Source organism: Panicum hallii, chromosome 3 (genome assembly GCF_002211085.1).
Source record: "Panicum hallii strain FIL2 chromosome 3, PHallii_v3.1, whole genome shotgun sequence".
NCBI lineage: Eukaryota > Viridiplantae > Streptophyta > Magnoliopsida > Poales > Poaceae > Panicum > Panicum hallii.
This window is the reverse complement of record NC_038044.1, coordinates 42,833,676-42,905,764: the sequence shown is the minus strand read 5'-3', so window position 1 is coordinate 42,905,764 and position 72,089 is coordinate 42,833,676. Positions and strand designations below refer to the sequence as shown.

The following is a 72,089-nucleotide window of genomic DNA, read 5'->3' as shown; positions in this document are numbered from 1 at the left end:
ACTAACCCTGTACTTGTATTGAAAAAGAATAACAATGAATGGAGGATGTGTGTGGACTATACTGATCTTAATAAACACTGCCCGATGGAACCCTTCGCGCTCCCATGCATCGTCCAAGTCATCGACTCAACGGCTGGCTGCATCTTGCTCTCCTTCCTTGACTGCTACTCAGGCTATCATCAGATAGCTCTCAAGGAGGAAGACCAGATCAAATCGGTGTTCATCACCCCCTTCGGAGCATACGCATACACCATGATGTCATTCGGGTTGAAGAATGTAGGAGCCACCTACCAACGGGCCATCCAGCTGTGCCTCGTGGACCAGCTGCACTGCAACGTTCAAGCTTACGTGCATGATGTGGTCATCATGACCAGATCCCACAATGAGTTCATCGCTGATCTCGAGGAGACCTTCAACAGCTTGCGATGGTTCCGATGGAAGCTTAACCCGACGAAGTGCGTCTTTGGCGTGCCCTAAGGCAAACTACTTGGGTTCATCATAAGTCATCGTGGGATCGAAGCAAATCTGGAGAAGATCAACACCATCACAGCCATGGATTCTCCAAAGATGATCAAGGATGTCCAGAAGCTCATTGGCTGCATGGCAGCTCTGAACCGATTCATCTCCCAACTTGGAGAAAGGGGCCTACCCTTCTTCAAACTGGTCAAGCTCCATGACAAGTTCAAGTGGACTGAGGAGGCAAACCAGGCACTGCAAGACCTCAAGCACAATCTGCAGTCACCACCTATCTTAACGGCTCCCGAACCAGGCGAGAACCTGCTACTCTATATAGCCGCAACTACTCACGTCGTCAGCATGGCAATCATGGTGGAACACCATGAGGAAGGCCACGCCTTTGGGGTGCAGTGACCAGTTTACTTCATCAACGAAGTCCTCTCTGAATCTAAGGTTCGTTACCCAACAATTCAGAAAATACTTTACGGTATACTCATCACTTCCAGGAAGCTTCACCACTACTTTGATGAATACAATATCCTGGTTGTCTCCGACTTCCCATTGGCGGATATCCTCCACAATCGGGACGCTACCGGGCGCATCTCCAAGTGGGTGGTGGAGTTGGGAGCCCTCACACTTGACTTCAAGCCCCGAACAGCCATCAAGTCGCAGGCACTAGTCGAGTTCATGGCGGAATGGTGAGAAAACCAAGTGGAAGCCCCGACCAACCAGCCAGAGCATTGGGTCGTGTACTTCGATGGCTCCCTCAAGCTCGGTGGTGGTGGTGTGGGAGTACTTCTGATTAGCCCGAGAGGAGAACAGCTCAATTACGTGTTTCAAATACTATTTGAGGTTTCTAACAACAAGGCCGAGTATGAAGCACTACTACATGGGCTACGCCTAGCAATCTCTCTGGGCATCAAGCGACTACTTGTCTACGGTGACTCTTTACTGGTGGTTCAACAAGTCAACAAGGAGTGGGACATCAACAAGGACACCATGGACTCCTACATTATGGAAATACGCAAGCTCAAGAACAAGTTCTCGGGGCTGGAAATTCACCATGTGGTTCTCGACGATAATGTGGGTGCGGATGTGCTCTCCAAACTAGATTTTGATCGAGCTAACATCCCACTGGGAGTTTTCGTTCACGAGTGCATCACCCTTCCATCAAGGCACCAAACTCAAGTCCCATCGCTTAAGGTCCTAAGGAACCTGACCAAGAGGTCTTTATGATCGAGGTCGACTGGAGGGTGGCCTTCATCGACTACATCCAGGAGCACAAACTACCCCCCGGCGTCGACCCAAAAAGCACTGAAGCTACTTGTATCCTACGGCGCAGCAAAGGGTATGTTTTAGTTGGGGGCAATCTGTACAAGCATGGACCGGCGTCAGGCATACTCATGAAGTGTGTTAGCACGGAGGAGGGCAAAGAGATACTCCAAGATATTCACGAAGGCATGTGTGGGAATCATGCAGCTTCACGCACACTAGTCGGCAAGGCGTTTTGTTCTGGTTTCTACTGGCCGACTGCTTTGGTAGATACCGAAGCACTCGTTCGCCGGTGCACCAACTGCCTATTCTTTGGCAAACAGCCTCATGTTCCGGTTCATAACCTCATCACCATACCACTATCATGGCCGTTTGCATGTTGTTGGTGGATATCAACAAGTTTACCAAGTGGATCGAGTACAAGCCAATTGCAACGCTTACTATAGATCGAGTGGTTACTTTCATCTGTGACATCTTACACCGCTTTGGCTTCCCCAAGACCATTATCACAGATTTGGGATCCAATTTCCATTCGCATCAGTTCTGGGATTTCTGTGAATGCAGCTCCACAGGCCAATGGCCAGGTTGAGCGCGCCAACGGCTTGATTCTTGATGGATTGAAGAAATGACTCTATGATAAGAACAGCAAAAAGGGTTGCAAGTGGATCAACGAGGTCTCATTAGTAGTCTGGGGGCTTCGTACACAGCCAAGCAAAGCCACAGGCCAGTCACCTTTCTTTCTCGTATATGGGTCTGAAGCTATATTACCAGCTGATGTGATGTGGAAGTCTCCATGACTGGAGATGTTTGAAGAAGGCGAGCCTAACACTGCAAGATATCTCGAGCTCGACTTAGCTGAGGAAATCCGATGCAATGCATTGTTGCAGTCGGCCCGATACTTACAAGGAGTTCATCGTTACCACGACAAGAACGTTCAACGATGCTCTTTCAACATTGGAGATATGGTTCTTCAATGAATCCAGGATGATTCTAGGCTACACAAGTTTAATTCACGGTGAGAAGGACCTTTCATTGTGCACAAGGTTACAGGCCTTGGTTCTTATCTCTTATAGTACCCGGATGGCCAAGAGGTACCAAATTCTTGGAATATCGAACATCTACATCGGTTTCATCCTTGATCAACTGGGGACATCTTCTATTGGTGCCTGGAGATTGATACTTCAAGTGCAACGCTGTCCTACTAGTTTACGACTGGTGCTACACGCAAGTCTGCTCAAGGGGCTTCGCTTCCTTATTTTCCAGTAACATATTATTTGTTTTTGACTTGTACACTATGTTATTGTAGGGGCCTTGATCCCATGACAAGAAGTTTACTTATTTACAACTGGTTCTACATCTGTTCAACTACTTCAACTACTTGTCCTGACTACAATCCTAGTTGGGATCAATTCCGACTAGATGGTTTCATCGACTGCTCTTGCAGTAGCGGCTACTTGCTCTATGCTTGGGCTCGGGGGCTAGCGCCACCTTTCTGCTTTGACTGCCTTATGATTATCATGTGGCTCCTGGCTCGGGAGCTTGATGGGCCAAGGCACTCAGCGTACCTCAAGGGACAGCTCTCATGTTTACATGTTGGATGCCATACAACAACTTGACAGTACTCGATCCAAGAGGCTTTTTAAGATCTATCTTGGGTAGATGCTTTGTTAACCATTATTTCAAGGATTTTATTCTGAAATAAGGGGTTTGTTCAAATTATTACCCACAGGACTTAGTTAGTCATTGGCTTTGGGCACAAAAGTTGATTTGAGAGGTAATTTTGGTTTTTCTTGGGATGATATTTGTTTAACCATTTTTTCAGGGACTTATCCCGAAAAAAGAGGTTTTCAAATTTACTACACCAATTTGCCCATGTTCACCATCAAATCTTTTTCATCATACATTGCATGCCACGATTCTTTGGATCCTTTATTCCAAAACCTGGGGATTTGGATTCAAGGCTCGGGGGCTGCGGGATACATGTCATCAGTGACTTATTTTTCAAATTTGCTGGAAGATAAGGACAAGAAGACTCAAGATTAAATTGACCCTTAGCCTGATTCTACGAGTCAACCTAAGGCTCGGAGGCTACTCCATATGGAGTGCGAGTTTAATCGCACCCCATATAAAGAAGACTGGACAACTACTCAGGGCATGAGCACCTCACAGCCTCGACGCAGCCAAGGAAGTACTCGGAGGACACCTTCAACATGAAGTTCGGGAGAACTCGAAGACGCCTTCAGAAGTACTCGATGTCTGCAGTACTCGGCTACGAAGAGCTCGGAGGCTTGTCAGACCTGGGCACATGGGACTGTACATGTGGCACACTTCTCCTAGGATACGGGATGGGACATGACCCATGCCCTACATCTGTTGTAACTACTCATAATTCAGTAGGATTACTCGTAGAGTAATTAGACTAGTCGTACATGGTAGCAAACTACCCGAGAAGTACTCGGGTAGGACTCCTGGGCTTATATCCGACTAGAACTTCCATGTAAACCAGTCCCCCCAGACTATATAAGGGCGGACAGGGACCCCCTCGGAGACAATGATCATCAAAGGCAATACAAACCACACAGGACCTAGGGTATTACGCTCTCGGTGGCTCGAACCTATCTAAAACCTTGTGTTCCTTTGCACCTTCAAGTTCCTGATCTCGACGACACCCTACCTACAAACTCACCACCTCGGAGGTATCCCTCGGTGAGCGTGGCGGTAAAACACCGACGGGGCCCACCCGACCAAGATGGAGGCGGAAAAAGGTGGGCTGAGCCAGGTAGGTTGGGGGCCTCGTGCCCTTCCAATTCCCTGGCCCGCCCTACCAAGATGGAGGCGCCATTAGGCCGCGATGGCCATTTGGTAAAGGTAGTGCGTTGATAAAGTCCAAGTAGTCGGTGGGGATGGGAGCCCTTCGAGGATGCAGGCTAGTCCTCCTCCAACTTGTAGTAGACATTCCAAATTCTCCTCCGACTTGTAGTAGACGATCCAAATCCTCCTCCGACTTGTCATAGACGATCCAAATCCTCCTCCGACTTGGTGGAGAACTTTGTGGTACAGGACCTCCGACCGAGGTAGATTCGGTTCGAGGGGTTCCGGGTTGTTAGGACCTCCGACCGAGGTAGATTCGGTTTGAGGGGTTCTGGGTTGTCGATCGAGTCATCGATTCCATGGATGATGTCCATGCGGGTGGTATGGGTGCTTCAGTTCAGGAAAAATTGAATTCCATCATGACCGTTGGTGAGGTCGTATGTGAGCAATGCCCCTTCAGTAAACTACGTGTAATACTAGTTGGAAACTAGTAAACGGAGTGTTACTAGAAGTTTGGGAGCAAGACCCCTTCAGTAATAAAGAAAACTAGTCAGAAACTAGTAATCTGGGGGTTACTGGTAGTTTGGGGGCGAGGTCCCTTCAGTAACATAGAAAACTAGTCGGGAACTAGTAATCTGAGCATTACTGGACGTATTTGTTAGACAAGCGCCTAGGAGTTTTATTTGACTAATTAACGGGTTCCACTAGTCATTGCCAAACAAGGCAACCACTTTTGGTAGTCGCATGGTTCGGCTATGATAGGGTTCCCTGAGTGTAGCGAGGGAGTCGTGATTAACCCGAATAATGAACACAAATAGCGACCCTGACTAAGTGGTAAAAAGAGGTGCTTTCAGGCATACGGAACCCCTTGTTTCGAGATATAATCCCAAAACAATGGTTTAAACAAACGCAACACCTAAAAGACCCTCAGAAAACCTCCTTGAGCCGGTACTTAATTTATGAGTAAATCATTAGTCTGGTAGTCCCGTCGCCTTTCTTCGTAGACTTGGCGAGGTGTCACACCCGGTTTAGGAAAGGAACCGAATGCATCTCATATGTGCATCAGGATCAAGTTCCACACATATGATAGACGATACAAGTGTATACCCGAAACAGTGTCATAACGAAAGAGAGTATCATAATACATTATTACATGACCGAAAGGCGTAATGTTAAATGAATAAATAAATGTTTATAACTAGCAGCGGACTTCAACTTCACAGGCAGATGACTGGGAGACATACGCCTAATACTCTTCAAAATCTTCAGGGAACTTCGGACAATTATCTTGTTCTGAGCAGCATTGGCTTTAATAAAGCAAGCGCGAGTACACTTATGGTTGGTACTCAGCAAGTGGAGTAAATTATATGACATGCAAGGCCAAAATCAAGGAAAAGCCGATATGGTTTGACTGCGATAAGCATTTTTAGTTGACCAAGTTTTATTTAGCAAGCATTAACTAAATGTAAGTATATACCAATCCTTAAATAAATAAAAGAGATAAGTAACAACATCATGAATAAAGAACATCAATTTAGATCATCTTTAAGTTCAATTATCATATGAGGGTCCAAGCCGCTCTTAACCGTGAGCACGGCTGATATATCAGTTTTCACTCTGCATAGGTTGTACACTTTACCCACAACTCGTGTTTCCCTTGATTCTCGGGTTTGCAAGGCCCTTAAACACTTCCGAGGTGAGTGGCAAAGATTCACTACGAGGCCTTTACAAAGATTCCCTAACCTGCAACGGTCCGCTAAGGTTTCAGGCCGCAGTGGTCATAACCCTCCCTAATGAGGAAGACGCCTTAACCAGGATCATATCTACGCCTCAAGAGGACCGAGCTATACCCCATCAACGAACTCCCCTCTTGCCCTTTTGATAAGACCATTACAAGCTAAAGTTTCTAATTAATTAGCCAAGACCAGAGCCATGTAGTATTGTGGTTGCACTGTTTTCCTAGGTGGTTCTCCATATTCCAATTAATGCAATGATCTTAATTATCACCACAAAGGTATTACAAAATATGAGTAAAACCAGTGTAGCATGATTTTAAGATTATCCAACCAAAGTCTAAATAAAAGCAACTAGCGTAGCTCCAACATAAATATAACAATTCAGGTTTAATCAAGGAAGTTCAAAAGAAATTAGGCATATCCTTAGTTTGGGATCCATCAGATTATAGACACATGCATGCATATAATGTAAATGTGTGTATTTAGAAAGTTATTAGGACCGGAATATGATCAAGGACCACTTGCCTTCATCAAAGCACTACTGCTACTCAGGAACGTTTTCACAGCCTTGCTCTTGCGGACCCTCGAGCTGCGCACCGTCTATCGTAACACACAAGTACATACAAATAAATAAGTACAATAAATAAGAAACAATGTACCAAACAATATAGACAGAGCAAAACAATGTTGCAAAACTACTGCATACGTCATAAGGGTCACATGAGCGCGAGAATCGATGAAAACGGAGTTAAAACGGAGAAGTTATAGCTAAAACATGATTCCAGGGGCTTATTTGTAAAAGATTTGAATCTAGAAGGGCTTTGAACAAAGAAACCGAGGGCTAAAACATAATTAAACCATAAATCTAGGGTTTAGATTAACAAACAGAGGGGCTAGGGATGGTGGGCTCTATTTTAAAAAAAATAGGGGCTTAAAGAGAAGAAAAAGGATCTACTCATGAATACTTTTGAACTGCCGCGGACTGCGGGTTGATTTCGATAGAACTCAGGGGCTAAAGTGCAAAATATTCTAGGGTTGGCCGGTATCGGATTACTTGACCCCGGTCTAGATCTAATCTAGACCGTCGAATTTGGATCGGATGGCTGGGAAGCTGCTAGCAGCTCGGGCGGCGGCGCTCGACACCGACGGCAAGGTCAAGCAGCGGCGGGCTTGCCGGAGAATCGCATAAACACGATTCCGGCCACGATTTTGACTCGGGTTTGGCCTGGAGGAAGAGACCGAGAAGGGAAACGCGTTTAGGGGGTTGGGATGAGGTGTCGGGGGCCGAGGAGGGCGGACGACAGCGAGACGCGGCACAGCGGCGACGGCGAGCAAGCGTCGCGGCCGGAAGGCGGGGAAAGAGGGAAAAATAGGCCAGCGACGCTCCTTACCCCAAGGTGGAACTCCGACGGTGGCTCTAGGCAACAGAGGAGCGGCGAGGCAGCGACGGCGACGGCGTTCAAGGTGCGGCGGCAAAGACGGCGGTGCGGACTAGGGTTTGCGAGGCAAGGGGCAGCGGCTGCGGGTTTTGCGGGGCTGAGGGTGCGGGGCGGCGGTTTTATAGGGCGGCCGATGAACCTTGGTGTGCGGGCTCGGGGCAGCGCGCGGGCGGAGGCGGGACTCGTGCCCTGGTCGGACTCGGGTTCAAACCCGAGTCTAGCTCGAGGTGGAAGACGAGCCCGACATGCGGGCCCCGCCTGTCCATGAGAGAGAGAAGGGGAGGAGAGAGGGGGCATCGGGTGGGCTGGCTAGACTTGGGGAGGAGGTGAAGCAGGCTAGGCCAGCTGGGCCCGCTGGGAGGAAGGAAAAAAATAATGGCTGCTGGGCTGGGCCTTGCGGGTGGAAGGGGGTAGAGGGGAAAAAGAAAGAGAGAGTGGGCCGGGCCCAAAGAGAAAAAGAGGGAGAAAAAAAATGCATTTGAATCTAAATTTGAAATTTAAATTCAAATGAAAGACAAGCAATAAAACATTGCAATCCGACATGAAATGCACAAGACCTATATTTCCTTATATTTCTTTTTAAGGTTAAGTAAATTACTGTTAATTCATGGTAAACGCTCTAAAATCAAAATAATTGAATAAAAACCTTATGGATCCTGAAAAGAATCTAGCAAAATTTATTTAGGTTCCTAATTTGAAAATTAGGGTGTTACACGGAGCTCCAAGGGCCCTCCGAACGGTTTGACATTCAAACGCAGAATGGTTGCTCTTCGGGTGCCACGGGCATTGCCCGTGGAGGGCTTCCTTGAATCGTTCCTTTGAACTAACAGTCTTCTTTCTGCGAGCGTCGGTGTTTTACCGCCACGCCCACCGAGGGATACCCCCAAGGTGATACAGGCATTGCCCGTGGAGCACTTCCTCGAGTCGTTTCATTGAACGAGGGGTCTTTTTTTCTGCAGGTGGATTGTTCCCCGGGTTCTAGCTTGCGCTTCCGAGTAGTCTCCAAGTACTCGAGAGGGTGTTGGTTGCGGGTGGTGCTGTAGGCTTCCACTTCTTCGCGCTCTTGCCATCTGGCAATGATGATATTGCGGGCGTCCCGACCAGCGTTGATGATGGCTCGAAGGTCACCTGTGGAGAAGTCGTGGAGGTTACGGCATCCCTACTGGTTCATCTTGACGGCACGGTGCCTACGTTGGGCGCGCTTCGCATAGATGAGCCTGCGATGTTCCTTCTGGATGTCAAGTCGTCGACCTTGATGTTGGATGAGGATTCCTTATCCATTGTTACATCCACATCTTCGTCGAGTGGATCAAGGAGGTAGTCGTCGTAGTCATCTAGCTTGACCCGTTCTAGGCCTTCACAGTCCTAGTCAGCGTGAATCATGAGTACTTCTCAATTGGGGGCAAAGCGTTTGGCACTCCGCACCGCCTGGCCCTCGTCTTCATCGTCAGATGGGGGGAGGGGTCTGCCCTCTTGAAAAGAGAGTTCCCCGGGTGTGGCAATGAATCGTGGTGGACTTGATTTAAGGGACCTGGAGGGTTTCTTGCCCTTCCACTGCCCGAACCTGCCCGACTAAACAGATCATCTTACCAGACCCTGGGTCACATGAGTAGATGGATCCGAGTGGTTATCGGAAACCATAGCCCCGGATGAGTGGTGGCTTCTCCTTCTCCGAGTGATGGAGGATGATCAAAATCCTCTTCCAATGCAGAGAGGGTGCTGGGTTGACCCATCTCAACCCGATCTTGATCCGTGAGCAATTTATTGATGGAGCCAACTAGTCGGAGTTGATTCCGACTAGTTGTTGACCGAGCAGAGCAAGTCGCCGAGTAGTTTGCGGCTCGGTCCCAGCTAGTTTCTAGTCGAGATGAGTTGTCGAAGATGTCATTGGCGCTTGCCGATTTGTCGAGGCAGTCGTGACTGCGGCGCGAGTCGAGTAGTCGAGGTTGTCGCGGCAGCGCATCGATGTTGAGCGTAGTAGTTGAGAATTTCCGGCTCCCTAGGGTCGATTCGCCGAAGGGTGGATTTTTCCACAAGGTGGGAGTCGGATTCGAGTACCTTAGAGGGCTCTAGACCATTCTAGTATAGGAAACAGGCTTGAGGGATGGATGTTATAGTTAAACCCGGATGACTATCCGAAAATGACTCGGAGTAATCATCGGGTTGTGAGTGGATAACGAGAACTGGGGCCTCCCGGTGGGCAATGGCTCCCCCGTCTTCTAGTCCTCCTCGGCCTGGAATTGTAATTGACGGGTACTCTTTATTTGAATCTGAATTGTAGTCGAGAACAAGGGGCCCCTGACGCACGGTGGCTCCCTCGTCTCAAATCTTGAAGAGGCGATACAAGTCCTCCTCCGAATCAGGGAGGGACTTGGATCCCGAAGCTTCCTCAGATTGGTTTGAATCCAGTCCGAGTCCTGGTGTTACATGACTTGGAGTCGCGTCAAAAATGGACGTGTTTTCGATCTGCCTGGGCAGATCAGGGAGCAGCAACTCATCAAGATCATCGATGAAGGAGTCAAGGTTGCTGCATGGAGTTGCTGCAGAGGCCTTCAACTTCTTGGAGTCGATTTAGGTGGCTGTTGAAGCCAGCCAAACTGTTGGCGATGCAGATCCAGGAGTCGAAGATGAAGGTTGTGCCCTCGTCAAGCACGTTGCTGGTGAAGCTGAGAGATGCCATCGAGTTCTCCAGTAGATGGTCAATGAACTCCCCTACCTAGCGCGCCAGCTGTCGGTATTTTACTGCCACGCCCACCAAGGGATACGCTCGAGGTGATGAGTTTATAGGTAGGGTGTTGTCGAGATCAGGAACTTGAAGGTGCAAAGGAACACAAGGTTTAGACAGGTTCGGGCCATCGAGAGCGTATACCCTACGTCATGTGTGGCTTGTATTGCCTTTGGTGGTGATTTAGTGATCTCCTGGGTGATTCTCTGGATGATCACTAAATTCTCCCCTGGAGGTGGTCCTGTCCGCCCTTATATAGTTCGGGGGAACAGGTTCACATGGAAGTCCTAGTCGGATACATGCCTTAGAGTCCTAACCAAGTACTTTTCTGGTAGTTCCTTACCGTATCCGACTAGTTTGACTATTGTAGGAGCAGTTATACTAGGCTACGAGTAGTTACAACATATGTAGGGCGTAGGCCATGTCCCAAACCTTATCCTAGGAAAAGTATGCCACGTGTACAGTCCCGTGTACCCAGGTCTGACAGCGAGTTGATTGTTTCCTAGCTTCTAGCTTGTGCTTCCGAGTTGTCTCCAGGTAGTCGAGAGGGAGCTGATAGCGGGTGGGGCTGTAGGCTTCCACTTCTTCGTGTTCCTGCTGCCTGGCAATGATGACATTGCGGGTGTCCCAGCCAGCGTTGATGATGGCATGAAGGTCACCCGTGGAGGAGTCGTGGAGGTTGCCGCTCCCCTGTTGGTTCATCGCGACTGCGCGGTGCCTGCGTTGGGCGCGATTCGCATTGATGAGCCTGTGGCATTCCATCTGGATGTCATCTGCGTCTTCCACCTTGATGTTGGATGAGGATTCACTATCCATTGTTACATCCACGTCTTCACCGAGTGGATCAAGGAGGTAGTCATCATAGTCGTCTAGCTGGACCCGCTCTAGGTCTTCACAGTCCTCGTCAACGTGAATCATGGTGGACTTGATTTGAGAGACCTGGAGGGTTTCATGCCCTTCCGCTACCCAAACCTGCGTGACCAATCTGATCCCCTTACCAGACCACGGGTCACATGAGTAGCTGAATCCGAGCAGCTGTCAGAAAAAATAGCCCCCCGACACACGGTGGCTTCTCCTTCTTTGAGTGGTGGTAGATGATCCAAATCCTCTTCCAATGCGGAAACTCCTTGGTTGAACCGCCTCAAACCGATTTTGATCCATGTGCAATTTGTCGATGGAGCCAACTAGTTGGAGCTGATTCTGACTAGTTTTTGACCGTGTGGTGCTTGTCGCCGAGTAGTTTGCGGCTCATTCCTGACTAGTTTCTAGTCGAGATGAGTTGTTGAAGTTGTCGTTGGCGCTGCCAATTTGTCGAAGCAGTCGTGACTGCGGCGCGAGTCGAGTAGTCAAGGTCCTCGCTGCAGCGCATCGATGTTGTGATGCGAGATGAAGTTGAGTGAAGTAGTCAAAATCTTCCAACTCCCTAGGGTCGATACGCCAAAGGGTGGATTGTGCCACAAGGTAGGAGTCGAATTCGAGTAACTCGGAGGGCTCTAGACCCTTCCAGTTAGGGCTGGAAACGAGCTGAGCCGAGCCAGGCTCGGCTCGGCTCGCCTTGGCTCGGTCATCTAGCGAGCCGAGCCTGGCTCGGCTCGGTAATTTCACGAGCTGGTGGAAGAGGCTCGGCTCGGCTCGTTATCGGCTCGCGAGCCGGCTCGAGCCGGCTCGCGAGCCACAACTAGTATTGCATTACAGATCAAGTTTTGGAGAAAACAGCAAGGTTTCAATAAGAAGCATTCATAACAGCAACTCAGCAAGGTTTTAACAGGACCACAGCAAGATTCTCTTAGTTTAACTTACTTCTAACTCTTAAATGTTTAACAGCAAGAAAAAAATGCATAAAGAGCATCATAAACAGCTACACGCAGGCTTTCATTGGTTTGGCCTCAGCTCGCGAGCCGGCTCGCGAGCCGGAGCGAGCCGGCTCGGCTCGGCTCGGCGTTTTAGCGAGCCGAGAAAAGAGGCTCGGCTCGGCTCGTTCTAAGCTCGCGAGCCGCTCCGAGCCGAGCCGAGCCCGAGCCGAGCTTCGAGCCGTGAGCTTTTTTTCCAGCCCTACTTCCAGTATATGAAATGGCCTTGCAGCATAGATGTTATGGTCAAACCCGGGTGATTACCCGAAAATGACTCGGAGTAAATCGTCAGGTTGCGAGTAGTTGTTGAGAACTGGGGCCTCCCGACAAGTGGTGGCTCCCCCGTCCTCGAGTCCTCCTCGGCTTGAACTTGTAGTTAACGGGTATTCTCTATTTGAGTCTGAGTCGTAGTAGAGAACGGGGGCTCCCAACGCGCGGTGGCTCCCTCGTCTCAAATCTTGAAGAGACGATCGAAGTCCTCCTCCAAGTAGGAGAGAGACTTGGATCGCGAAGCCTCCTCAGATTGGTTTGAATCTGATCCGAGTAGTCCTGGTGTAGCACGAGTTGAAGTCGCGTCGAAAATGAACGTCCTTTCGATCTGCCTAGGTAGATTGGCGAGCAGCAACTCGTCGAGGTTGCTGCTTCGAGTCGATGTAGAGGCCTCCGGCTTCCTGGAGTGGACTAGGTGGCTGTTGAAGCCACCCAAGCCATTGGCAATGCAGATCCAAGAGCCAAAGATGAAAGTTGTACCCTCGTCGAGCACGGTGCTGGTGAAGCTAGGAGATGCCATCGAGTTCTACAGTGGATGCTCGTTGAACACCCCTACCTGGCGCGCCAACTGCCAGTGTTTTACTGCCACTCCCACTGAGGGATACCCCCGAGGTGGTAAGTTTGTAGGTAGGGTGTCGCCGAGATCAGGAACTCAAAGGTGCAAGGAACACAAGGTTTAGACAGGTTTGGGCCATCGAGAGCGTAATACCCTACGTCTTGTGTGGTTTGTATTTCCTTAGGTGGTGATCGGGTGATCTCCTAGGTGATTCCCCGTTTGGAGGGGTCCTTGTCTGCCCTTATATAATCTGGAGGGATAGGTTTACATGGAAATCCTAGTCGGGTACAAGCCCAGGAGTCCTACCCGAGTACTTCTTGGGTAGTTTCCTATTGTGTCCGACTAGTTTTACTACTGTATGAGTAGTCCTACTACACTACGAGTAGTTACAATAGATGTAGGGCATGGGCCATTTCCTATCCCTTATCCTAGGAAAAGTACGCTAAGTGCACACCCAGCCCCACCTAGGAACTACATTGCAATCGCCAAGTTCTTTTTAGGGTCCTTTCTGCTAGATCCAGAGACCTATCTGCGAGAACTTGAGTACTTTTGTTTTCAAGAGGCTGTCAAATGTAAAATCAATCTAAAATCATAGCAAAATAAAAAATACAAACTAAAATTAGTTGTGACCCTCTTGATGAATCCTACAACTTTTGATAAGAAGGACGATCAGTTACAAACTATAACTTGATCTAAAATTAATCTTATTTTAAATAGCCCATAAATGTATGATTTTTAAATAGTACAGTGGATGATTTTTGGACTGTAAGATACTCTCTTCTTGTTAAGACTTGTGAAAAAATCTCAAGGACAAAACAAGCCCCTACGAGTAGTTTTTGTTGGATCTTGTTTGATGTGCTATTTTGCTAGAGCTATTTTTTCATGCTATTTTACTGATATCTTAGGGTTGAAACTTTTACAGCAGAGTAACCTTGATGCATAAATGCTATGAACAAAGTTTGGAACTTTTTACTTCTGTCTAACTTGCTCATATGTTTTTAGTTAAGAAATACTACATTAAATCAAAGTAACTAGTTCTGGTGCTTAGAAAAATAAGAAATTTTAACCAGAGACTACCTTTGAGTAGATTATCATATTGGAAAAGTTTAAGAAAATGAAGTGCTTTACAACTTAACTTGAGTGTTATTGAATTACAACTTTACAATGAAATAGTTATTTATCTTGTACCATTAAAACAACTCATATATATGCATTCATATAGAATCGGCGACTCTCATGGACGGAACCGACAAGCTGGTGCCGGAGCCCAAAAGTGAGCATCATGAAGCTCATATCAATCTAACTGAAGTCATCAAAGACCCGAACCAAAGTTCGGAAGAGCCCAAGGCTAGTTTTGCTCAGGAAGGCAAGTCCCGAAGCATAACCCCTATTTTTTTAAACTTATGCAACTTTTATTTTTATATGCTATTATGCATTAAGTTTGTAGGAGTTGATTGAAACCCTAGTTGCATGATCCTAGTACCAATGATATAAACACTAGCCTATGTCGGTCACTAGATTTCCATGCTAATAGGACTCCGGTAAAAGTCGAGTGATTTTCTGTCACTCGCGAGATATAGGAGTTGCTTGTTTCACTTATGTTGGAATCATAAGATCGACGGACGGGGCTATATTACGATATTCCTGTTGATGATTGAGACCCCATCTATTTAGCGAAAATACTAAGGTCGCGGTGTGTGGTAGTGGTGGTTAAGTTTTTGAACGTGCTAACAACATGCCGAGAATATGGTAATCGGTAAGCTTAAGTACCTGATTGAACCGGGACTGGAACATACCTCTCATCATCTTGACATCGTTCCCATGGGCACATGGGGAGTGCAAGAGCAGCCACGGCCCAGCGTCGTTCCGTGGTTCGTGGACCTCTGTACTCGAGGACGGTGGCCCTGTTCCATGAAACGGGAATAAGGGGAAAACGTTGCACGTGTGACTCTGTGAGTAACCACGTGATGTGTGTTTAGGTTTCCCCTTACAAGGTTAAGAAATTCGATTTGAATCGTTCGTTTCTTATGGCCATTGAGACTGCTTGACCATTTTACCACATACAGTAAGAAGAGGAACAATGATGATGATTAATATGGTTGGATGCTCAATTAATTATTTGCACCATGCGTGATTGGATAGTTGCTTACCTAGAAGGGTTAATCAACTAGAACTTGATGCTAAAACTTGAAAGTAAGGACTCACCCTTATATGCTTTTTGGCAAAAACAACCCTCAGCCAAAAGTCTTGCATGTCTAGGAGTCGGCTAAGTATATACCACTTGTTGGGTAAGCCTTGCTGAGTATTAGTATACTCAGTCTTGCTTATGGCTTTGTTTTAAGGTGAGACCTTTGAGGATATGGTTGCTAGTTTAACTTGGCCGTGTACTCTTCCTTCTGGTTGGTCGGTGGAATGGGATGTGTCCCAGGCCAACGATAATAACGTTGAATGATGTCATGTTCTTGTATCGTCATTAGAACTATCATTTTTTCCGCTGCACTAATAAACTCTGAAAGTACTTGTCTATGAATATTTTTGAACTTGATTTGTAGTAATAATTCTTGTTGAACTCTGTGATGTAAAATTTATGGATTGTTGTAATATCTGGGCTTAACTTCGTGTGCGTTGTATGTATGCATTGTTTCAATCGAAATTCCAGTGGTTGCATCGGGATGTTACCCGACAAACTGTCGTTTTACTCTATTTTAAGTGCATGTTAGCCCGAATGGCCTCTATGGTGATGGTTAGCACATTTAAGCCGGATTAATTCGGGCGGTTCTGCCACACTGCCGAACCTAAGGTACGGAAGCCAAAACACCATCGGCTCAAAAGCAAATGTGCAATAAGCACTAGAAAGCCAAGGGGCAATCGGACCTAAGGGTATTTAAGCCAAAATACCTTCGGCTTAAAAAATGAAAGTGCAACAAGCACTAGTAAGCCAAGGGGTTGTTGAACCGAAGGGTAACCAAGCCAAAACACCTTCGGCTCAAAAACTAAAGTGCAACGCGCACTCAAAAGCCAAAGGACTCTCATGGTTCGAAAGTAACCAGAGGCCAAAAAACCTTCGGCTGTATTTATGCAAATGCATTCATTCCATTCATATGCATCAAAAGCATACATCAAATCATCTCATCGCATGAACACATCATATTCATGCATGGCAAAGAAAGGAATAGCTCCGAGGAGCTAAGAGGCTCGTGACCTCCATAATGAAGTCGAGTATTGCTTCCTGCACGTAAGGACGAATACCTCGCAAAAGAGAAGTTGGGTGATGACCCGCAAATTTACTCTTGCAACTCGTGTCCAAGGACACCTTCAAAAGGATATCAATTATACAACTCATGTTTATGGACAACTTTGAGAAATGGTTGCCGCACCATTCTATACTCGTTGAAAATACATCACCTTTTCAGGTACAAATCGTCAAATCAACTTCACTTAAGTTGTTGTCACACCCGGTTTTAAAAAGGGAACCGAATGCATCTCATATGTGTGCCAGGATCAAGTTCCACACATATGATAGACAATACAAGTGTATATCCGAAATAATATCATAACGAAAGAGAGTATCATATTACTTTATTACATGACCGAAAGTCTTAATCTTAAACGAATAAGTAAACGTTTATAACTAGCAGCGGACTTCATCTTCACAGGCAGATGATTGGGAGACATACGCCTAGTACTCTTCAAAATTTTTAGGGAACTCCGAATAATTATCTTATTCTGAGCAACATTGGTTTTAATAAAGAAAGTGTGAGTACACTTATGGTTGGTACTCAGCAAGTGGAGTAAATTATATGACACGTAAGGCCTAAATCAAGGATAAGCTGACATGGTTTGACTGCGATAAGCATTTTTAGTTGATCAAGTTTTATTTGGCAAACATTAACTAAATGTAAGTATATACCAATCCTTAAATAAATAAAAGAGATAAGATAACAACATTATGAACAAAGAACCTCAATTTAGATCATCTTTAAGTTCAATTATCATGTGAGGGTCCAAGCCGCTCTTAACTGTGAGCACGGCTGATATATCAGTTTTTACTCTGCAGAGGTTGTACACTTTACCCACGATTCATGTTTCTCTTGATGTCCGGGTTTGCAAGGCCCTTAAACACTTCCAAGATGAGTGGTAGGGATTCACTATGAGGCCTTTACAAATATTCCCTAACTTATGACAATCCGCTAAGATTTCAAGTTAAAGCGGTCATAACCCTCCCTAATGAGGTAGTGCCTTAGCCAAGGACCACATATCATAAAGCCTCAAGAGGGCCGAGGTCTACCCCGATGATGCAACCCCTCTTGCCCTTTCGGTAAGATTATCATAAGCTAAAATTTCTTATTAATTAGCCAAGACTAGAGCCATGTAGTATTGTGATTGCACTGTTTTCCTGGGTGGTTCTCCATGTTCCAATTAATGCAATGATCTTAATTATCACCATAAAAGTATTCCAGAACATGAGTAAACCAGTGTAGCATGATTTTCAGGTTATCCAACCAAAGTCTAAGTAAAAGCAACTAGCATAGCTACAACATAAATATAATAACCCAGGTTTAATCAAGAAAGTTCAAAAGAAACTAGGCACATCCTTAGTTTGGGATCCATCATATTCTAGACACATGCATGCATATATAAAGTTATTGGGACTGGAGTATGATCAAGGACCACTTGCCTTCATCAAAGAACTGCTGCTGCTCAGGAACGTCCTCAAAGCTTTGCTCTTGCAGACCCTCGAACTGCGCACCGTCTATCGTAACACACAAGTACATTCAAATAAACAATACAATAAATAAGAAACAGTACATCAAATAATATAAACAGAGCAAAACAACATTATAAAGCTACTGTATATGTCGCAAGGGTCGTGTGAGTCCGAGAATCGATGAAAACGGAGTTAAAACGGAGAAGTTATGACCAAAACATGATTCTTGGGGCTTATTTGTAGAAGATTTGAAACTAGAAGGGCTCCGAACAAAGAAACCGAGGGCTAGAACAGAATTAAACCTTAGATCTAGGGTTTAGATTGCAAAATAGAGAGGCTAGGGATGGCGGGTTCTATTTTAAAAAAGGACAAGGGCCTAAACAGAATAAAAAGGATCTATTCGTGAATACTTTTGAACTGTCGTGGACTGCGGGTTGATTTCGATAGAACTTAGGGGCTAAAGTGCAAAATAACCTAGGGTTGTCCGGTATTGATTATTTCACTGCGGTCTAGATCTAATCTAGACCGTCGGATCTGGATCGAACGGCGTGGGACGGCTGGCGGCTGCAGGTCGGCAGTGCGGGCACCGGCGGCGAGGCTTCGCGGCGGCGGCCCGTCGGGAAATCGCGTAAACATGACTCCAACTACGGATTCGACTCGAGTTTGGCCTGGGAGCAAGAGAGTCAGACTCGTGCTGGTGGTCGGGGACAACCTTGATGGGTGGGCCCCGCCTGTCTGCGTGAGGAGAGGGAAGGCGCGCGGGTTAGCTGGGCCAGGGGGAGAAGCTGGGCAGGGCCGTGCGGGAGGAAGTAAGAAAGAGAGAGAGTTAGCTGGGCTGGGCCGCAAGGCGGAAAAAGAGAGAGGGAAAAAGAAAAAGAGAGAGTGGGTTGGACCCAAATAGAAAACGAGAAAGAAAAAGAATTGCATTCAAATGCATTTGAATTTAAATTTGAAACTTAAATTCAAATGGAAGACAAACAATGAAACAATGCAATGCGGCATGGAATGCACAAAACCTACATTTCCTTATGTTTCCTTTTATGGTTAAGTAAATTACTATTAATTCACGGTAAATGCTCTAAAATCAAAATATTGGCATAAAAACCTTATGGGTCCTAAAAGAAATCTAGCAAAATTTATTTAGGTTTCTAATTTGAAAATTAGGGTGTTACAGTTGTAGATTCGATAAAGCCTGGCGCTCAAAGTTTCACGCCACCACTACTTCGGCTTGTGGGGCTCAACGTGACCTTCGCCATCATCAACGACTTCGCCTCCACCACTACTTCGGCTTGAGGGGTTCACCGGGACCTTCAGCTTCACCTTCGACGTCTCCCTCGCTGCTACTTCAGCTTGGGGGGGGGGGTTCACCGGGACCTTCGGTTTCACCTCCGACGTCTCCCTTGCTGCTAATTCAGCTTGAGGGGCTCGCCGGGACCTTCAGCTTCACCTCCGACGTCTTCCCCGTTGCTACTTCAGCTCTAGGGGGCCGTTGGGACCCTCGGGTTTGCCTCCAACATCACCCTCGCCACTACTTTGGCTTGAGGGACCCGCCGGGACCTTTGGCTTCACCTCCGACGTCTCCTTCGCTGCTACTTCGGCTTGAGGGGCTTGCCGGGACCTTCGGCTTCACCTCTGACGTCTCTCTTGATGCTACCTCGGCTCAAAGGGCTCACCAGCTCATCATCACTTTCAACGGCTCGAGTGCATGACAACTACATAACCTTCGACCACTACTACAATTACTTCAACTTTTATGTCATCTAGGTCGACTACTTCCACCACATAAGAAGCTTATCTCATGAACACCAGCCAAGAGGGGCTGGGGGTGTACTGGAGGACCAGTCCTTCCTAGATGACGGAGTCTTATCTGGTGCTCGTGAGAAAAGACCTGAAGACGTTGCGGCTAACTTCGGTTGTGACTTCTCTGACTACATTGTTGGTTGCGGCTACCTTCAACCACGACTACTCTGACTACATCGAAAGATGAGCCACTACCTGATCGAAGCTCGAGAGCAAAGCTGCCTGCAAAATTGAAGCTATGTAGGATCTAAAGTGGGCGCTTGTGTGTGTAAATCAAAATATGTGCGTGCTCTTTTCTCCATGCCCATTTTACCCACTGGGTTTTTGGGATGGAGTTTTTAATGAGGTGCACATGTCTAGGTTGCAAAGGACATTCCTTGCAACCGGGGTCCGGATCGTGGATATGCCTCTTTTAACAGGATCAGCTACTCGGTCTTGATGTGCCAGCCAAGACTGAGTAGCTAAGGGGCTACTGTTGGAGATTCGCCTTTGGCTATGCGCCTTAGGCCATCACCTAAGGCTAGGGACCCCCTTTTGTGTAAAAGACGCTAAGTTAGGGTCTAAAGGCTTATTTATGAGGTCTAGGGACTTAGTTGTAGTGTCCAAGGACCTGTTTGTAGATAATAGGGACTCCTTTGTAAATTCTAGGGACCTACTTGTAATATTTGACCCACCTATAGAATAAATATAAACAATCGTCTCCTCCTCCCTGTAAATAGACCCCTAGGGCTTGGAGGAGAGGATTTTTGGCCAATTACTCTCTTACTTGTTCAGCTTGTTCTCCTTTCACTATGTCACTCTAAGATTATTACGTTCAGCTTGAGTTCCATTTCCATCATTCTGTCTGAGCTCGTCCGAACCCAACAAAGTAGAGAATGATGTGGACATCCCTACTCCTGATACAACCATACTTATGGGACAGCAAGGACAACAAAGCCACATAACTAGAGGTCGAGCTTACATGCCTAATTCTCATATAAACTCATTTCTAGCTGTCCAAACATATAGTTCTCAGAATTAGATGCTACAACATCATTACTAAATCATGATGATGGTTTATTTATATTTAGAAATATGGGCGAAGAGCCAATCAAGTGTGAGGGTGCGATCAGCAAATTCAAACCTAGAGAAAGATCAGATAACAGCTAGTTCAGACCAGCTTTTTGGACCACGCATTTGGACCTACACGAAGCGCCAGATTAAGATGGCCATAACACTTCACTCCGGAGGTTTCTTAGGCCCATGAGTACTCGTTGGATAGATCTTGAAGTCTATATTTAGATGGATCCAACCTCATCATTAGATTCATCCGGAGCTGAGCAAAATCAGCCAAAGAACATCCGGACCTCCAGGCTGAATAGAATCCCGGTTGTTAGGCCTTTGGGCCTTATTTTCAGTAGAGCCCATCAGAGGAGCATCCTAGGGTTTTGTCGGTACATACGGACAGGAGTACCTCCTGCTAGGGTGTCCAGCTCTGGCATGGGCACCAAGCGCATCATGGTGGACACGCGCCACCACATGCTCGGCCGCCTTTTCTCGATCATCGCCAAGGAGCTGCTCAACAACCAGAAGGTCGTAGTAGTCCGCTGTGAGGAGATCTGCCCCTCCACGGGCCTCGCCTGTCAGTAAGTCCTCTGACGGTATGTCCAACCAGATGGGCGCAAGATTATCCGTGACCTCGCCCTTGCCTTCCGGGTGGCGAGGTGTACGGTCCGAGCCTGCAGCTGGGATCATGGTCCTCTGACCTTCCCCGTGCCCTTATAGGCCCGGCGTCTCCACGTACCCACAAGGGCAGGGTGCTCTGGTATGGCCTCCACGGGCCCTGACTGCCTAGGGGGGTCCAGCGCTGCCACGTGTGGGGGCCAGACCCCTACGGGCCTGTCCACCCAGACTGGCCTCGGGGGCCCAGACCTCCCTTTCCCCTGGGAAGGGGTCCGGGGATGCCACGTGCCGCCTCAAGCTGCTGAGGAGGCGACTACGGGGCCAACCCTACCATGCGCCCAAGACAGGGCATGGCCTATCCACTGCCACACTGGGCAGGTGTGCTGACACCACGGTAAGCCCGCCTGTTTCCAAGGCGGCGCGTCGCATCACTATGCACTGTGCATGGGCAAGAGGCGTGCAGTCAACTCACGGTGCAACGCGCGTGAGCAAGGGGTGATGATGGTCTACTGCAGGAGAGCTGAGGTGTGCACTATGACAGTGTGCGCGGAGGCGACGGCGCGGCGGGTCAGCGCGGCCCCTTCGCCTGTCAGAGGGTACTGACCCAACAGCGACAGCACGACTTCCACTGTGCGTAATGCTAACAGCAGGTGTGGGGCCCTGCACAGTGTGTGCACTCCCCTTAGTCTATAAAAGGGAGAGTGCTCTCGTTAGAACACAAGCGCTCTTAGGTTCTGAGAAGGTCGAACAAGGTTCAGATAGACTTTCTCAAGCAATACAACACACAAGTGGACATAGGGTATTACGCTCCGACAGCCCGAACCACTCTAAATCCCTGTGCCTTTTCCGTGTTCATCTGCCCTCTGATCAAGCGCTCTAGGTCTCCACCAAACTCATCCTAGACTAGGATTAGGCGGGTGCGTTCTGTCACCCGACTGGAGATTTCCTCCGACAGGTTTGGATGGCTCATCCAGCATGTCCTGGTAGCAGCCTCCCTATAAATAGAAGTAGCAACCACCATTTGAGACTTAGGTTTTGTTTAGATGTAAGTTAGCTGCTGCTACTCCCTTGTGAACACGTGTGTCAGCTAGACCACTTGTTTTACTTGTTTCAGAACCACAACCGCCCTCTGATCAAGTGCTCCTAGGTCTCGCCCAAACTCATCCTAGACTAGGATTAGGCGGGTGCATTCCGCCACCCGGCTGGAGATTTCCTTCGATATTTGGGCCCAGTGTCGCAGCCCCTGGCAGCGGCAAGAAAAAGAATAAGAAGAACCGTGGCTTCGACAAGTCACGAGTTGGGGGTCCGGTCACCGCCGCGGCAGCGCCCGGGGCCCAGAACTCCCGTGGCAAGCGCCCATGTCAACAGCGCACTGACCCCGGGTCATGCCTTGTTCATCCTGGGGCTCGCCATAGCGCCACCGAGTGCTGTGAGATCTAGAAGCTCACGGAGCGCCTTAGCAAGAGGCGCGACCAAGCCTCCAAGAAAGGCTCCTCCCCGCCGCGGCAGTCCGGCAAGGAGAAGGCCTCCGATGCTGATGCAGCTGCGACGGAGAGGGAATTGGGGTACAGAACCCCAAACAAGGACCTCAAGGGCCTCTTCCACCAGTTTGACTCCAAGTCTGGGGGCGACGAGCGCCGCAAAAAGCTGTACATCATGTATGGCGACAGTTCGGAGCTCGTCTCCCGGCGGGATGTCAAAGCCCTTCGCCGAGAGGTTCTCTCGGTGAAGCCGGGGACGCCAAAGGCAGCGCCCCACCGGAGGTGGAAGAGCACCACCATCACCTTCGGGCCGTCCGACTGCCCTGAGAATATGGCGGGGGCTGGGGTGCTACCACTCGTCACCGCCCCCACCATTGCCAATGTCAGGCTCCACCACGTGCTAATCGACGGAGGCGCTGGCCTCAGCGTCATCAGCTATGCAGCATTCAAGCACCTGCAAATCTCAAAGTCCAAGTTGGCCCCGTCGCGCCCATTCTCCGGAGTGGGCCCAAATCCCATTTACCCGGTGGGGACCATCTCCCTGCCGGTCACGTTCAGGACGGAGGTGAACTTCCGCATGGAGAACATGCAGTTCGAAGTCGCAGAAGTGAACCTCCCCTTCAATGCCATCATTGGCAGACCAACTCTGTACCGATTCATGGCCGTTGTCCATTACGGGTACTTGGTCCTGAAGATGCCGTCCTCGGCAGGCGTCCTCACCGTGTAAAGCGACCGGACTGCTGCCGTGGTGGCGGTTGAGAAGCTGCATGCGCTGGCAGCAGGCCTTGCCCCGACAGCTGGCGCAAAGGGGTCTGACCCCTCATCCTCTCGAGCCAAGGCGCTGACCAAGGCGCCAAGGGTCCGTCCGTCTGATACGGATGATGTTCCCATGAAGACCATCCAGGTCGGAGCGGAGGCCTCCTAGACCACCCGCATCGGCGAGAACCTGGGAGGGAAATAGGAAAGCGCGCTCATCGCCTTCCTCCGGGCAAATGTTGACGTGTTCGCCTGGGAACCGTCACAGATGCTCGGGATCCCTAGGGAGCTGATTGAGCACCATCTGAAGATCCACCCTGATGCAAGGCCAGTGCGACAAAAGCCACGGAAGCAGTCCATCGAGTGGCAGAACTTTATCCGTGAAGAGGTCCGCAAGCTGCTGCAGGCTGGCTTCATCGAAGAGGTCTACCACCCAGTGTGGTTGGCCAATCCGATCGTCATCCCGAAGGATAATGGGAAGCTTTGGATGTGCATTGACTACACCAATCTTAATAAGGCATGTCCAAAAGACCCTTATCCACTTTCTCGAATAGATCAAATTGTAGACTCTACCTCCGGGTGTGACTTGCTCTCCTTCATAGATGCCTATTCTGGTTTTCACCAAACCAAAATGGCTAAACATGATAGGAAGCATACTGCTTTTGTAACAGTGGATGGTCTTTATTGTTATATTGTAATGCCATATGGACTGCTTAATGCTCTACCCACCTTTGCTCGTGCAATGAACATCACTTTAGGTGATTTGGTTAGAGATACAGTTGAGGTGTATGTCGATGACATCGTTGTGAAGACTAGAGAGTCGAATTCCCTTCTAGAAAATTTAGCTCAAGTCTTCAACAAGCTATGCGCGACCTCCACAAAGCTTAACCTCGAGTAATGTGTCTTCGGCGGGAAAGCTCCTTGGGTTTCTGGTGTCACACCGGGGGATTGAGGCGAACCCGGATAAGATCCGAGCAATCGAGGCAATGAGACCCCCTGCGCGTCTCAAGGACGTGCAAAGGTTGACGGGGTCCCTTGTAGCCCTTAGCCTCTTCATCTGGAGGCTGGCAGAGAGGGCCCTTCCCTTCTTCAAGCTGATGAGAGGGTCCGGTCCATTCACATGGACTGATGAGGCAGAGCAAGCCTTCCAGGAGATGAAGCAGTACCTCACCTCCCTGCCGGTCCTGGTAGCACCGGACCCAGGTGAGACACTGTTTCTTTACCTTGCAGCAACGACTGAAGTGATCAGCATGGTGCTGGTCGATGAGAAGTCCGAGCAACTCTTGCAGGGGGCCTCCGTGGTCCCCCCTGTAGGAGGTGGAGATCCGGCCTCCACCAGTGTGACAACCGACCCTGCTTCGGAGGGCTCGGCCTGGTCCAGACCCGAAGAAGAATCAGGTGACCTGGGGTCCGGTGTGTCCCCAGCTCAAACAGAAGGACCCAGTCTGGCTGGCAAAGTCAAGACTATCCAAAAGCCAGTCTACTACGTTAGCGAGGTCCTTCATGAAGCAAAGGCCAGGTATCCTGAGACGCATAAGCTCCTTTATGCTATACTCATTGCATCCCGGAAGCTCCGTCATTATTTCCAGGCACATAAGATTGTGGTGGTGACCTCCTATCCTCTGAGGGACATACTCCACAATTCCAACGCCACGGGCAATATCACCAAGTGGGCAGCAGAGCTTGCTAGATTTCGACTCGACTTCCAGCCACGCCATGCTATCAAGAGCCAGGTCCTCGCTGACTTTGTTGCGGAGTGGACACCAGCACCAAGCATCCTAGGGGGTCCGGACCATGGGTCGGACCCCCCACCTCCAGAAGCTAGGGCTCCGGTGTTCACCGGACCCCACTGGACGCTCTTCTTCGACGGGTCCGCATGCAACAAGAAGGCAGGGGCTGACGTGGTCCTCATCAACCCACACAGCGAGCAAGTGAAGTATATGGTGCTCCTCGACTTTGAGACCACCAACAACATGGCGGAGTATGAGGCCTTAATCTTCGGACTCATGGTGGCCCTGTCCCTGGGGGTCCGGGAGCTTCTGGTCAAAGGGGACTCTCAACTCGTCATCAGGCAGGTCCAGGGCGAGTGTTGCTGCAACAATCCCCAGCTCGTAGCTTACCTCATCCACGTGAGGAAGCTGGAGAAGGACATGGATGTGCTGGAACTGCAACACGTTCCACGCGAGAGCAACTCAGTGGCGGATGCACTCTCCGCGAAGGCATCGACTCAAGCACCCGTGCCAGAGAGCGTTTTCCAAAGACGTCTGCTGAAGCCTTCCACCCAGCCTGCCAGTCTGGGTGATGGGGGTCGAACTAGCACCTCGAAGCTAGCGGTCCCGGCGGCGCTCCATCCATGGAAACCGCCAAGGGTTGTGTGCACCCTCGAGGGTCCCGAAGACCTCAGGGAGCCGCACCTAGTTTCTCAGGAAGGTCCCGATGCATGGATCTCCAAGATCCGGGACTACCTGAAAGATAATTTCCTTCTTGAAGACCAGGCATTCACTGAGCGCATAGTGTGGTTGGCTAAGCGATACACGGTGGTAGAAGGGGATCTCTATCGCCGTGGCGCCAACAGCATCCTCATGCGGTGCAACACCCGAGAAGAGGGCTGCGACTTGCTCGTAAAGATCCATGGAGGCGAGTGCGGAAGTCATTCTTCATCCCGCACACTGGTCGGTAAGGCCTTTCGGATTGTTTTTTATTGGCCGACAGCGCTCCAGGATGCAGCTGAGCTGGTAAGGTCCTGCAAAGCATGCCAGTTCCATGCAAAACAGATACACACTCCAGCTCATGCACTGCAGATGATTCCACCCTCTTGGCCCTTCGCTGCATGGGGATTGGATATCTTGGGACCTTTCCCTAGGGCCATCGGCGAGTACCGGTACCTCTACGTCGCCATCGACAAGTTCACCAAGTGGCCGGAAGCAACCCCTGTGGTCAACATTACCAGGGCATCAGCGACCACCTTCCTCGAGTCAGTTGTATGTCGGTTCGGGATCCCGAACCGGATTATCACTGACAACGGGACTCAGTTCATAAACCAATACTTCCAAGAGTACTGCGAAGATATTGGTATCCAGCTCTGTTTCGCCTCCGTGGCGCATCCCAGGAGCAATGGCCAAGTCGAGCGGGCTAATGCTGAGATCCTTAGAGGGCTCAAGATCCGGACCTACAACGATCTTGAGAAACATGGCGCAAAGTGGGTTGACCAACTTCCAAGTGTGCTGTGGGGGAACTAGACCACACCCAGCCGGGCGATTGGGGAGATCCCTTTTTTCCTGGTCTATGGGGCCGAAGCATGCCTTTCCCCGGAGATCACCATGGGCTTGCTACGAGTCCAAGCTTTCAATGAGCATTTGCAGGAGCAGCAGCGTCGTCAAGATGTAGACCTCGTCGACGAGCGAAGATGGTGAGCAGCAGTCTGAAATGCATGGTACAACCAAGCGCACCGGCGTTACCATCAACGGTTCGTGCATAGTAGAGAGCTCCGGGTTAGGGACCTAGTCCTAAGGCGAATCCTGAACCTAGAAGGGCTACACAAACTCTCCCCCAGTTGGGAGGGTCCCTTCAAGGTAATGAAGGTGTGCCGACCTGGATCTGTTCGTTTGGCTACGGAGGAAGGCATGCAGCTACCCAACCTGTGGAATATTGATCACCACCGTAAGTTCTACCCTTAGGGGCCTAGCTGAGAGAAAATTCTTTCCTTTGTAATTGGTAGCATCCCTGTGCGGACCAGGTCGGTGGAGGTCCGTCCCCGTAAACTCGGTCCCTGGCGTACATCGCACACTCTGTCTATGCCAATTTATTATGGAAGAATTTGTTCTCAGTATGTCTTTAAGGCTTATGCGATTCTGTTTTTCCCTTGTTTCTTACTTCGCTAACCCCCACGTGGTCCCTTATTCCCATGATGTGCCCGAGGCCTACTTTGAGTTGCTACGTTGCGTCTCAGCCCCAGGACCTCTGATTCACAGGAGGGAAGGGACCGGCTTTCTAGAATCTGGCTTCATGGAAACGTGCTTGTCCTTTGCTGGGGTCCAGAGTTGTGTAGCCGCTTAGCCTGGTTCTGTACCCTAAGCCTACACGCCCTGCCCCCCTAGGATAAGCACCGTAGTACCTCGAACCACGGACCCGGAAACCCGGCCCCCTTCAATCCTTGAACCTAGGTCCTGGTGCTCTGATCCGCTATGCAACCCAATGGACCCTCACCGGCGAAGTCCGGACCCCATGGGAAAGATTGCTAAGCAACGATTCTAAGTTATGTGCAGGACCTCGGTTTAATGGTAGCTAGTCCCAATTCATCACGACTACCTCCTAGGGGGCCAAAGGACCTCGGCAAGCCTGAAGGCACATGACAGAATCGGCAATCGGAAAAACAGCTAAGTATTCTCACAAATAGATACATAAAATGGCTAAGTCTTGTTTCTTGCGAAGCAAATACATTACTCATTATGTACAAAGCATTACATTACATTACATTACATAAAAAAAAGAGAGGAGCTACTCCTATTGTTCTGGTGGTCTGGGGGGATCCCTTCTCCTTACAAGTCCGGGGCGGCGCTCGATGTGGGACACCATGATGTCAACCGCCTCTTGCACTCCTTCCCGTGCGGCCACCGCCTTGCTCGAATGGGGCCAACCAGGATTTGAGTCAGCGGAATAGCGGGGTCGTGGCTCCGGAAGCAGGTAAGAATGTACTTCGCCGTCGCCCGAGCAACCACTCGCCCTTCGGTCTCCAGGCAGTCGAGGATGGCGGACTCCATGCGTAGCAGCCGCTCGGCGGTGGAGTCCAGCACCGGGAGAATGGTGCCAAGCGAAGGAGGGGCTTCGGTGACCTGGATGGGACTAATCCCAAGGGCATCCAGGGAGGAGTTCGTTTCACCAACCCACCTCACAACCCGATTGATCCCGGCGCTCTGCTCCGCCAGGAGTTCCTCCACCTTGGCTTCCCTCTCCTGGAACGCCGTCTCCCTCACCTGGAGGGCTGTCTCCCGCTCCTTGAGCCCCTGGGTCCGGGTCGCCAGCTCTTCCCGGTGGGCGGCGAGACTGGCTTTCTCCTCCGCCACAGCCACCTCCTGTTCCTAGAGGGTAGCACGCTGCTCTTCGATCAACTTCAACATAGCTTTGGCGTGGTTGGTCAGGTCGAGAGCAGCCTTCGTCCTCTCCTCTATCGCGAGCTCCTGCTCGATCATCACCTTCTCCCGCTGGGCGGCCGCCTTCTCCCGTCGGGCGACCACCGCCTCCCGGTCGAGGGTCCTGCGCATCTGCACCTGCAGTTCGTCGCGCTCCTGCTCGAGGTGGGCTCACTCCTCGGCGTAGCGGGAGGTGACCGTCTTGATGCGCTCCCCCAGGCGGCGTTCCCAGTCGGAGAGTCGGTGGTTCTCTGCCTCCAGCTCCTCCCACTCCAGCCGGAGGCCCTCCTCGATCTCCACCATCACCCGTTGGCTCTTGGCCATGAGGCGGGAGAGTGGAACCTTCACTGGCTTCGGGAGGAGGTGCCTCCCGTACACCACCTCCGGTTCATCCTCCTGCACAGGTTGTGGGTCGGAGCTGGGGACCTCCTCGATCTCCAGGGTAGCTGCCTCCTCCTAGGGTGTGGCTTCGGCCTCCCGAGGTGTGGCCTCGGGCTCTGGACCTCCGGGTCCGGACCCTACCGGTGCTGGCGGGGACGGTGGCCTTGCTGGTGCTGTCGCCGACTTCCCAGCAGGTGGAGATGGAACTGGCTGGGTGCCGGACCCCCCGACCAGTGAATCACCAACAGGCACAGAGGATGTGTCTGGAAAGAGGGCCCTGGCACACACCAACGAGTTTAGGACCCAGAAATTAAATGGAACAAAGAAAATCATGAGTAAGCTGCTTACTCGAAGTCAGGCCAGACCCAATCTCCCTGGGTGATCGGGGATCCTCCTTTCTCGCGGAAGATTCCCCGGTCGTCTGGTGCCCCCCGCTCCCCCCCCCCCCCGGCCGAGGGTGCTCTCGGCGGCGAGGGCGGGGCCTGTGGCCCTGGCTGTAGTGGTGCTGACGGCGTCGCCTGGTGCTGCGGTGTTGGCTGCGGCGGTGGAGGTTGTTGCTGTAGTGAAGACCGCCGCGCCTCCTCCGGCCTCCCCGGCGGGTGCGGGTGCTGCGACGGTGGTGGCGGAGCCTGGCTGCTGCCCTGCCCCTCCGGCTCCGCCGTCCTCTGGCGCTTGGGGGGCCGGCTCCCCCATGAAGGACCCGTCGCCGCGCTGGAGTCTCCGTGACCTGGACCCCTCCTCTTGGCTACTCCGGGTGGTGGCCGCTCCCCACGCCTCGTCGTCTCTCTGGGTCAGGGTGGCGCCCATATTGTGCTTGTGGCGGTGCTCCGGCTCCGTTCCTTCCCTTTACCCTTCCCGGCAGGGGCCGGACCTCCGTGGCTGGGCCCGCCGGGACCCTGGTCGGTGTGTTGCTGGCGGTCGGGCGAGGTGCCGGGGATCCGGATCCCACGATTGGGGTCACCTCCCACCTGCCGGACCGCCAGGCCGCCCTCGTCAAGGGTGGGCATCGACGCCAGGACCGCCGACCGCATTGCCTGGTCCTCGCACAGGGCCTTGATTTCCTTCGGGAGCACCAGGGACTCCGGGGTGTATGTCTCGCTGGTCATCGCCCGGACTGAAGCCTCCAGCTCCGCGCGAGTCAGATATGTGCCGGGCCCGCGCATGATCCTGCAGCAGTCGTTCGACCCCATGTACATGCAGGCCATCCTGGACCGCTGCTGCAGGGGAGCAATGCGACGCCTCAGGAAATCACCCAGCACCATCATGGACGTCAGGCCGCACCTCGCCAGAGTTTTGACCCGGCTTAGGACCGGGTCGAGCTCCTCCGGCAACTCCTGCTTGGCCTTTCAGGTGCTGCGATCACTGAGGGGTCCTTCCGTCAGCAGCTCCAGGCGGTCGTTGGCGTCGGTCGTGGCGATGACCTAGCCGTCATGCCAGTCCTCCCACTTGGCGCTGGAGAAGGCGCTAATGTAGGAGCCGGCCATCCCTTGTCGGAGCTAGAAGTAGTAGGCACCGATCTCGTGCTTGCTCCTCCCTGACCCGACCAGGGCATACAAATACCTGAAGACGGCGATGCAGGGACGGACCCCCACAAACATCTCCATGAAGTGGGCGAAGACGGCCACGAGGAGGATGGAGTGGGGGGTGAGGTGCTGAAGCTGAAGGCCGAACTCCTCCAAGAGCAGGAGGAAGAAGGAAGAGATCGGTAGCATCAGCCCGCACATGGTGTACGAGTTGAAGAGGACGAATTCCCCAGCGTCTAGGTCGTTGAGGGGAATGGAGCCTGCTCGGATCTTCCCGGTGAGCTCCGGCATGGTCCACCCCAGGAGACGGCTCATCGAGTCGAGCTGGCTCTCACGCTGGAAGCGGGGGGGGGGGGGGTGCGAAGCAGAGACATGGCGGTGGTTGCTACTTTGCGAAGGCTCGAATCGAAAGGAGGCGGAGGAGGAAGAAATGCTGAGCGCAAAAAGCAGATCGCAAATGTGCGTGCGGAGACGAAAGGGCGCTGCGGCATCTGGAGAAGGCAAGAGCGTAAAGGTAGCCGATCTCTGCGGCACCCGCTTTTAAGTAAAGCTGCTCACCTCTTCAAACTCCACGGCGACCGAGGAGAAGCCGAAGGGTTGCCTACACCAGGCCCCCGTCTCTCACCCTCTATGATCGGTGGGCCCAGGCTCGCCAGTCGAAGAAGCGGCCGCTGGAGGTAGGGGAAAAGGCGGAATCCGAACCGCCAGAGCCGCGGGACGAGCTCGAATAAGACAAGAACCTAAACCGTCTGGCGTGCGGAGCGCGGGCGGGGGACGGGCCCCCCGGGGACACCGCCGAGGGGGAAAGGACTTTCCTGCTCCTTCACAACGGGTGCAAGTTGTCTACCCGGCGCAACGCTGGGATATGGCCCCACCTACAGGTTCGTTCCTCTCCCGAGGTGGGCCCGGGGGCCTCTGTCGATACATACGGACAGGGGTACCTCCTGCTAGGGTGTCCAGCTCTGGCATGGGCACCAAGCGCATCGTGGTGGATGCGCACCACCACATGCTCTGCCGCCTTTCCTCGATCATCGCCAAGGAGCTGTTCAACAACCAGAAGGTCGTAGTAGTCCGCTGTGAGGAGATCTGCCTTTCCGCAGGCCTCGCCTGTTAGTAAGTCCTCTGACGGTATGTCCAACCAGATGGGCGCAAGATTATCCATGACCTCACCCTTGCCTTCCGGGTGGCGAGGTGTACGGTCCGGGCCTGCAGCTGGGATCATGGTCCCCGGACCTTCCCCGTGCCCTTATAGGCCTGGCGTCTCCACGTACTCATAAGGGCAGGGTGCTCTGGTATGGCCTCCACGGGCCCGGACCACCTGGGGGGTCCGGTGCCGCCACGTGTGGGGGCCAGACCCCTACGGGCCTGTCCACCCGGACTGGCCTCGGGGGCCCGGACCTCCCTTTTCCCTGGGAAGGGGTCCGGGGATGCCATGTGCCGCCTCAAGCTGCTGAGGAGGCGACTGCGGGGCCAACCCTGCCACGCGCCCAAGACAGGGCATGGCCTGTCCACTGCCACACTGGGCAGGTGTGCTGACACCACGGTAAGCCCGCCTGTTTCCAACGCGGCGCGTCGCATCACTGTGCACTGTACATGGGCAGGAGGCGTGCAGTCAACTCACGGTGCCACACGCGTGAGCAAGGGGTGATGATGGTTTGCTGCAGGAGAGCTGAGGCGTGCACTATGACAGTGTGCGCGGAGGCAACGGCGCGGCGGGTCAGCGCGGCCTCTTCGCCTGTCAGAGGGTACTGACCCAACAGCGACAGCACGACTTCCACTGTGCGTAACGCTGACAGTAGGTGTTGTGCCGGTAAGGCGGCACATGACCATATCATGGCTATAGATACGCATATCAACTTCTCGATCGAGAGGACTACAGGGAAGAGCTGGAGAGGAAGATCTCCATATCTCTCGTATTACAGGCTCCAGTCGCCGGGCCCACCTGTCGGGGCCCCGCACAGTGTGTGCACTCCCCTTAGTCTATAAAAGGGAGAGTGCACTCGTTAGAACACAAGCCCTCTTAGGTTCTGAGAAGGTCGAATAAGGTTCAGATAGACTTTCTCAAGCAATACAACACACAAGTGGACATAGGGTATTACGCTCCGGCAGCCCGAACCACTCTAAATCCCTATGCCTTTTCCGTGTTCATCCACCCTCTGATCAAGCGCTCCTAGGTCTCCACCAAACTCATCCTAGACTAGGATTAGGCAGGTGCGTTCCGCCACCCGACTGGAGATTTCCTTCGACAGGTTTGGATGGCTCATCCAGCATGTCCTGGTAGCATCCTCCCTATAAATAGAAGTAGCAACCACCATTTGAGACTTAGGTTTCGTTTAGATGTAAGTTAGCTGCTGCTACTTCCTTGTGAACGCGTGTGTCAGCTAGACCACTTGTTTTACTTGTTTCAGAACCACAACTTCGTGTGTATTAGATTCATCCTTTGGGCAAGGTCTGTATACTGTTTTTTTGTCCACTTGTTTTTGATGTTCTTCGATTTGCTTGCAGGTTCAAGGTTGTTCTTGGCATAGCAAGAATAACACAAATCGAAGGCGGTGTAACTGTCGCTAAGGCGCATCCCCTTGTGGTGTTGTAGTCGGGCAGCGCAACATCGATCCTCCTTCAAATCGAATTACCCCCCACTCTTATCGAAAGAATAGGAACAAATCTAAGCGGGTTCTATCAGGACACGTACAAATCGATCATGGAAACTTTATTAGCAAGGACTTAAAAAAGAAAATGTATCTTAATATTTTCTTTTAGATTTTCTTGTTTAACAAGTTTGTGATGGTTAATTGGTTGTAACCAATTAGGATTCTTTTTGTTTAGAGTATAAATATAGACGACCAGAGCTTGTAATCTATCTCTCGATCAACATATCAATACAATTTTCCTCTTGGCTCAACGTCAAACCCTAGGAGTAGGAGTAATGTAGCTATTTGGCGTCTTCTTCAGTGAATAGGGCTACATCGCCTTGATCTTTGGTTCGCTTGCAAGCATTGCCATCCTCAGGTGCTCTAGGCTTTGATTACCGACGCATCGCTATAACTTCATCTAGTTCATCTACCAGTTTTCGACTCCTATCATGTTTTATAAGGCTGCATTGTTTGATATCTTGCTAGATCTAAAAGAATCACAATTATCTTGACCTTGTTTAGATCTATTAGCTTATATTTATTCAATCTGTTGCTTAGCTACTAGCAAAAGATTGATTTTATTAATGAAAGCCATCAGATTAGTTCTCATTAGCTGATAATTTCTTGCCTTGGTCTTTACTAAGCCCTTACCGAGCTTTTATCTCATCGCATTTACATTCATCGGCTAGTGACTTTTAAGTCTACCGTCCTGCTGCCAGCGCTGTCTTTGGTTAGGTCCGATCCGACTGGTGGTGACGCTAGATTAATTGTCATCAGCTTGCTGGTCTTATTTATGATGATTTATTTGTTCGGCGATCACTCAGTTTGTTGATTCTATTTGCCTGTCAATGGGCACCTAAATGCTTAATTATTGCATCGGCTATTGGTCGTTGGCTCTATATACTTCAATTCTATCATCTAGTCAACAGATCTTCATATATATTATTTGTCCAAGTGTTATATCGGCTCATCTTTGTGATTTTATTAACTGGTCAATACTATATTATTACACACCTTATCAATTGAATAAACAAACTGACTCGAACGCCCCGAATCTCAAGAAGCTAAGAACCTGCACTGGAGTTAAGAACCTGCACTGGAGTTAAGCAGATCTCTCCAGGCTAGTGTGTTGCGCACGAGGAATCATCATCAGATCGAGTTTTCGCATCAACAACATCCAAACCCTTTTTCAAACCTCCTTCCATGTTGTAGTACAAGATTCATACTACAACTTTCATTTTGGCCAAATTTTCACTGTTTAAAAATATTTTAAATTTGAAGTCCCAAAGATGGCTACTTGGCCACATCTCTTATCACATGAATTTGATCCAAATTCAATCCTTTTGGCTAGGATTTGAAGTTATTTTACTCATTTGACCTTCTCATGGTCTTTACTACTATTTTGCATCCCTTTCACAACTTGGCACTTTCAAATTTTCAAATTCTCAAATTTGGATGAATTCTGCTCAACTTTGACCAAAGTTTGAAGAAATCATCACATGCACTTCTTTTTCCCTAACAAATCCTAATTCTTTTCAGTGGTCACTAGGGTATTAATTACTTTCCAAATTCATGGGATGTCAGAGTGGATCCCACGGCTGTTAATGCTACAGTGTTAACAACAACCATCTCCATCCTTCCAGCCAAACATAGAACATGCATGAGATAAAAAAAACAAAGAATAAGGATCATTCCATCCCTCCTAACCAAATAAGATCAGGATGACTCATTCCTAGATCAGGGGCTGGAATCCTCACATCCCATCTAGTCCATGTAACTATGTGATCTTGTACTATGTGCAGCTAGAAATGAAGTGATATATAATCGTATGTATATTCAAGGAATAACCAGGAGCCGACCCAAGGCCCGGTGAGCTTGGGCACTTGCCCCGGCTCCTTGCTGAGACCTACTGCGTCGAGCAAGTAGACCTGCTGCATAGATCAGCCAGGTAGAAAGAAATACTGGGTATGTGCAGACCAACCCAAACATTCTCAACCCTATAGCTTATTCATGCTGAAAAAGCTTGACTGAGATATTTCTGTGGAGTGAAGGGTATTCTAATTCTAAAAATATACATGACAAAATACCAGCGAGGGTTGTTGCGCGTGATGGTTTTATTTACTAATTTTTATTGTTGTCATGTTGAGATTTTCTATGTGTTATGTTGTTAACGCATATTTTATTTTAATATCAAAGGAGACAATTTTTCTTAGTCCATGCATATTTGCATTTGTATTGAGCAATAATTCTAATTTCAAAACTACTCTCTCCGTTTTAAATTGTAGGTCAATTGGCAAATCAAAAAACATAAATTTTACTATGTATAGACATAATATATATAGCAAAATCTATGACTAGATTTGCTAAAACGATCAATAAACTAGGAATGATGATAGTTTAGTTTTGTCATTGAAGCTGTCTTCTTGGTGTTTGAGCCCTTACAATTTTTATCAATTAAATTTAAAAATATGGATTCAGTGGAGTATGTTACTGCTCTTCTGAATGGCAAGTAGCCTAAAACAAACGTTTTCTTTTTCCCTTTTTTCAACGAGCCTCATAAAACTTGGGTCTCAAGGTATTCGAAGCGTCCAAGAAGCATCGACCCCATTTGGTCTTCGTAGCTCCCATTTTTGCACGATAAAAGCCAACGAGGCCGAGGCAACCGGGCGGAGCGAGCCCTCCTGCCCCGTGCGCAAAGCCGGAACTCCAAAAGTCGTGAGCGAGGGAAAGGAAAAAAAAAACAAGAAAAAGAAACCAAACCGCCCCTCGCCCTCTCGAACCTTCTCCCCTTCCTCTCCCCCGCCGCCGCCGGGACCGATCTCCGCCGCCTCGCCGACCATGGACGACTCCTGCGCGGTGTGCGCGGAAACGCTGGAGTGGGTGGCCTACGGGCCGTGCGGGCACCGCGATGTGTGCTCCACCTGCGTCGTCCGCCTCCGCTTCGTCATGGACGACAAGAAGTGCTGCATCTGCAAGACCGTCTGCCCCTCCGTCTTCGTCACCAAGGTTCGTCCCTCTAGGATTTGCTCTCGCCCTCCGGACCAGTTCCAGAGTTCCTGATCCGTGGTGTGGTGGTGTGGTTGCGCCGCTTGATCTTGGGGTCGTCTAGGGTTTCGGTTGGGCTGCCAGATTGGTCCTTGCTAGAGGAGCTAGATGCGTAATTGGTCTTGTTCCGCTGTTCGCATCATGGTTTAGTTTAGGTAATAGAGCTAAACATACGAGGATTTTGGTTTCCTGTAGCCCGATGTAGTCAGCTTAGGTCTTCGTATGATGTAGTGATTGGATGTTCGTGGCTTTGAACCGGTCTTAGTGTGACTGCTCACTGGGAAGGATGCAAGCATCAGTTTATCACTGTAATTTTGGTTTATCAGATGATTGGTAAGCCAAGTAATTGAATTGTTATAGATTTTGCTAATAGGTATTTTTGGTTTTGAGGGTGCCAGTGCTGAAATTCTACATTTTTTTCTGTTACACTTGTGTGAACAGAATGACTTGCTAGCCTGCTAGGGTTTATAATACTATTTATGCAAAGAAAACTTTTTCTATGGTAAATTTCACCAATGAGTGTATTTTCTTAGTTAACCACAGTTATTCCTGATTCAGATTATGAATAGATGAAATATCTTTTTCTGTTATTTTGTGTACTTCTAATTTGATGAATTTGTTTATCCTGTAGGGATATTGGTAGTGAACTGTTAGTTGCCTTTCCTATTTTCACTTTGTAAATTTGACTAGAATCATAGTGGACCATGCTGCCCTGGTGAAGTTAATTTTGAACTTTCATGTGTTCTGCATTGTTAAGGCTACTGTTTTCTGAAATTAGTATGGCTGACAGACATTTCTCTCAACTTTTGAATTTGTGTGAAACTAATCCTGTACTGCACCTCTAATATGTGGGTATCAAATGTGACCAACAAGAAACTGATGTGAGTTGTGAGCTTCTATCTGTATATCCAGCATTTTGCACAATTTGATTCACAGGAAACTGTACGTTACCAAAGAACACTTAGAAATGTCCAAATACTGTTTTGAAACTAATATTTTCCTTTTAAGAAACAATAAGATTAAATATTAGTAGTATCCATGCGAATATAATTATTTTTTATCTTCCCATTTCACAGGCCTTGGGTGAATACACGAGAGTGGTCAATGATTTCTCTGTGTTTCCCACTGGGGTAAACGAGGGCAAGGCAGGGGATTTCTGGTACCATGAGGATACACAGGCATACTTTGATGACGCGGAACACTACAAGATGATACGAGCAATGTGTCGGCTTTCTTGTAGTGTTTGTGACAATGCAGAGGATCAGGTTGCTCTTGCTGCTCAAGCAAAGCGCAGAAGTAAGTTCAGGAGCATAGATCAACTGAAGGGACATTTGTTCCATGTGCATAGGTTGCACATGTGCAATCTTTGCTTGGAGGGGAGGAAGGTGAAATACTTGACGAACTATACTTTGCTTATTGTTGTGTGTTAGGAATGGGCACTGAATTGTGTTCTTCTTGTGTCATCAACTCTTACTGAGTTGATTTCATGGGTTATGCTGACAAATTTAACATGAAACTATAGGTCATATTTTGGAATGGTCTAGCTGATTTTCCCTTGTCCCATGTTTCACACATAAGGTTTTCTTTTCTAGGTCCCTTCATTTTGTATGTGCAGTGCAGTATTGTTTATCTTCTCTATCCACATATGATGATGGTACCTATGCTATAACTTACCTGTTGAACTGTTATGTCTTGGTGAAATCTACAGAAATGTATGTTGAATTGGAAAATATTGCTGTTTATATTAATGCTGTGCAGATACTTTGTGCATTGATTTGAGGTTGTCATTTTCAGACATCTCAACCTGCTGGAGACTGTCGAAATGAAGAGCCTATTTTTTTATCAGATTTCAAATGTCATTAAACCTTTTTATTCTTTACAATTTATAGTTGACATGGTTGACATTGTGCTATGCATTGGTTATGTGGGTCTTGGGTCAATAAACTATCCGATGGTGTATTTAGTACTATACATACTGTTGTTCGATCTTTAATCTTATATTATCTTTGTTTATCTACCTCCCTTGTGTTGCTTTATTCACTGTCATATGAGTGTTTATTAAAAATATTTGTTAGGCATTATTGTTCTATGGTCTAAATTTTAAAACTTTGGATTTATAACTGTACTCTAAATTTGACTTACTGTGATTGCTGCAATAGATTTTCAAATACAAAATGACAATTTTTTATAGACTTGATTATATATTGAAATACTTTGTATGTGCTGTTTTGTAGGTGTTCATTTGTGAGCAAAAGCTTTATTCAAGGTCCCAGTTAACTCAGCATATGAAAACTGGTGACTCTGAAGTGGATGGCTCTGAGGTAGAGCGTAGTGGTTTTGCTGGGCACCCGATGTGTGAGTTCTGCAAAAGTTCATTTTATGGAGATAATGAGCTATACACACATATGTCCAGAGAACACTATTCTTGCCACATATGTCAACGGTATACTGCAACCTTTGTCCTTAGCTAAGCTTAGCCAACATTTTACTTGATGTGTTTGTGATGTTTACAGGCAGCATCCTGGGCAGTATGACTATTTCCAGAACTATGACGACCTTGAGGTATGTTGTACCAGAGATTATCTATTTAGGGGTGTATCTGTTATCCTATGTCTATGTAGCAAATTTTCTTCTAATTGTGCCCTGACTGAGGCGCATTGCATTACAGCCCTTTGGAAAGTGATTATAACTGCATTCTCATAATGCTCTTTCAATTTAATTTAGTTGCATTTTCGGAAAGATCATTTCCTCTGTGAAGATGAAACATGTTTGGCAAAGAAGTTTGTTGTCTTCCCGAGTGAGGCGGAGCTCAAGGCAAGTTGTATGAGTTTGATTTGCTAATATTTATCAGCACATTAAATGCATGTGCCTATGTTCTTTTTTCGTTTCTTGCTGATGAGCAGTGTCTTTCAACAGAGACATAATGCAATGGAGCATGGTGGGCGGATGTCTCGTGCTCAGAGGAATGCTGCTCTTCAGGTGTGAATTTGGTTATAGCATTTTTGTTTCCTTTTGTGGTTTCCCTATCCAATGTATCTGTCTTATTATTAGTAAAAGACTCAGTACAACATTGTTACTTTATTTTGTTTGGGCTAAGTTTTCTAATTTGTCTCTTTCAGATACCTACCAGTTTTATATATCGCAGAAATGAGCAAGACCAACGGCGTGGCGGAGGTAGGGGGCGTACTGCTCACCATGATGGAACTGAGAGTTATATCTCATCATCTGGGCAGAATGGCCGTGCAACCACTGACAATGGCCATGTGGGCCGTGTTGAGAATGTTTCAGGGTCTTTGCAGTCCTTAAGTGTTGGTTCTAGCTCTGGAGGAGCAGAAGTTGGTTCAAGGACTGGACGAGTACTTGAACAGTTGTCCTTTCCACCTCTTTCAGACCTAGATATTCCTGATACTAGAGTTGACTCTGTTCCTGATGAAACCTCATTTCCTTCATTGTCAGAGCAGCAATCCAGATATGCTCTTGCTCTCAATCAGAGTGTAAGAGGCGCTGCAAGGTTGGGGGATGAGTCATTATTCCCTCCTTTGCCTGGGTCTAGTAACAACAGGGGTCCTGCTTCAGCACAACAGGGGCTACAAAGTCTAGCCAAGAGCACACTTGCAGCAAGGCTTCAACAGCGTAGCAAGGGCCCCGTGAAAGTACTTCATACGGCTCGGCCTCGGCCTTCTGAGAATCCTGAATTGCTCCCTAGTTCCACCCAGACATGGCCTACACCTGATCAGGGACTACTCCTGCCTGGATCTTCTCAGCTTCGAATTGAAACTCAAGCAACAAGAGAAAATGGGTTCATGCCAGCTGCCTCCAGTAACTCGGCGTGGAATCCTGTTGCTCCAAACAAGATGAAGCATTCTGTTTCCACTCCTAATCTTGTGTCTGGTGGCTCCTCTGGCCAAGCGTCATCAAGTACAGCTTATGGTAGAAATAGAAGTCAAGAACCGCCTCAAGGTAGCCAAGCTTTGCCTGTTGCTGAGGATGTTCGTGCTGCAAACAAATCTCTTGTTGAAAGAATGCGTTCTGCTCTGGGAATGGATGAGGACAGGTACTCTGCATTCAAAGAGATTGCTGGTGAATACCGTCAAGGTATCATAGATACTTCAGAGTATCTTTCATATGTCGAGCAGTTTGGACTCTCGCACCTTGTTCCTGAAATGGCTAGGCTATTACCGGATCCTCAAAAGAAGAGGGAACTTGCTGATGCATATTATACGAACATACGGTTTAAAAGCCCTCAAGAAAATGGTGGAGGTGGAACCAGCTCACAAGAGGCCAGCCGTAAAAAGAAGGGTAAGGGAAAAGCTCCTGTTGTGGAAAGCGGTGCTGCTAAAGATGTGAAAGATGCACTAGCCGATAACTTTCTGGACACTGTAAGAAGGCTTCAATCAAACCACCAGGCTCAGGAAGGAGAGGCTGAGGTGTTGTCAAAGGATGGGTATCGACCTTCCAAGGGGGTCCAACTATCAGCTGGATCTTCATCTAGTCTTGACAGTGATACTGGTTTCAATTCAAAAGCTTCTGTTGCCAAAGATAATGCTGGCAAAGGAGGAGGCACTAGCAGCAGTAATAAGCAACCAAAGAAGACATCAAAGTTTCTCAGAGCTCGTTTAGGTGACAACTCATTAGCCACACTTGATTTAAGTCGTCCTAGTGCGAGTCCTGAACGACCTGAAAGAGAATCACAAGGCCCAAAGATGGGGTTGCCTGTTCGAGGTGCTTGGAAGAATGGTGGAGGGCAGAAACTCTTTTCGAGCAACGGAAGGAAGTAGAAAGTCATTTTACAGCTGCACTGACGTGTCCATATACCTGTTCAACAGTAGAGGGAAGCCCATTGCCAAATATGAGCATTTTGGGATTGGAGAAGACCACTGTTCTTCCAAGTTTGTCAGGTGAAACTCAAGGGTGGAAACTGAAGATGTAATGGCCTAATATCATTTTGCTCGCTGGAAACCTTGGTAGAATCCATCGGTAGTCAGTTGTTACATAAAGTCTGCTGAAGATTCTGGCTTGCGTGGCTGTCTCTTTTGTCATTTTGATTTCAGGCTGAGGGTGGCTTTCGACGGCACAGGCACTTTACATGCTGCCTGTTCTCAGATGTTCTTTACTATACAGGCTATTAAACCAAAAAGTGTTTTTAGCGGTTGCGTGCTTACCTCTTCTCTCTTGAGAGAACTCCGTGCATTTTGATATTCTTGTAGTGACCTCAGATGTTCTTTACTATGCAAGCTATTAAACCAAAAAGTTTTGCTGAACTTGAAGCCTACAGCCAAGTTGCAATGACCCTGAACAAGAATAATATTTATTCTTTTAGATGTCCAATGTCTCCAAAATCCTATTATATTGCGCGGGTAGAAAGGCCCAAAGGCCAACTTCATTTCGCTAGGCTTAAGCCGCGGAAAACGCGTAGCCAATACTAGAAGATGAGAAGAATTAGTGTTCGATTTGCAATCTCAGAAAAGTCTAAAACTAAGAGCAACTCCAACAGATTAGGTAAAAATTCTAGCTAAATGAAGAGATAAAAAATAAAAAGCTTCTCAAAGGTGGGGGAACCAACGGTCTCTCCAAATTTTAACTCTATCCGACCCTACTCGTCAGTGACCCTCCTCCATCCTTTGCCCTGTCCACAAGTCGCCTCTACCTCGCCGAAGGAGGACCAGCGGCAGCCCTCGCCGAAGGAGGAGGGGCAGCGGCGGCGACAGCCAGCGAAGGGAGGGAGGGGCGCCGGCGTGAGGGAGAGACCAGCGGCTCATGACGATGGCGGGAGGGCGGGGCTGGCGCGGGACGGCGGGGGCGGCGACGACGTGGGATGGTTGGGGCAGCGCGGGGGGAGCAGGCCGCGGGACCTGCGCAGGAGGCGGAAAGAGGGAGATGGCGAGCGGAATAGGTTCGGTTTATTTGCCTAGCGAGGGGAAGGAAATACCGTGCAGAATAGCTAGACGAGCAAAATACAGAGTCTGTTGGATCCGATTTTTGCTAAAATTTCTCCTTTTTTAGCTAACTCATTAGGGATACAAAGTCTGTTGGAGTTGCTCTTGTGACATGTAAGCTATATTTGTCATGTTTTCTTTTGTTAAAAATATATTCAAATATAATCTTATTGAAAAATTCAAACGACTTAAAAATCGGACATGGTTCATCAATATTCACCCGGAACCTATTAGGGACTTCAAAATATAGTGCTCGCTCAGCTAGTTTTGGTCGATTGCAGTTCTTTTTTTTGCTGCCCTTGCCAAAATTTCGTACCTCATGCAAACTTGGTGATAAACCAGCTGTTGTCCAAAATTTGCTGGTGTTAACAAATTTTTTTGTAAGATAATTGTTGGCAACGTGCCCCAAATTCCGTTGAGCCCTTCGAAACCACATTATTTCTTCTAAGTCTATTTTTCAACGGTAAATTTGGTCCAAACTCGGGTGATCCAAATCCTCGCCTTGTTGATCAATAGTTTGCAATTACCAAATACCAAAGATGGGAAGCATTGATGATCGCTTTGCCTCTTCAAGCATGTCAAGCAAAGGCCTATCGAGAGCCTATTGCAGGTGTAAAAACTGCTAAAATCGTTAGCCTATTTCACTCGAAAGTACTAGAAATTTTCTCCTGAAAATTTTGCGAGTTATATTTTACAAACCTGAATTAGCATCAAACATTAAAAGGATTTTACAAATATTAGTGAACTCGCTTGAAACTTTAAATTTTTCTTTTTTACATGAGATGTTAAACTTTAACAATTTTCCTGAAACCAGAAACCTTGAAACATTTTAATTAGATTATGTAGATTTTGTTACCATGACCTGAACATCTAATACTTTCATACATTTCTAATTTATAACACCCTTAATAGGAGTTTCAGTCTCATTAAATTGTATATCTTTGAGATTTTTTTAATGATGTAACAAAATCAGTAAACAACAAAGAATGAACCAGTTTCATCTAGATAAAACCATCTCTAAACAAACTCTTCACGAGTCATAGAATTAAGTGCTATGAGCGCATATGAAATAGTAAAGATGAAATACTATGCATTATAAAAGAATTTTATTCTATTTTGCTAACTTAGCATTCTTAGGTGGTGTTTGGTTGGCTATTTTGCCCCGTAAACGATTTACGGCGCCATCGGATTTTATTAGATATGTTTGGTCGGGTTAGCATGTAAATGATTCGCACCGTGATCCGATACGGCATTGTGTAAAGTCGATACTGCACCTTACCCTGCGTTATGCAATCTCATTACAGCGCACTTCAATCTTCGTGAATTCACATCGACGAGTGCGCCGTACAGTCCAGTGGCGACTCCGCTCCTCCCTCCCAGTCACGCGCCCATGCATAAGCCATTCAACCATCAACAACGCCTCCCCCTCCAGCCCGCCTCCTCCCCCTCCTAGTCCTCCTCATCCATCTCCCCTCCTCTCTCTCCTCCCGCCACCACCACCATGGCACCCTGTCCCCCGCTGCTGGCAGCGGCAGCGGCATCCCTCAGCTCGGCGTCGCTCGCCATCCTCCTAGCCTGCAACGCCATCCGCTTCCAACCGGCCTATGTCTCCACGCTCTTCGGCAACGGCTCCGACGCCTCCACCTCCGACCTCCTCGGCGCCACGCTCATCGCGCTCCATGTCCCCATCCCGCCCACCGTCTCCACGGCCAACTCCGTCCTCACCGCCTCCTTCAACTTGAACCTCTCCAACGCTGCCACCAGCTGCCTCACCTTCCTATGCGTCTCCTCCCGCCTTTAAAATCTTGCGGGTGGTATTTAATCCTATTACATGTGATGAACCAAACAAATGTTGCAATCCCTTAAATTGTAAAATAGCACTGCTTTCTAATTACGTTAACATTACCACTACTAAGGGCATGTATATTGCTATATGTCATTGGTCTTATAGGTTGTTCATGCATATCCACATATAATTTTTTATGATGTGGATGAAAGAGGGGGAGGAGAGACAACGAAGTGTCAGACCCGGGCCCACGGGACTGTGCACATGGCCTATGTCTTACAGGATAAGGGGTGGAGCATGGCCCACGCCCTACACCAGTTGTAACTACTCGTAGCATAGTAGAACTACTCATACAGTAGTAAAACTAGTTGGAGACAGTAAGAAACTACCCAAAAACTACTCAGGTAGGACTCCTGGGCTCGTATCCGACTGGGACTTCCATATAACCTTGTCCCCCCAAACTATATAAGGGTGGACAGAGACCCCCTCCAAATAGAAGATCACCCGATCACCACCTAAGGCAATACAAACCACACAGGACGTAGGGTATTACGCTCTCGACGGCCCGAACCTATCTAAACTTTGTGGTCCTTGCACCTTCAAATTCTTGATCTCGGCGACTCCCTACCTACAAACTCACCACCTCAGTTCTCGGTGGGCGTAGCGGTAAAACACCGATAGCTGGCGCGCCAGGTAGGGGTGTTCATCGAGCATCCACCGGAGAACTCGATGGCGTCTTTCAACTTCACTAGCGCCATGCTCGACGAGGACACAACTTTTGTCTTTTGCTCCTGGATCTACATCGCCAACGGCTTGGATGGCTTCAACAGCCACCTAGTTGACTTCAAGAAGCCGGAGGCCTCTACACCAACTCGACACCGTGACCTCAATGAGTTCATCGACAACCTCGACAAGTTGCTGCTCCCCGATCTGGTCCTGCCGATCGAAAAGATGTCCGTTTTTGATGCGACTTCCACTCGTGCTGCACCAGAACTAGTCGGATCGGACTCAAACCGATCTGAGGGGACAACACAATCCAAGTCCCTCTCCGACTTGGAGGAGGACTTAGATCTTCTGCTCAAGCTCAAGGACGTGGGAGCCACCGCCTGTCGAGGGCCCCCCGTTTTTGACAACTACTCGGACTCCAATGAAGAGTACTCGTCGTTTAGTACTACACCTTCAAGCTAGAGCCAGAAGGACTCGGAGACGAGGGAGCCACCGCTTGTTGGGGGCCCCCGCTTTTAAAAACCACTTGCAACCCGATGACTACCCCGAATCAATTTTGGGCAATCATCTGGGTTTAACCATAACATCTACGCTACAAGGCCGTTTCGTGTATTGGAAGGGCTTAGAGCCCTCTGAACTACTCGACTACGACTCCCGCATTGTGGCCTTCACGCAAGAACTGTCCTTCCAGGAGGGCAAACCTCTCTCTCCCATCGCGGAAGAGGGAGATGATAGCACAAAGCTACTCGAGTATAGCCATACGGCTAACAACTCGCTGGATCATCAAGTCTACATTGCCTCCCTTCGCAACCCGGATGATGACGAGCCGGGTCACCAGTACAACAACAAACCACTCGCGGACGTGTCTGCCGACGAGCCTACGGCGGACGCCCCCTAGGATGAGAACGAGGAGCACAGAAGGATTCGGTGGTTGAAGAACGCCAAGCGCGCCCAGCACAGGCGGAACATGGAAAATTGCGCTTGCAATCCAATGTACCAAAGGAGCCTCAACAACACTTTTGCAGTAGCCGCGGATCGGGAGTATCGTACACCGATTGGCGCCATTGCAGAAGTAGCGCTCCTAGCCCAACAATTACCAACCAACCCCCAGATACAAAGGCTGCAGTATCTAATCCAGCGCGCGCACGTGCAACTTGATGGGCAACATCCAGTGTCTTCCACTCAGAACTTGCCCTCGAGGTCTAAGGGCCATGGTGACATTGCGCTGATCAGTCGCACCCCCCGGAGGAGGCTCCGAGAACTAGAGGAACGACAGTTGCCAGCGCAGCAAGGGCCACCAGTCCGTGCGTAGCAACGCTGAACAAGAAGTACAACAATCTACTCGCCAACCTCGCAACCAACATGATGCAAGGCCTCAAGGCCAGGCTCCACCCCAGGCCAGCCTTCACGACACTCCCGCGGATCGGGAGTATCGTATGTAAGACCTGAGCACACGGGACTGTCCACATGGCACACTTCTCCTAGGATACAGGATGGGATATGGCCCACGCCCTACATCTGTTGTAACTACTCGTAATGCAGTAGGATTACTCATACAGTAGTGAAACTAGTTGGACACGGTAGGAAACTACTCGACAAGTACTCGGGTAGGACTCCTAGGCTTGTACCCGACAAGGACTTCTATGTAAACCTGTCCCCCTAGACTATATAAGGGCGGACAGGGACCCCCTCAGAGACAATCATCATTAAAGGCAATACAAACCACACAGGACATAGGGTATTACGCTCTCAGCGACCCGAACCTGTCTAAAACCTTGCGTTCCTTTGCATCTTTGAGTTCCTGATCTCGGCAACACCCTAACTACAAAATCACCACCTTGGGGGTATTCCTCGGTGGGCGTGGTGGTAGAACACCGATAGCTAGCGCTGCAGGTAGGGGTGTTCATCGAGCATCCACCGGAGAATTCGATGGCATCTTTCAACTTCACGAGCGCTGTGCTCAACGAGGGCACAACCTTCATCTTTGGCTCCTGGATCTGCATCGCCAACGGTTTGGGTGGCTTCAACAACCATCTAGTAATGAGGACATGCCTACCATTCACTCATCTTCAAATGAAACTCCACTTGATATAGCTGGTCCAATTACAAGGAGTAGAGCTAAACAATTGCAGAAGGAAATTCATTCTCAGGTGAACGCTAACCTTATGTTTAATAATCAGTCTATGTTGAATGAGCCTATGCTTTTGAGTTCTTGTTTCAATGTCCTTAGGAATGATGGAGTGTATGAACCAGCATGGGATCAAGATGGATTCAAGCCTCTGGACATCTGAACCAAGAAGCCTATGGTGTGCATGAATAAAATGGAGGTTCGTCACCTTAGCATGGGAATGCAACCAGAAGCTAGATGACTGACACATGGTACGAATTCCAAGCATCACTGTGGACAGAATACAAGGAGTTAGATGGTGTTCAATAAGTGGATGGAAGCGTCTTCAAGTCTACTTTCCAGTCCATCAAACGGTTCATTATTTGGATATCCTAATAAGGAGTTATGCTCATTTTAGTAACTGCTGCCAGAAGCTGAAACGACGCGCGAACCAGCCACGAAATCCACTAGAGCATGCGCATGCAGCCATTTACTCAAAACTGAACGCCCCTATCTCTATATATATCTTGTACTAGACAATGAAAAGTCAGATCTTATTTTATTGAATTCAGATACACAAACTCGTGGAGTTTTGTTTATGCGTGAGTCTTGAGAGGCTTGCAACATTTGTTCTTTCGATTCCTGAGGGAGTTGTAGAACGCCGAACTGCGGTTCACCCAGTTCGTGCCTTCACGTCTATAGGGCGTGATTGCGTGGGCTGTTACGTTGTTACGTGGAAGGGTGATTGTCTCGGTAGTTCGTCGCGTGGACAGCCTCGCGGTGCGCTGCCTCTTCACCAGGTCACGCAGCGACAATTTATCAAGTTCGCAGATCCTACGAGAAGATCGGGCCACAACAAATTGCTACACGTGCTGCCTAGACGTGAGCATATCATCTGGTATCACAGCCTCCGTTTCCTCAGTAGGATTGTTCTTGTTTCTGGTAGGATAGATTTTATATACCTACTGTCCACTAATAGCCAAAAAGAAAACCTACAGCCCAAATTCATACGTGCTACTGATTTTGTAGTTTGCTTTATCGAGTTTTAATCCTTTAAGATTTGTCTAGTTGCTGAATTTTTTCCCCTCATTGTTCTAGCTGTTATCTTTGTTCCATCCCATCCTTGATCTGATCGTCTTTGCTTGCTGCATATATATAACAAAAAAAAATACCCACCCGTCCCACCCTTGTTTTCTACCCGCCACATATTCCCCTTCCGAGTTTCTTGTTTTTGTGCTGCACTATCCATCTTGGTTGATCCTTGTGCGCCCCTCAGTTGAAAGTTTTGCTGTGTTGTCACAAATCTTAAAAGAAAAGATGTATATTGGTCAAAAGAAGGACTGAAAACAACGAGTTCTTGTTCAAAAAAAAAGAAAAGGAAAGAAAAGAAATAAAAGAGAATTGTGTTCAGCACACCAAAAAGGGGTTTGGGCAGCAACAAGTTTCGTTTGGTGCAATTGGTGTTCATCTATCCACTTCCTACATCGTGTTCCTTTCTTTGTGCATCTTTTCCTTTATATTCAGCAACTTAGACTTGTGTTCTTGGATTATTATTCAGTTTTGCATAACTACATTTATCAGCGCATTCCACTTACATATTACCCCACCAAGCTCCACTTAAAACGCACCGTGAGTTGTTGCACCATCGTTGCTGTTACAATCACTCTTCCACTACAAATTGCAGCCCCGGTTCTTGCTCTTTTCAGGGAGAGAAAGAACTTGTTTTGTAAGTGGTGAGGGAGTGATTCCACATATATTTTGTCCTATTACTCTCTCTCTTTGTTACTAACATGGCAGGAAATGAAGATTCCCCTTCTCACACTGTGTCTGCACAAGAAATTCAGGAAGTGCGTGCACAAATGCAACAATTGATGCAAGGGATGCAAGCGCTTCAACGATCACTACAGCAGCAACATGGGGAGCATCCACCTCATGATGATGAACACATTGAGGATGATGATCAACATGCCGGTGGCGGTGGTGGTGGTCGTGGCCGAGGATTCGCTGCTGGTTTTGATAACTTTGCAGGTGGCCGTGGCCGAGGATTTGCTGCTGGTTTTGGTCGTGCACGACGTGTTCCTGTTGGGCATCCTCCTGATCTTGATGCTGAAACATTTTCAAATTATAGTGCTGAACATGGAGGTGATCCTTATGGTCGCCGTGGTGCATATGATGATCATGGTGGTGATAACTTTGGCCGTTTTGGAGCCCGTGGTCGTTATGGTGATCACCGTCGACGTCATCATGAACGACGTCACAATGATGATGGTTTGGGCAAGGTTAAAGTGTCCATTCCTCCATTCAGCGGCAAGGAGAATGCTGATGATTACTTTGAATGGGAAACCAAAGTGGAGCAACTATTTGATTTGTATGAATACCCTGCTGAAAAGAAGGCAAAGCTTGCAGCCATTGAGTTTAAAGGTTATGCCATAACTTGGTGGAATCAGGTCCGTACTGAATATCAAAGAGTTGGGCATGATCGTATAACTTGGGAAGACATGAAGAGGGAAATGAGACGTCGTTTTGTTCCTGCATATTATTCTCGTGATCTACATTTGAAACTGAAACGTCTTGTGCAAGGTACTCGCAGTGTTGATGAATATTTTCAGGAATTGGAAATGTGCTTACTTCGTACAGGGATAACTGAGGATGAGGAATCAACAATGGCTCGGTTTCTGGTTGGCCTCAATAAACCCATTGCTGATAAAGTGGATATGACAAATTACACTTGTCTCACTGAGTTGGTTCATTTTGCAAAGAGGGCTGAACGACAAGTTGCTACGTCTTACAAATACAATGCTTCATGGCGTCATTCCCAACAGCAAGGGGATGTCACTCCTCAATTCCAACAGCAAGGAGCTGCAACGCCCAAATCCTCATCTCGTGGAACAAATAGATCCATTCCACCTTCTTCCAAACAATTGGATACGAAAGGTAAAGCTGTGAGTTCAAATCAGCCCACTTCTTCTACTGCAGCCACCCAACGCAAGACAAGCAAGATTGAGTGTTTTAAGTGTGGTGGTCATGGGCATAAACAAGCTGAATGTCCCAATCGTCGTACTATTATTGCCCTTGCTGATGGTTCTTATGATTCACAAAGTGAAGAGGAGGATGAGCTTACCAATGTATTTTCAGATTTTAATCTTGACACTTGTGAGTATTCAGCAGAGGATGGTACATTTGAGCTAGGTCTGAATTGTTTAGCAATTCAACCTATTCCAACTTTTGCTCACAATGACATGTTACAAGATGTTATTTCTCCATCTTCTGACGAGATTACTAGTGCTGATTTTGATGAGTTGCTTGCTGATTTTCCTGATTTCGAGCCTTCTACAATGAATACACCATCTCCTTCTTTGGTGGTTAGGAGAGTTCTTTCCACTCAGTTTGTTGCTGCTGAACAAGGACAATGCCATAATTTATTTCAGTCCCGATGCAAAGTACAAGGCCAAGTGTGCCGTTTCATCATAGATGGTGGGAGCTGCAATAATATTGTTAGTGCTTTGCTTGTTGAGAAGCTTGGTTTGCAGCCACGTCGCCATCCACATCCGTACCATATGCAATGGTTGAATAATTCCGGGACAGTTAAGGTTTCAGCCATGATTCGTTTGTCATTTTCCATTGGTGATTATCATGGAGAGGTGGATTGTGATATTGTCCCCATGCAAGCATGCCATTTGCTGCTTGGTCGGCCCTGGCAATTTGATGTGGACTCAGTGCATTTTGGACGGTCTAACAAATACACTTTCATTCACAATGACAAGAAGGTGGTTCTTGTTCCATTATCTCCAGAGGAGATACATACTTCAGATATGGCTCGCAAGAAAAGAGAGGAATCAGACAAAAGAAAATTGAGTGAGACCCCCAACCCAAGTAAGGGAGAGAGTTCTAACCCATCCAGCCACATAAAGCCTCATGCCAATCCTAAACAGCCACGCCACACTGAGTGTCTCTTTGTGAGCAAGAGTGATTTGAGAGAAGTGAGAAACACCACAACCCCATTCTTTGTGCTCTTGCACAAGGAGGTCCTACTTTCAACTCACGATTTACCTTCATCGCTGCCTAGTGTTGTTCTTGATCTCTTACAGGACTTCGAAGATGTTTTTCCTGATGAGATACCAGCTGGACTTCCTCCACTCCGTGGAATTGAGCATCAAATTGATTTGGTACCAGGTGCTTCGCTTCCAAATCGTCCAGCCTACCGCACCAATCCTGAAGAAACAAAGGAAATTCAGCGACAGGTAAAAGAGCTTTTGGACAAAGGGTATGTTCGTGAATCCTTATCACCATGTGCAGTTCCCGTTCTTTTAGTCCTAAAGAAAGATGGCTCTTGGCGTATGTGTGTTGATTGTCGTGCTATCAATGCTATAACTGTTCGATATCGCCATCCCATTCCACGACTTGATGACATGTTAGATGAATTGAGTGGTTCTATCATTTTCACCAAAATAGATTTGCGTAGTGGTTATCATCAAATCCGCATGAAACTTGGTGATGAATGGAAAACAGCGTTTAAAACTAAATTTGGTCTCTATGAATGGCTTGTGATGCCATTTGGCTTGACAAATGCTCCTTCAACTTTTATGCGCTTAATGAATCATGTTTTACGAGCTTTCATTGGCAAGTTTGTTGTTGTTTATTTTGATGATATTCTGATCTATAGCAAATCATTTGATGAACATCTTGATCATATCCATCAAGTACTTGCTGTTTTGAGGGAAGAGAAATTGTATGGCAACATTGCTAAGTGCACCTTTTGCACAGACCGTGTTGTTTTCCTTGGCTTTGTTGTTTCCGCAGATGGTATTCAGGTTGATGAAGAGAAGGTTAAAGCAATAAAGGATTGGCCTACACCGGTAAATGTGAGCCAAGTTCGAAGCTTTCATGGTCTTGCAGGTTTTTACAGGCGTTTTGTTAAAGATTTCAGCATGATCGCTGCACCCCTCAATAATTTGACAAAGAAGGATGTTCCATTCAAGTGGGGAGATGAACAAGACCAAGCCTTCAATGAGCAAAAAACAAAGCTTTGTGAAGCACCGCTGCTACAACTTCCTAATTTTGGTAAGACATTTGAGGTCGAATGTGATGCAAGTGGTATTGGCATAGGAGGTGTACTGCTGCAAGAAGGTAAACCTGTTGCCTACTTTTCTGAAAAGTTAAATGGTCCACATCTGAATTACTTGGTTTATGACAAAGAGCTTTATGCCTTAGTTCGTGTTTTGGAAGTTTGGCAACATTACTTGTTACCTAAAGAATTTGTAATCCATTCTGATCATGAAGCTTTGAAATATCTTAAAAGTCAAGGCAAGCTGAACCGTCGACATGCTAAATGGATTGAGTTCATTGAAACGTTTCCCTATGTTGTCAAACATAAGCGTGGTAAAGATAACATTGTTGCCGATGCCTTGTCTAGAAGATGTGCATTGATTACACAACTAGATACAAAAGTGCTTGGTTTGGAATCCATTAAAACACTTTATGCTGCTGATGCTGAATTTAAAGAGCCTTTCTCTCGTTGCATTGATGGAAAAGGTTGGGATAAATATTATGTGCATGATGGCTTCTTGTTTCGGACTAACAAAATATGCATTCCAGCTTGTTCGATTCGTCAAGTTCTTTTGCAAGAAGCACATGCAGGTGGACTAGCTGGTCATTTTGGTGTCAAAAAGACATTGGACATGCTCTCTGATCATTTCTTTTGGCCACATATGCGACGTGATGTCCAGCGGCATGTTGGGTGCTGCATCGTTTGCTTGAAAGCTAAGTCCCGCCTCCATCCCCATGGCTTATATACTCCATTACCTATTCCACATGTACCTTGGGAAGATATATCTATGGACTTTGTTCTGGGGTTACCTCGGTCTCAGAGGGGGAGGGATTCTATTTTTGTTGTTGTAGATCGCTTTTCTAAAATGGCACATTTTATCCCATGTCATAAGAGCGATGATGCTTCACACGTTGCTGATTTGTTTTTCAGGGAGATCGTTCGTTTACATGGAGTTCCAAAGACTATTGTTTCAGACCGGGATACAAAATTTCTCAGCTACTTTTGGAAGACATTGTGGGCTAAGCTTGGCACCAAGTTGTTATTTTCAACCACTTGTCATCCACAAACGGATGGGCAAACTGAAGTTGTCAACCGTACCTTGTCAACCATGTTGCGTGCTGTGTTGAAAAAGAATTTGAAGCTCTGGGAAGACTGCCTTCCACATGTCGAATTTGCTTATAACAGGGCAGTCCATTCTACAACAAACTCTTGTCCATTTAAAATTGTTTATGGGTTTAAACCGCATACTCCCATGGATCTTTTGCCTTTACCATTACAGGAACAAGTTAACTTGGATGCCACAAAAAGATCAGACTTTATCAAGCGGTTACATGCGGAGACAAGAAAGAATATTGAGAAGAAATCAGCACAATATGCAAAGCAAGCAAACAAAGGTAAGAAGAAGGTTACATTTCAGCCAGGAGATCTTGTATGGTTGCATCTACGAAAGGATCGCTTTCCCCAACAGTGTAAGAGTAAGTTATCTCCTCGGGGTGATGGTCCGTTCAAGGTTCTCCAAAAGATAAATGATAATGCTTACAAAATTGAGCTGCCACTTGAATATTCCAATGTGAGTACAACATTCAATGTCAAAGACTTACTTCCATTTGTTGGTGAGCCTGAGTCGAGGACGACTCCTTCTCAAGAGGGGGAGGCTAATGAGGACATGCCTACCATTCACTCATCTTCAAATGAAACTCCACTTGATATAGCTGGTCCAATTACAAGGAGTAGAGCTAAACAATTGCAGAAGGAAATTCATTCTCAGGTGAACGCTAACCTTATGTTTAATAATCAGTCTATGTTGAATGAGCCTATGCTTTTGAGTTCTTGTTTCAATGTCCTTAGGAATGATGGAGTGTATGAACCAGCATGGGATCAAGATGGATTCAAGCCTCTGGACATCTGAACCAAGAAGCCTATGGTGTGCATGAATAAAATGGAGGTTCGTCACCTTAGCATGGGAATGCAACCAGAAGCTAGATGACTGACACATGGTACGAATTCCAAGCATCACTGCGGACAGAATACAAGGAGTTAGACGGTGTTCAATAAGTGGATGGAAGCGTCTTCAAGTCTACTTTCCAGTCCATCAAACGGTTCATTATTTGGATATCCTAATAAGGAGTTATGCTCATTTTAGTAACTGCTGCCAGAAGCTGAAACGACGCGCGAACCAGCCACGAAATCCACTAGAGCATGCGCATGCAGCCATTTACTCAAAACTGAACGCCCCTATCTCTATATATATCTTGTACTAGACAATGAAAAGTCAGATCTTATTTTATTGAATTCAGATACACAAACTCGTGGAGTTTTGTTTATGCGTGAGTCTTGAGAGGCTTGCAACATTTGTTCTTTCGATTCCTGAGGGAGTTGTAGAACGCCGAACTGCGGTTCACCCAGTTCGTGCCTTCACGTCTATAGGGCGTGATTGCGTGGGCTGTTACGTTGTTACGTGGAAGGGTGATTGTCTCGGTAGTTCGTCGCGTGGACAGCCTCGCGGTGCGCTGCCTCTTCACCAGGTCACGCAGCGACAATTTATCAAGTTCGCAGATCCTACGAGAAGATCGGGCCACAACAAATTGCTACACGTGCTGCCTAGACGTGAGCATATCATCTAGCCAACTCCAAGGAGCCGGAGGCCTCTTCATTAACTCCAAGCAGCAATCTTGACGAGTTCATCGACAACCTCGACGATCTGTTGCTTCCCGATCTGGCCTAACAGATCGAAAAGATGTCCATTTTCAACACGACTTCCACTCGTGATGCACCAGATCTAGTCGGGTCTGATTCAAACCGATCTAAAAAGACCTCACGATCTAAATCCCTCTCCAACTTGGAGGAAGATTCGGATCTGTAGCTCAAGATCAAGGACTTGGGCGCCACCGTTTGCCGGGCAGCCCCCATTTTCGATATCTACTCGGACTCCAACAAAGAGTACTCCCCCCGCAGTACTACACCTTCAAGCCAGCTCTGAAAAGGACTCGGAGATGAGGGAGTCACCGCTTGTCAGGCGGCCCCCACCCTTGAAAACCACTCGCAACCCGGCGGCCGCACCGAATTATTTTCGGGCAACCTTCTAGGTTTAACCATCACATCAATGCCGCAAGGACGTTTCATGTACTAGAAGGGCTTTGAGCCCTCCGAACTACTCGATTATGAATCTTGCCTTGTGGCCTTCACTCAGGAACTACCCTTCCAAGAGGGTAGACCTCTCTCTCCTATCACGGAAGAAGGAGAAAGTCTCACAGAGCTACTCGAGTACAGCCGTATGGCTAACCACTCGCCGGATCATCAAGTCTATATGGCCTCCCTTCGCAATGCAGAGTACGATGAGCTGGACCCCCAGTACGATAACAAACAACTTGCGGATGTCTCAGTCGATGAGCCCATAGCTGACGCTCCCCAAGATGAAGACGAGGAGCACCGAAGGATCCGGCGGGCAAAGAACGCCAAGCACGCTCAGCGCAGACGCAACACGCAGAATCGCGCTCGCGAACCAAGGGATCTCAACGATGCCTTTGCAGCAGTCGCAGATCACAAGTACCGTACGCCGATTGGCGCCATCGCAGAAGCAGCACTCCTAGCTCAACAACTCCCACCCAATCCTCAGATAAAAAGACTACAGTACTTGACCCAGCGTGCGCTCGTGCAACTCGATGGGCAACATCCAGTGTCTTCCACTTGGAATCAGCCCTTGAGGTCTGAGCGCCATGGTGATATTGCGCTGGTCAGTCGCACCCCTAGAGGAGGCCCTGGGAGCCGGAGGAACGACAACCGCCAGCGCAACAAGGGCCACCTGTCCGCGCGTGGCAACAATGAACAAGAAATACAACAACCCACTCGCAACCAGCGTGGTGCAAGGCATCACGGCTAAGATCCACTCGAGGCCAACCTTCACGATGCCCCCATAATCGACCTCAGGCAGAAGATCAATGAAGGCCACGACGCGCGGCGTTTTACCGGCTGCCCACCGAGGGGTATACCCAAGGTGGTAAGTTTAGGTGAGGAGATGCCGAGATCAGGAACTCGAAGGTGCAAGGAACACAAGACTTAGACAGGTTCGGGCCGCGAGATGCGTAATACCCTACATCCTGTATGGTGGTTCGTATTGCCTTAGGTGTAGATGTCATATTTTGAATGGGTCCCTGCCCCCCTTATATATCCGGGAGGTTAGGGTTACATGAAACCTAGCCCAATACTAGCCAAGGAATCGTACCCGAGTATAACACGAGTAGTTTCCTTCTGTACCGACTAGCTTTCCCTCACGCGCGCGCGGCCCATTCCTCCATCCCGGCCCAGATTGCCCGCGCCTCCCCCTTCTCCTCTCTCTCCCTCGGCGCTGACAGGCGGGGCCCGCCTGTCAGGCTTATTGTCCCCCTCCCCGCGCCAGACTCGAACTCGAGTTCGAGTCCGGCCGTTGCATGCCGCCGCATCGCGTGGGGCCACGGGCCGCACGCCCAGGCGCCCACGGCTGCTCCTATTTAAGCCGCCGCACCCCCGCGCCTCGTCCCCCACGCCGCAGCCACCGCCCCCGCTCAAAACCCTAGCACCCCAGCAGCCATTGCCGCTCGAGCTTCGGCCCGCCGCCGCGCTGCCGTTCCGCTGCCGCCCACCGTCGATCAACCGCCGCCAAAGCTCCACCGCGGGGTAAGGAAGCCGCCGGCCATTTTTTCCCTCTCTCCACCTGCGTTCCCGCGCCCGCACGACAAACACCGACGCGCCGCACCGCCCCTCGCCGCCGGCCGCCGCCCACGGCCGCCCTAGCCCCTCCCAAAGTCTCTAATTGGACTCCCCACGCCGTGCTCTACCTCCTCGCCCAAACCCGAGGCCAACCCGTGGCCGGAAGCGCGAAATCATGAAATTTCGACGAAGCACCGCCGCTCACCAACGTCCCCGCCTCGCCGCCGGCGCCCCGCCGCCGTACCCGCGCCGCCCCGTGCCGCCCGGCCGTTGGATCTAGCTCCAACGGCCAAGATCCGATCTACCCGTGGGTCAAACCAATCCGGTACCGGTCAACCGTGCTACTTTTGCAGTCTAGCCCTTATGTTTTTCCAGAATCAACCCACAGCCCACTAGAGTTCAAAAGTATTCGTGTTTTAGTCCTTTTTCTTCTGTTTAGGCCCCTGTAATTTTCCAAAATAGAACCCACCATCCTAGACCTACCAGTTTTGCAATCTAACCCCTCTGTATAGGGTTTAATTACGATCTAGCCCCTGGTTTCTTTGTTTTAGGCCCTTCTAGTTCAAATCTTTCGCAGATAAGCCCCTAGAACCCTGTTTTAGCCCTAACTTCTCCGTTTTAACTCCGATTTCATCGATTCTTGCGCTCACGTGATCCTTGCAACTTATACAATGATTTTAAAATATTATTTTGCTCTGTTTATATTGTTTGGTGTACTGTTTCTTATTTATTTTATTTGTTTGCTTGTATGTACTTGTGTGATACGATAGAAGGTGCGCAGTTCGAGGTTCCGTAGGAGCAAAGCTTTGAAGTCGTTCCTGAGCAGCAGCAGTTCTTTGCCGAAGGCAAGTGGTCTTGATCATGTTTCAGTCCTATTAATATCACAATTACACCTTTATTTTATATGCATGCATGTGTCTAGAATATGATGGATCCCAAGATAAGGACATGCCTAGTTTCAGTTGAACTTCCTTGATTAAACATGGGTATTTATATTCATGTTGTAGTCACGCTAATTGCTTCTACATAGTTTTGATTGGATAGCCTGGATATTATGGTAATGTTTTATTTATTTTGGAATATTGTTTGGTGATAAATAAGATTATTGAATCAATTGGAACATGGAGAACCACCCAGGAAAACAGTACAACCACAATTACTACATGGCTCTGGTCTTGGCTAATTAATTAGAAATCTTGGCTTGTAAAGGTCTTACCGAAAGGGCAAGAGGGGAGTGCGTTGATGGGGTATAGCTCGGTCCTCTTGAGGTGTAGATATGATCCTGGGTAAGGCATCTTCCTCATTAGGGAGGGTTATGACCAGTGCGGCCTGAAACCTTAGCGGACCAATGCAAGTTAGGAAATCTTTATAAAGGCCTAGTAGTGAATCCCTGCCACTCACCTTGGAAGTGTTTAAGGGCCTTGCAAACCCGGGCATCAAGGGAAACACGAGTTGTGGGTAAAGTGTACAATCTCTGTAGAGTGAAAACTGATATATCAGCCATGCTCACGGTTAAGAGCGGCTTGGACCCTCACATGATAATTAAACTTAAAGATGATCTAAATCGCTGGTTCTGTTTATTTATCTCTGTGTTGTGGATTGTTTCACCTCAGGTAGTTTATTTAAGGGCTGGTATATACTTACATTTAGCTAATGCTTGCCTAATTAAAACTTGACCAACTAAAAATGCTTACCGCAGTCAGACCATGTCAGCTTTTCCTTGATTGTAGCCGTGCATGTCATATAATTTACTCCACTTGCTGAGTACCAACCATATGTGTACTCACGCTTGCTTTATTAAAATCAATGCTGCTCAGAACAAGATAATGGTCCGGAGTTTCCTGAAGATATTGGAGATTTCTAGGCGTATGTCTCCCAGTCAACTGCCTATGAAGTTGAAGTCCGCTGCTATTTATCGATGTTCATTTATTCGTTTAAGATTAAGACTGTCGTTCATGTAATAAAGTACTATTATACTCTTCTTTGTTAATGCATTGTTTTGGATATTTGCTTGTGACGTCTACTGTATGTGCGGAACTTGGTCCTGGCGCACATACGGGATGCATTCGGTTACTTTTCTTAAACCGGGTGTGACAGAAGTGGTATCAGAGCAGTGTTGACTGTAGGATGTTAGCCTAGCTAGTAATGGTCGAATTTTAAGTCTTATCTTGCTTAGTAGCCAAGCTTCTGCCTGCTCATTTTTGAAAACTGCTTATTTCTTGATTATATCACTATTTTTCTTTTTCTCCTTGAACTCATGCTTGTCTCTCAAGTGTGTTGATGTTTTACAAAAATGCCATCTTGCTTTAAGGTCACCCATAGCATTTTTTCTAAATGTCCTCTATCTTGCGTGGCCCTAACTTTTGTTATAGATGGCCAGAAACAAGCAGACCGCCCGTAAGAGCATCCGTGGACCACCGCATCTGATCCATCACTCACAGGAGGTGTCTGACCTAGAGGACGACTACTACGACTATGATCATTCCAATGGGGGATGGGTGGACACCGACACTGAGGAGGAGCCCATGGAGTTGCCAAAGGACCATCCAGAGGTCTCAAGTGGCAGCAATGAGGGCCCTGCAGGAGGGGATGGTGGTGATTCTGGTGCCGCAGATGGAGATAAGGATGAGGGTGGTGATGATGACTCCGATGCATCAGGAGATGACGACGACGATCCAGATGATGATCCAGAGCCAGCCGTCGCGACAAACCCACCACCACCTGAGCCTCACTATGAGAAGCAGATACTTCACTTGGACTCTGCTGAGGGTCCATTCCCCGCGCTTCTTTGGAGGGCCATGCAGAGGATTGGCTTTCCGCGGAAGCCGCATTATGAGGCCCACTTGTTCAGAAATGCACAGCAGGAGGAAGAGTGGTTGGTGTCAGTGTTGATCTATGTCCCGGATGAGAGACCTGGTTGCTGGGTGGAGTACTCCAAGCACATTGACGAGGTGCCCAGGAGGACCTTGGAGGCAGGGACTAGTGAAGCTGCCAGGAGGGCACTCTACTACCTCTGCCACGCTTACAAGGATAAGCTCCAGGGCACTGAGTTTCAACAGTTCCCACGGTGCAAGAGGGGAGCTACTTGTGCGTAGATTCCTGCCCCACCCTCTGGGGAAGGGAGCCTGCTCATGGACACTACACAGGAGCTGGTCGCCGCTCTCAGCATGGATCTAGATGCAGCCGGGGCAGAGATCCAGGAGGTCAAGAAAAAGCTGATGAAGACTATCAGGGAGAAGGAAATTCTGGAGGCTCGGCTGGGAGGAGATCCGGTGTTACCCCCGGAGTACGACAGTGACGAGCCGAGGGAGTACTTGCCTGAGTCACCCCCTCGCAAGTGCGTTCACTAAGGAGAGCCCGGCTACCGCACCAGCTATCGTTAGAGAATAGATTTAGGAATTAAGATAGGAGTACATTTTCTTTCTAAGATAGGAGTTTCTAAGAGTCTTTTGTAATCGCTAGTACGAACGATCTTAATAGTGTGTTAAATTAGATTAATATGAAGGTGTGCTTGGTATTGTGACAATGGTGTGATTTGGATCTTTGTAATGATTGCGATAGGTTGTGGAGTGATGACCACAATCATATCAAGCTATTAATAGAAATATATAGTTTAGTAAGAATTTTGGGGATGTCTATTTCTTTACTATCTTTACCTTACCCTTGTTCCTATCCTCTTTCCATGATTGAATTCATGAGTCTCCTTTTTCTAACCCAAACAGATGGTGAACACCAGGTCCAGGTCAGGAGTTGATCAGCCTGCAGCGCCGCGATGGAGGGTGCGCAACAACACCAACCCCGATCCGCAACCAAGCCAACCACACCAGGCGCCACCCGCAGGGATGGAGCAGTTTCTCGCCGCCCAGACTCAGCTGCTGACCAACATGGCGAACACCATCGCCAACATGCAGGCTCAGATGAACCAAGCTCCACCACCTCCACCACCACCAGCAAGGGACAGACACAGGGAGTTCATGAGTCACAAGACTCCCACATTCTCTCACTCACCGGATCCACTTCAAACTGATGACTGGATCAAGACAGTGGAGAAGATGCTCAACCTCACCCAGTGCACCGACAGGGAGAAGGTCCTTTACACCTCAAGCAGACTGGAAGGTACCACCGTAGATTGGTGGGATGCTTACACAGCAGCTCACGACAACCCCGACACCGTCAACTGGCAGGAGTTCAGAAGCAAGGTCAGGGAGCAGCACATACCCAAGGGCCTGATGAAGCTCAAGAAACAAGAGTTCCTTGCATTAAAACAAGGGACAATGTCCATGAGCGAGTATCGGGACAAGTTCATCCAACTATCTCGTTACGCCCCTGCAGATGTCGCAGATGATGAGGAGAAGCAGATGTCCCTGAAGTGATTCAGGGAGGGTCTGATTGGTCCTATCAAGTATAAATTAATGGTGCATACTTTTGATAGTTTCCAGAAGATGGTGGACAAAGCCATCATGGTGGAGCATGCTCGCAAGGAGATGGGTGTGCAGAAGAGAAAGTACGAGTCATCGACGCAGTCCAGCAGCAATGCACGTCCTCGCTTCAACGCCCCGCAAGGAACACCCTTCCGCTCAGGAGGACAAAATGTCAACTTTGGGCAAAGTCAGTACCAGCGTTTCAACCAACAGGGTCAACAGCAGCTGGAAGCTCAGCACGTAGGTCAGTCAGTGCAGCGCTCCAACTTTCAGCAGAATCGCCAGGGCACCCCTACGGGCACACCGATGAGAAACAATGCCACTGCTCCCGCTGGTGGTAATACATGCTTCAGATGTGGTGAAGTGGGACACTATGCCAATCGTTGTCCCAAGGGAAATGGCCAGAACACTCCAGGCCAGTTCAACAACAGCGGACAGAGGCAGACCCCGCAGCAGCAGCAGCCTAGAAACAACAACCAAACGCCGTAGAGCAACAAGGGTTAGCAAAATTTCATCCGCAGGCGTGTAAACCATGTCGCTGCGGAGACCGCTTAGGAAGCTCAGGACGTTGTGTTCGGTATTTTTCTTGTCAACTCAGCCCCTACATCAGTTTTATTCAATTCGGAGCATCGCATACATTTATCTCTGCTGAGTATGTTGTTAAGTACTCCATTCCCCTATGCACCATGCCTAGTTCCATGTTAGTAAATTCACCTGGGGGAAATATGAGGGCTGTGTACCGATGTCTCGGGGTAAAAATACAAATCATGGGCAAGGAATTCTATGCAAACCTGATAGTCTTGCCATCAAGTGGTTTTGATATTATTCTCGGAATGGGATAGTTGACAAAATACGACACAGTGATTCATTGTTCCAAGCGATCAGTGGTTCTCACTAGCCAGGAAGGTGAAAGGTTTGAGTTTGTTGCAACACTCCCGTTGGTGGCAGATTGTGCAGCGAATCAGTTGAAGGCAAATTCAATGGAGGATATCAGAGTTGTCTGCGAGTACCCGGATGTCTTCCCTGATGATTTGCCAGGTATGCCACCTGAATGTGACATTGAATTCATTATAGATCTTTTACCTGGTACTACACCTATTGCCAAGAGGCCATATAGAATGTCAGTTGGTGAATTAGAGGAACTTAAGAAACAATTGAAAGAATTGCTAGATAAGGGGTACATCCATCCTAGTTCTTCACCTTGGGGAGCACCTGTGATCTTCGTTGAAAAGAAAGATGGTACACAGAGGATGTGTGTCGATTATAAAGCCTTGAATGAGGTTACCATCAAGAATAAGTATCCGTTGCCTCACATCAAAGATTTGTTTGATCAATTGAAGGGGGCTAAGGTATTCTCCAAGATTGATTTGAGGTCAGGTTATCATCAGCTAAGGATACGACCCTCGGATATTGCCAAGACCGCATTCACTACCAGAAATGGACTATATGAATATACGGTGATGTCATTCGGGCTTACTAATGCTCTAGCTTACTTCATGTATCTGATGAATAAAGTGTTCATGGAGTATCTCAATAAGTTTGTGGTGGTATTCATTGATGATATTCTGGTGTACTCCAGGAATGAGGAGCATGAGGAGCATTTGAGACTTGTTTTGCAGAAACTCAGGGATAGTCAGTTGTATGCGAAGCTCAGCAAGTGTGAATTCTGGTTGGAGGAGATCTCGTTCCTTGGCCATGTTATCACCAAGGGAGGTATTGCTGTAGACCCAGGGAAAGTCAGAGATGTGCTGAATTGGAAGCCACCTATGACCGTGTCTGAAATCCGAAGTTTCTTAGGACTCACGGGATATTATCGGAGATTTATAGAAGGCTTCTCTAAGATAGTGAAACATCTTACTTCACTACTAGAGAAAGACAAGAAGTTTGAATGGTCAGAGGCATGTCAGAACAACTTTGATGAGTTGAGGAAGAGGTTGACTACAGTGCCAGTGTTGGTTATGCCCGATATTCGCAAAAGCTTCGATATCTACTGTGATGCTTCTAAACAAGGTTTGGGTTGTGTATTGATGCAAGAGGGACATGTGATTGCGTATGCGTCTCGCCAGTTGAGGAAACATGAGCAGAATTATCCTACCCACGATCTAGAGTTAGCAGCAGTGGTGCATGCTCTGAAGATATGGAGGCACTATTTGTTGGGTCACAAATGTCAGATATACACTGATCACAAGAGCCTGAAGTACATCTTCACTCAGAATGACCTCAACCTACGGCAGCGCAAATGGCTGGAGCTCATAAAGGACTATGACCTGGAGATACACTATCACCCAGGGAAGGCAAATGTGGTTGCTGATGCCTTGAGTCGCAAGAGCTATGTGAATGCGATCATGGTTAGCCAGATGCCTCGAGAATTGTGTGAAGAGTTTGAACGGCTCAATCTGGGGTTCATCGCTCATACGGAAGGAATCACTATAGAGGTAGAGCCGACCCTCAAACAAGATATACGGAAGGGTCAACTTGAAGATCCTAAGATACATGAGGTAAGGGAGATGATAGAAGCAGGCAAAGCACCAGACTTTACCAAGGATGAACGCGGGACAGTATGGTTCAGAAAGAGGATATGTGTGCCCGATGTGGATCACCTCCGAGAGAAAATTTTGCATGAAGCTCATGACTCGGCTTATTCTATCCACCCTAGCAGTACTAAGATGTATCAGGATCTGAAAGAGAGATATTGGTGGCATGGTATGAAACGTGATGTCACAGCTCATGTGGCACTGTGTGACGTGTGTCAGAGAGTCAAGGAAGAACATCAGAGGCTAGCCGGTCTGTTACAGCCATTGAAGGTGCTAGAGTGGAAGTGGGAAGAAATCGGTATGGATTTCATCGTGGGATTGCCACGTACACGTGATGGTTATGATTCTATATGGGTCATGATGTGAACCCGTTAGGGTTTGTTCCTGATCTTTCGATGAGAGGCGTGGAATAACTCGATTGATAGAGGAGATGACGTTCACGGCCCGACTACAGCCTTCCAAGGATGCTGCGCCTTAGCAACCGATACACCACCTCCTTTGGTTGCCGCGATCTTGTGGAGCGCGACACCCGGCCACTAGGGCACTTGTCCTGCAAGCAATCGAAGAACTAGCAAGAACAAGTAGAACAAGTACTGAAAATTACGAGATGTAATTGAAGGTCTCAAACCGAATCTCAATTATGGAGGGGTTCCGAAAACAAGTGGACGGGCGGCTGGATCAGCACGCGCGTCTACAAGGAAGTAGCAAAAGCTAAACTTGCATCTAACAAAACCCGAGTGTTCTTGACGGCGGCTAAAGGTTATAAAGAAGTGGGAGAACGACCACAAGGGTGCTGGGGTCGTATTCCAACCCTAGGACTCATCCGTCTTGGACTCTACTTGATACACGGCCCGTTGGGCCAAATTAGGGTGACGCAGCACCGTGGCTGAAAAGGACTCTGTAGTAAATCTAGGATTGCGGTTGATTCCGAATAGATATTGAGGTGATTCCGGATCCGTTGGAAAGTAGATTTGATAAGCTTTCCAGAAAGTACTTGACCGACCAAAATAGAGTCCGGATGAAGTCGTGGCGGCTGTTACAAGTCGTGTCTGTCCTGCAGTCCGAATCCAGCCTGCGCGATGCCTCTTCCCTTTTGATCCAATCCATGGTTCCTGAGTAAAACAAGAGTGCACGTGTCTCCATTCTCTAAATATGATGAACCTGAGCTTAAGAGTGAACTTACTTGATGGGTAAGCCGACGAGCACGAGCGCGAGTAATAGGTCCAAGAGGTGTTGTTGAAGTAGATACTGGTGTAGGTGTGGATGTATCGTTAGTGGCGATGTCCTCATCATCCTCCCCTTCTTGCATTTGAGTCGTCCTCGACTCAAGCTCATCATCCTCTCCCAAATATGGCTTCAAATCTGCAATGTTAAATGTGGGACTAACCCCAAAATCCACAGGCAGGTCTAGCTTATATGCATTATCATTAATTCGTTCTAGCACTTTAAACGGTCCATCAGCCCGAGGCATCAACTTAGATTTTCGCAAAGTAGGAAACCTATCCTTTCTCAAGTGCAACCAAACCAATTCACCAGGTTCAAAAATCAATTGCTTTCTACCTTTATCACCAGCAAGCTTATACTTAGAATTCATGCGCTCAATGTTTTCTTTAGTTGTTTCATGCAGTTTTAACATCAGTTCAGCATGTTGCTTAGCATCAAAGTTCAATTTTTCAGAAGTGGGCAAAGGCATTAAATCAATAGGAGCACGAGGAATCAAGCCATAAACAATCTCAAAAGGGCACATCTTTGTAGTAGAATGCATGGAACGATTATAAGCAAACTCAACATGAGGCAAACATTCTTCCCACAACTTAATATTCTTCTTTAAAACAGCCCTTAACATGGTAGACAAGGTTCGATTAACCACTTCAGTTTAACCATCAGTTTGGGGATGACAAGTGGTAGAAAATAGAAGCTTAGTTCCCAATTGTGCCCATAAAGTTCTCCAAAAGTGGCTAAGAAATTTGGCATCACGATCAGAAACAATTGTGTTTGGCACACCATGCAAACGAACAATTTCTCGAAAGAATAAATCAGCAACATGTGTAGCATCATCAGTTTTATGACATGGAATAAAGTGTGCCATCTTGGAAAATCTATCTACAACCACAAAAACGCTATCACGTCCCTTCCTAGTTCTAGGCAATCCCAACACGAAATCCATAGAAATATCCTCCCAAGGAGCACTAGGAACTGGTAAAGGCATATACAAACCATGCGGATTTAAACGGGACTTAGCTTTCTGACATGTAGTGCAGCGTGCAACAAATCGCTCCACATCTCTTCTCATTTTTGGCCAAAAGAAATGACCAGCAAGTACATCCTGTGTCTTCTTTGCTCCAAAATGCCCCATCAAGCCACCGCCATGTGCTTCCTGTAACAACAACAAACGAACGGAGCTAGCTGGAATGCATAGCTTGTTAGCTCGAAACACAAACCCATCATTGACGATGAATTTGTTCCATGCTTTTCCATCCTTACAATGCAGCAAAACATCCTTAAAATCAGCATCATTCACATATTGTGTTTTAATTGTGTCCAAACCAAAAATCTTGCAATCAAGTTGTGTCAACAAAGTATATCGCCTAGACAAAGCATCAGCAATGACATTCTCTTTCCCTTTCTTGTGTTTGATGACATAAGGAAAAGATTCAATAAATTCAACCCACTTAGCATGTCTACGGTTCAGTTTTCCTTGACTACGAATATGTTTCAAAGATTCATGATCAGAATGGATAACAAACTCTTTGGGCCACAAATAATGCTGCCATGTTTCTAATGTGCGCACAAGAGCATACAATTCCTTGTCATAAGTAGAATAATTTAGAATAGGTCCGCTCAATTTCTCACTAAAATATGCAACAGGTTTACCATCTTGTAACAAAACACCACCCAAACCAATTCCACTAGCATCACATTCAAGCTCAAAGGTCTTATTAAAATCAGGAAGTTGGAGGAGAGGTGCATGTGTCAACTTATCTTTCAACATGGTGAACGCATTCTCTTGTGTGGTGCCCCAAGAAAAGGGCACCCCCTTCTTCGTAAGCGCATTCAACGGTGCCACAATGGTGCTGAAATCCTTCACGAAGCGACGATAGAACCCAGCAAGTCCTAGAAAACTCCGCACCTGTGTGATGGTCTTTGATACAGGCCATCCCTGAATAGCTTCCACCTTAGCTTGATCAACTTCAATTCCCTGTGGAGTGACAACATAGCCAAGAAAAGATACTCGATCTGTGCAAAAGACACACTTCTCAAGGTTACCAAATAAACGTGCATCACGTAAAGCAGTAAAAACAGCATGTAGATGATCAAGATGTGCCTCCATAGATTTGCTGTAAATCAATATATCATCAAAGTAGACCACAACAAATTTGCCAATGAAAGCACGTAGAACCTCGTTCATTAATCGCATGAAGGTGCTAGGTGCATTAGTTAACCCAAAAGGCATGACTAACCACTCATATAACCCGAACTTAGTTTTGAAAGCAGTTTTCCATTCATCTCCCAATTTCATGCGAATCTGGTGGTACCCACTACGCAAATCAACTTTGGTAAACACAACAGCACCACTCAATTCATCAAGCATATCATCCAAACGTGGAATAGGATGTCGGTATCGAATTGTGATATTGTTAATAGCTCTACAATCGACACACATACGCCACGTTCCATCTTTCTTGGGGACTAAAATAACCGGAACAGCACAAGGACTAAGGGACTCACGTACATAACCTTTGTCGAGTAGTTCTTGCACTTGTCGCTGAATCTCTTTCGTTTCTTCCGGATTGGTCCTGTACGGCGCACGGTTGGGCAGCGATGCACCTGGAATCAGATCAATTTGGTGCTCAATCCCTCGTATTGGTGGCAGCCCCGCTGGTATTTCACTTGGAAACACATCAGAATACTCCTGCAAAACGTTAGCGACAGCAGGGGGCAAAGAGTGCTGCATATCATGAATGGAAATCAAAGTATCTTTGCACACCAAAGCATAGGCAACAGAAGTGGTAGCAATCAAGTCATTAATATCAGATTTAGTAGCAAGCAAGCAAGTCCCTTTCAAGCGTATCTCCTCTTGCTTATTAGCAACCGACTTGCCAATTTTATTGGTCTCACTTTTAGCTTTGGCAGCTCTAGCAGTATCATCATGCACAATAGCTTCAGGAGACATAGGAAGCAACACAATTTTCTTATCATGGTGCAAGAGCGAAAACTGATTTGATCTACCATAATGCACACAATCCGTATCAAATTGCCAAGGCCTACCGAGCAGAATATGGCAAGCTTGCATAGGCACAACATCGCACTCAACAACATCATGATATGCTCCGATTGCAAAATTAATGCGCACCAGCCTCGTTACCTTAGCCTTACCACTGTTGTTTAGCCATTGAATGTGATACGGGTGTGGGTGTGGTTTGGTGCTGAGTGCAAGCTTCTCCACCAGTTCGCTGCTAGCCAAATTGTTGCAACTACCTCCATCAATAATCATACGACAAGAACGCTCTTTAATGACACACTTAGTTTGAAACAGCGTGTGTCGCTGATTTTGCTCCGCCTTCTCCATTTGTGCACTAAGCACACGCTGCACAATGAGACTCTCATAGTGTTCGGCTGCCCCTGCATCAATATGTTCGTCTGGTGGTCCCTCATTACCTGTATGGTCAGCAGCAAACAACGCAAGTGTATCGTCATCAAAATCACTAGCAGAGGAATACGCACCATCATCTTTGACCACCAAAACGCGCTTGGTAGGACAGTCACGCTGCACGTGCCCAAAGCCCTTGCACCGATGACACTGGACATCCTTTGTTCTACCCGTGGATGCAACCGAGGAAGCACTAGCGGCTGGTTTCTGGACAGTCTTGGTTGCTGAAGTGATGGGAGGAGAGCGTGGCTTGTCGCTGGATGGAGAAGACGCTGCTGTACGACTCGGTGAAGGAGCTAGTAGAGGTGCACGTCCGCTCATAGAAGTAGTCGTGCGTGGCTGCCATGATGTAGATTTACCTGCAGAAACATTAGACCTAGCACTAGCACGTCGTCCCTGTACCTCCCTTTCAGCTTTACAAGCAAGATGGAACAAACGAGTTACGTTAGTATAATCTTTATACGCAAGAATGTCCTGAATTTCTCTATTTAACCCGCCCAAAAATCTAGCCATAGCAGGTTCCTCACCCTCCACTAAATTACAACGTAGCATTCCCATTTGCAATTCCTGATAATATTCTTCTACAGTTCTAGTGCCCTGCCTCAATTGTTGTAACTTATGTAACAGATCACGTGCATAGTAAGAAGGAACGAATCTAGCCCGCATGACCCGTTTCAAAGCATCCCAAGTTTGTGGCATGTCATCAGCATTTTTCTTGCCATGTTCTATCCACCAAACAGAAGCAAAATCAGTGAACTCACTAGTAGCAGCCCTAACACGTGCATTCTCAGGAAAATCATGGCATGCAAACTTTTGATCAACAGCAATTTCCCAAGTAATGTATGCATCAGGGTCATATGTACCATCAAAAGGAGGTATCTTAAATTTAATCTTGCTGAAAGCATCATCATTGTTGCATACCTCACGGTGGCGAAAACCACCCATACCTCTACGATTAGTGCGTAGCCGGCGGCGATGGTGAGCGTCTTGTTCATCCTGTTCAGTATCAGCAATATATTCATCCGCCCAATCATCACGCTGTTCGTTGGTCTTCGCATGGAGCTCATCAAAACGCCGCAAAAGAGCAGCGAGACTCTTGTCAATATTGCCGACCGCTGTCTCCAGGCCCGTAAGCTTGGTGTTGGTGGCAATCTGCGTAGCCTCCAATTGTCCAATCTTGTCATTCGTCACCTGCATATCATTATCAAGTCCCTCTGTGTGCCGCTGCACTTGCCTTTCAAAATGTTGTATGATGCCCCTGGTACGTGGAGACTGATGCAAGCTATGATCCTCCTCCTCGGAGCCTGCCATGGTGAGAAAGACAAGGACAACAAGAAAAACAAGTGAAGTAGTAAAATCCCTACAGCTAATAGGGTGTAGCTACAACAAGGCGCTCACTCTCAACCTGTTGCACAAGCTCTTACCAATTCTTACCTTGCTGCTAGGAGGGGACGGCAACCAACAAGTCCGCAACCGTGGAATGAAGTGTATCAGAGCGGCAGCAACAAGACCTGTGGAGCTGTAGTCGGATATGTGGAGCTGTAGGTGGGCTTGAACAAGGAAGTACTAGCACCACGTTAGTCACAAAGGCAAGCTGAATAATCGTTCAACAGTGGTACTGTGCTGGTCCTAGTCTAGACCGTGCTAGAGACGCGAGCCTGGACACAAAGAAAGTCACAAAGCACCACTCCGAACAGAAGGGAAAAACAAACACAATGAATTAGCCCCTTGCTTCTTTTTTTTTCTTTTTTTTTAACAATGATCCTTTTTTTCTTCTTTTTTTTCTTTTTTTTCTTTTTTTTTTCAGGGGAACCTCAAAAACAGATGCTATGAACAAAGGAGTACAAGTGAGCAAGTCACCACACACGCTTTTTCCAGAAAGAGTAGGGGTATACAGGTAATTAAAAGATACTCTCTCGCTCTCTCTCTCTCTGGAGTAGGCCGAGACTTAAATATATATGTGAAGTGTTATTGCTTCTGGTGCACAGTTCGGACTCAGATGCAACCGGCACCGAATTCAACTCAGACTTGATAACAAAGAGGCACTCAGATTCGGCAACCACAAGATGAATAGGCTACCCGAATTCAAATCGGTCTCGGCCAACACGCGCTTAACCGATTCCAAGTCGAACTTGACAACCAAAGTGGTTTCTGATTCGGCCAAAACAGTGATGAAAAAGGTAACGTACGTGACCAAACGTGACAAGAACTCGAAACTCTAAAGGACTACAACTAAGACCAGCAACTCGACACAACCGATGCAACCGAAAACTCAACAAGCCCTAACTAAGCAGTACCAGTAAAGGCTCAAAAGGGTCTATAGGATTGCGGTGGGGGAAAAACAATTCTACTATTTTTGGCTTTTTCTAGACTGTAGGAAAATAAAAATAGCGAAGGATTAGAAGTCTCTCACCGAACAACCTGGCTCTGATACCAACTGATGTGAACCCGTTAGGGTTTGTTCCTGATCTTTCGATGAGAGGCGTGGAATAACTCGATTGATAGAGGAGACGACGTTCACGGCCCGACTACAGCCTTCCAAGGATGCTGCGCCATAGCAACCGATACACCACCTCCTTTGGTTGCCGCGATCTTGTGGAGCGCGACACCCGGCCACTAGGGCACTTGTCCTGCAAGCAATCGAAGAACTAGCAAGAACAAGTAGAACAAGTACTGAAAATTACGAGATGTAATTGAAGGTCTCAAACCGAATCTCAATTATGGAGGGGTTCCGAAAACAAGTGGACGGGCGGCTGGATCAGCACGCGCGTCTACAAGGAAGTAGCAAAAGCTAAACTTGCATCTAACAAAACCCGAGTGTTCTTGACGGCGGCTAAAGGTTATAAAGAAGTGGGAGAACGACCACAAGGGTGCTGGGGTCGTATTCCAACCCTAGGACTCATCCGTCTTGGACTCTACTTGATACACGGCCCGTTGGGCCAAATTAGGGTGACGCAGCACCGTGGCTGAAAAGGACTCTGTAGTAAATCTAGGATTGCGGTTGATTCCGAATAGATATTGAGGTGATTCCAGATCCGTTGGAAAGCAGATTTGATAAGCTTTCCAGAAAGTACTTGACCGACCAAAACGGAGTCCGGATGAAGTCGTGGCGGCTGTTACAAGTCGTGTCTGTCCTGCAGTCCGAATCCAGCCTGCGCGATGCCTCTTCCCTTTTGATCCAATCCATGGTTCCTGAGTAAAACTCCATTCTCTAAATATGATGAACCTGAGCTTAAGAGTGAACTTACTTGATGGGTAAGCCGACAAGCACGAGCGCGAGTAATAGGTCCAAGAGGTGTTGTTGAAGTAGATACTGGTGTAGGTGTGGATGTATCGTTAGTGGCGATGTCCTCATCAGGTCATAGTGGATCGTTTGACCAAAGTCGCTCATTTCATCCCGGTGAAGACTACATATACAGGTGCACGATTGGCAGAGTTGTATAGCTCCTGAATTGTGTGTTTGCATGGGGTACCTAAAAAGATAGTCAGATAGAGGAACACAGTTCACATCTCGATTTTGGCAGAAGTTGCATGAGTCAATGGATACGAAGTTGAATTTTAGCTCCGCTTATCATCCGCAAACTGATGGGCAGACCGAAAGGACAAATCAGGTGTTAGAAGATATGCTTAGGGCTTGTGCCCTAAAACACGGAGGCAGCTGGGATAAAAGTTTGTCGTATGCAGAGTCCTCTTACAACAACAGATATCAGGCCAGTTTGAAGATGGCACCGTTTGAGGCATTGAATGGCAGAAAGTGCAGTCCGTTGTATTGGAGTGAGACGGGAGAAAGCCAGCTGTTTGGACCTGAGATCATTAAAGAGGCTGAAAGGCAGGTACAGGTTGTTCATGAGAATCTGAGAGTGGCTCAGTCAAGGCAGAAAAGTTACGCAGATACTAGACGGCGAGAGTTGACCTTTGAAGAAGGGGATTTTGTATATCTGAAAGTGTCACCTATCAGAGGT

At 47.8% G+C, this 72,089-nt stretch overlaps 1 protein-coding gene across 1 annotated transcript; it reads left to right on the top strand.

Moving 5' to 3' along the window:
- The first annotated feature begins 35,845 nt into the window (after positions 1-35,845).
- On the top strand, positions 35,846-41,494 carry LOC112884981. The gene is made up of 7 exons (XM_025950642.1): positions 35,846-36,194; positions 37,310-37,618; positions 38,468-38,676; positions 38,747-38,795; positions 38,958-39,047; positions 39,150-39,212; positions 39,353-41,494. Exons 1-7 carry the CDS (start codon positions 36,027-36,029, stop codon positions 41,009-41,011), a joined length of 2,547 nt encoding a protein of 848 aa, XP_025806427.1. The 5' UTR covers positions 35,846-36,026; the 3' UTR covers positions 41,012-41,494.
- The last annotated feature ends 30,595 nt before the right edge of the window (positions 41,495-72,089 follow it).

Bases quoted from the DNA above. Each gene is read 5' to 3' on its own strand.
- LOC112884981 (XM_025950642.1), top strand. From the start codon at position 36,027: ATGGACGACTCCTGCGCGGTGTGCGCGGAAACGCTGGAGTGGGTGGCC. The intron at 38,677-38,746 runs GTATACTGCAAC...TGATGTTTACAG, and splicing joins TCTTGCCACATATGTCAACG to GCAGCATCCTGGGCAGTATG. The intron at 38,796-38,957 runs GTATGTTGTACC...AATTTAATTTAG, and splicing joins AGAACTATGACGACCTTGAG to TTGCATTTTCGGAAAGATCA.